The sequence below is a fragment of the Cryptomeria japonica genome, chromosome 3 (assembly GCF_030272615.1).
Source record: "Cryptomeria japonica chromosome 3, Sugi_1.0, whole genome shotgun sequence".
Taxonomy (NCBI): domain Eukaryota; kingdom Viridiplantae; phylum Streptophyta; class Pinopsida; order Cupressales; family Cupressaceae; genus Cryptomeria; species Cryptomeria japonica.
Genome location: NC_081407.1, coordinates 253,969,775 through 254,041,863, shown reverse-complemented (window position 1 = coordinate 254,041,863; position 72,089 = coordinate 253,969,775). Strand labels below are relative to the sequence as shown.

At 36.0% G+C, this 72,089-nt stretch overlaps 1 protein-coding gene, 1 long non-coding RNA gene and 1 other non-coding gene across 3 annotated transcripts; 1 reads left to right on the top strand and 2 right to left on the bottom strand.

The window, feature by feature from the left end:
• Positions 1 to 37,043: 37,043 nt before the first annotated feature.
• Positions 37,044 to 37,115, bottom strand: TRNAV-UAC (transfer RNA valine (anticodon UAC)). The gene has a single exon. It is a non-coding gene; the product is annotated as a tRNA-Val (tRNA).
• Positions 37,116 to 37,610: 495 nt separating this feature from the next.
• LOC131874486 (uncharacterized) lies at positions 37,611 to 48,484 on the bottom strand. Its single transcript, XR_009371848.1, has 3 exons — positions 46,959 to 48,484; positions 40,935 to 40,981; positions 37,611 to 37,838 (listed from the first exon to the last, which is right to left on the bottom strand). It is a non-coding gene; the product is annotated as an uncharacterized LOC131874486 (long non-coding RNA).
• Positions 48,485 to 48,802: 318 nt separating this feature from the next.
• Positions 48,803 to 60,185, top strand: LOC131045687 (peroxidase P7-like). The gene is made up of 5 exons (XM_059217304.1): positions 48,803 to 48,856; positions 48,953 to 49,229; positions 49,339 to 49,532; positions 49,619 to 49,784; positions 59,785 to 60,185. Exons 1-5 carry the CDS (start codon positions 48,803 to 48,805, stop codon positions 60,183 to 60,185), a joined length of 1,092 nt encoding a protein of 363 aa, XP_059073287.1.
• Positions 60,186 to 72,089: the final 11,904 nt, after the last annotated feature.

Genomic DNA, 72,089 nt, shown 5'->3' with positions numbered 1-72,089 from the left:
AAATCAAGGACTTACAAAAGAAAATGGAGGACATAAATACACTGAAGCCAACATACACAATGAGAGACATATGTCCTTATCCATTTGACAAGAGCATTCCAATGCCTCCATTTCCTACACACTTTGTGATGCCTAAGTTTGATAGGTATAGAGGAAAAGGGGATCCTAAGGCACACATAAGATAGTTTTTCACAGCGTGCATTGAGGTAGCAGTAGAAGAGACATATTTGATGAGATTATTCCCACAAAGCCTAGGTGATCAAGCTATGGAATGGTTCTCCCAACTTCCACCTGGTATTAAGTCATGGGGTGACTTAGCAGAGGCATTTATCCAGCATTTCTCCTACAACATAGAGACAGACATATCAGTGACTACTTTGTGCAACACCAAGCAAAAAGCGGGAGAATCTTTTGCATCATTCTTACAAAGATGGAGAAATCTAGCCAGAAAATGCTCTTGTGAAATTCCACAAAAACAAATGGTAGAAATGTTCACCCAAAATGTTAACAAAGACATTGGCTATGATCTAAGAAAAGCCTGTTTGTCCACCTTCAAGGACGTTATTGAAAAAGGATTAGCAACAGAAAAGGTCCTAATTGAACAAGGAGTCATCAAGATATTCAAGGAAAATAAAGATGACTTTAAAGGAAAAGACAAGCCAAGATTTTGGAATAAAAACAAGAACACAATCAATGATGGTGTTGTTGATACCAACACAATGCGACCCAAATTCATCTTTTCAGGATCAATTTCTACAAACAATCAAGTGAATACTCAAACAACTTCCAGATCACGAAGGAAGTACACTCCATTGGGAGAACCACTTGAGTCAATTTTCAAGAAGCTTGTGGCAAACAAGGTAATCACAGTTCCAGATTTTCCTCCATATGAACCAAAGGTTAAACCAAATTGGTGGAATGATGATGAGTATTGTGAATTTCATAAGAGCAAGGGTCATAAGATAGGAAATTGTCATTGACTAAAGAACATCATACAAGATCTCATTGATAGAGGTGACATTGAGATTGAGGGACATTCGTCTAATCAAGAACATGAGATGTTTAAGGAACCATTCCCAAAACATGACAAGGGAAAAGCTAAAGCCACAGAGGATCAAACCAACTATACCAGAGCATCTTACAACTATGATTCAACCATCAATCACATCTCAATGGACAATTATATGTCTACCATTATCATCAAGGACAAAGCATCTGAGAATTCTACTCAGAGACCCACGATTGTCCTAAAAGGTGTTGGATCTTCTTCTGAACCTACCTTTGAATGTAATGTCACAACTCATCGAGGTAAAATCACTTTGCAAGGTGCTCCAACTAAAAACACCACTTCTTCATCAACCAAACCTGAGTATGACCTTATAGAACAACTAGGGAAGACACCCACGCTTATCTCAATCCTTGAGCTATTACGCATATCTCCCACACATAAAGCCATTCTTGACAAAATCTTGAGAGACACTGCCATTCCTACTGATCTGAACGTGGACCAATTTCAAGCCATGGTGGGATACCTTTCCATTCCACACTCCCTTACTTTCACAAAAGCTGATGACGCCTCCGTAAGTCAGCCACATAATGCACCATTACACATTGAAGCCTTCATACACAAACATCAAATAAAAAGAGTCCTGATAGATGGAGGAGAAGGTCTAAACATTTGCACATTAAGCACTATTACACAATTGGGATATTCTGATAAAGCTGTGAATTATACAAACAAAATCACCATCAAGGCATATGACGATGAAGAGCGTTCATCCAAGGGCACGGTTACCTTACCTCTCAGAGTTGGGCCAGTTACAAAGGATGTGGTTTGTCAAGTCCTGGATTTAAATCTCACTTATAACATATTGCTAGGACGCCCTTGGATCCATGAAATGAGGGCAGTCCCATCCACATATCACCAATGCATTAAGTTTCCTCATAATGGCATGGAAGTAACAGTTAACGGTGATCCAAATCCATTCATATACTGCAATAACCTGAAATCAAAGACTGAGACCATCATTCCTAGTAATCGTGAGGTTGTTCCTTCCTCGACATACATTGATCCTAAGTCATTAAAACCTTCGACATCAAAACAAGGTGAGCTTAAAGGCAAGTTTCAAGACAAGGGCATGGGGGAATATACTTTAAATCAGACCATGTACTTACGACAAGTCATGAGTTCCCCAAAAGAATATGGAAGACCACATCTTAACAAGCAAATCTCCATCATGATGCTCAAATGGGACCCTACTACCTTTCAAAGAAGGGGTGAACTAGAAGAGGAAGATTTATACCAAATTCTTTTCAGAGACAATGAAGAGGAAACACAAGATCACATCAATCTACCATGTGAGAAATATGGCAAAGGCTTCAAAATTCTACAAAAATTCAGGTATGATGGAAAAAGCCCTCTGGGGTTACGAAAGGAAGGCATCATTGAACCTTTACAACCTGAATTGACTATCAAGAAGGAACGCTCAAAAGGACTTGGTTTCTTAACTCCTATGGTCCACACCCAAAGGACAGAAGAAGCCTTGCAAATCAAAGCTGCCAAAATGCAACAAGAGGATTGCTATTCCACAGATTCTAACGAATGGGAATGGGGTTCAGACAAGTCTTCTAGTGACTACGAGCTCACCGAGATATTCAGAGAGCTAGATGAACCCACAAAAGAAGAGGAATTTTATAACAAGTTCAGAGTTGGTCAAGAAACAACCCATGAGGAGTCTACACAGTCCTTGTCTCAAGGTTCTAGGTTGAAATCACATAGGATGAGAACACTTGTCCCAGAGTGCGCTACTAGTGATGATAATTTGGATTCACTCACGATCGAGACTGATGAGGAGAGTGCCATCGATGACCTTGATAATTACCTTGACATACCCGAATATAACTACATCTTTACTCTTAGCTCCGCTAACTTTGAAGACGTTAACGGCCTTCCCCTTGTTCACCACCAACTCATTGACTGGGATCATGAAGGACCTGCACAGTTTGACACATTCCAAAATGATGAAGCTTTTATTGACTACCTAAGGATATGGGATGATCTTCCCCCTGGAGACCATAAAGTGGGATACACTATAGAACTCAATAGCGTGGCATATTTTGGTGAGGGTGTCGGACCTTCCAATCGCAAAAATGTGAAAATAAGAACAAATCAAGGGTCTTATGGTGAAAACCACACTGTGGCATTGTCTGACCCCAAAAAAGTAAAAAGAAAGGATGTATCTAAGGGTGAAAACCTCTCCGAGGCACCCGAGGATGGAACGCTTGACATTCTCCCCTCATCATATGAGGAAAAGTCATCCATGTTGGTAGAGGAGACTATCAAAACAAACATTGGTACAGAAGAGGTTCCACACAACATATTCCTAGCTCAATCACTAACAGAGTCCGAAAGGTCAAAATTCATAAGTTTCTTCAAAGAATGACAAATCAACTTTGCCTGGTCATATGCTGATATGCCTGGATTAGATCCGGATTTGGTAATGCATTATTTGACAGTCAAACTAGGGGCAAAACCAGTAAAACAAAAATTAAGAAAAATGCATCCACAAGTGGCATTACTAGTCAAAGTAGAACTTGAGAAGTTATTGGATGTCGGATTGATACGCCCAATTGATTATCCTGAATGGATCTCCAACTTAGTGCCTGTCAGTAAACCAGATCGCAGCATCAAAATTTGCACAGATTTCAGAGACATCAACAAAGCTTGTCCAAAGGATGACTTCCCATTACCAAATATTGACTTGATTGTTGATCTCACAGCAGGTCATGAAATGTTATCATTGATGGATGGATTCTCTGGTTATAATCAAATAAGAATCACACCCGAGGATCAACATAAAACATCATTTACTTGTCCGTGGGGAACTTTCTATTGGAATGTCATGCCTTTTGGGCTAAAGAATGCAAGTGCGACATATCAAAGAGCCATGACTACTATCTTTCATGATCTCATGCACGTAACCATGGAAGATTATGTTGACGACCTCTTGGGCAAATCAATAGACAGAAATACACATTTGGACATACTTTTAGTCATCTTTGATCGGTTGGAAAAATACAAAGTAAGATTAAACCCTAGGAAATGTGTCTTTGGAGTAACCTCCGAGAAGCTCCTAGGATTCATTGTATCCAAAAGGGGAATTGAAGCTGATCCAGCAAAAGTCAAGGCCATCTTGGAAACGCAACCACCAAGAAATTTCAGTCAACTTCGATCCTTACAAGGCAGACTCCAGTCCATCCGAAGATTCATAGCACAACTGGCAGATAAGTGTAATCCTTTTTAGCACCTGCTACATAAAAACATCAAATTCAAATGGGATGACAACTATCAACAAGCTTTCCAGATGCTCAAAGATTATCTTCTAAATCCGCCAGTTCTGATGCCACTAGTTCCAGATCAACCACTGTTATTATACATTTCAGCTACTCCAACAACATTGGGGGCACTCTTAGTGCAACAAATTGTTGAGGGCAAGGAAAAAGCAGTATATTATATCAGTCGCACATTGGGGGGATATGAGCTAAACTACACACCAATTGAACGTGCATGTCTCGCTGTGGTCTTTGCTTCGCATAAATTATGACATTACATGCTTATTCATAAGACTAAGTTAGTTGCAAGGATAGACCCATTGAAATACCTTCTCAATAAGGCAACACATACTGGGTGACTAGCCAAATGGGTAATGATCCTGAGTGAATTTGACATCGAGTATGTAGACAGAAAAGCAATAAAAGGACAAGCCATCGAAGATCAATTAGCAGATGCTCCCATGATAGATGATGTTCCTCTAAGTTCAGAATTTCCAGATGAATCCATTTTGACAATGTCACATGCCAAGCCATGGCAAGTGTACTTCGACGGCTCATACACACAGCATGGGGCAGGAGCTGGCATCCTCTTTATAACTCCTCAAGGGGATTCTATACCAAAATCATACCGCTTGTCATTTCCTTGCACTAACAATATAGCGGAATATGAGGCATTAACAACAGGATTACGAATTGCAGTTCAATGGAAGATCCAGGAACTTCGTGTTTTTGGGGACTCCCAACTTGTCATCCGTCAAGTAACTGATGATTACCAAACAAAAGATGAGAAATTAATGCCTTATAAACAAATGGTGGATGACCTGAAACAAAACTTTACAAAGATAGACTTTGAGCAGATACCAAGAGAGCAGAATCGCGCTGCAGATGCCATGGCTACAATTGCTTCCTTGATTGATTTACCTCCAAACGAGACCCGCTATGAGTTCTTGGTGGATAACCTTTTGGTCCCTTCATATGAGATCATGCCTACTAAGACGATATGTGTTGTTGGTCCCGAATCCCAGTTATATGGTTCTATTTTCACATACCTACGTGACAATACTTTACCTCCTTCTCTATCAAATAACCAGCATCGCACTTTCATTCGCCAATCCTCTCGATATGTCATTTTAGCTGATATCCTATACTGGTAAGGTCTAGATGGCACTCTTCTTAGATGTTTAGAAAGCGACGAAGCTCAGATTGCGTTGTGGGAAGTGCATGAAGGGATATGTGGTCCACATGCTAGTGGTCCTACCTTGGCCAAGAAACTCATCAGGACTGGATATTATTGGCCCAATATGGAGAAAGACTCATATCAGTTTGTCAAGAAATGTAAGCAATGTCAAATTCATGGAGACCTCATACATAAGCCAACACAAGAACTTCAACCAATTGCATCTCCTTGGCCCTTTTGTCAGTGGGGACTCGATCTCATAGGAAAGATTCACCCTCCTTCTTCCAATGGTCATAAATTCATTATCACTGCCATAGAGTATTTTACAAAATGGATTGAAGCCGTGCCTCTCACACAAGTTACTGAAAAATAGATTGCTACATTCATCCTTAACTATATCATTTGCCGATACGGTATTCTTGTTTCCATTATCACTGATAACGGGCGTCCCTTCAAAAATTAGGATGTTTGTGAACTCTGTGACCGCTTCCATATCTCCCATCATTTCTCCAGACCATATTACCCCCAAGGTAATGGCCAAGCTGAGGCGTCTAATAAAAGAATCCTTAAAATCCTTAAGAAGTCAGTCGACGATGCTGGTCATAATTGGCATATCCAACTTAATCCTGCACTTTGGGCCTATCGCACAAGTGTCTGCACACCTACAGGAGCTACACCCTATTCACTTGTCTATGGTACTGAAGCCATCTTTCCTATTGAGGTTGAGCTACCCTCTTTACGGGTTTCTTTGCAAAACATCATCAGTGATGAAGACTATAGGGTCTCTCACTTACAAGAGCTGGAACTATTGGATGAACGAAGACAAACTACTTTTAGTCATCTCAAGGCTTACCAACAATGAATGAGTTGCAGCTACAATCACAAGGTCAAGCCTCGCACATTTGAGGTAGGGGACTTAGTTCTCAGAGAAAATCCTAAAAATCAACAAGACAGAGAGAAGAAGGGCAAGTTCGAACCAAACTGGCTTGGTCCCTACATTATTACAGCAGGATATGGATCTGGTGCATATCAGCTCTCAACTATAGAAGGTGAACCTTTGGAGGATCCTATCAATAGCATGCACCTTCGTAGGTTCTACACATAGCTCTTTGGAATATCCTAATTCAAAAATACAAAAAAATCATAAAAATAAAAAATCGTTACTTGGTGAAAACCTAGCAAACAGGTGCCTTGTGACACAAAAAACATTGAAAAATTGAAAAAAGTAAAGAGAAATAATTTCATCCAACGGTGAAAACCACTCCGATGGTGCCCTGGGCAAGTACCATGGTGAAAATTGGGTCACCAGCACCATGCATAGAGACATTGCTCCTCCCTCCTTCAGGATTCATTTTCATCCTTCACTTTGCACACACTCACAACCTATTCGTCCATAATAAACTTACCCATTTCCATCATGGCTTGTTATTGATCTACCCAAGATTGGTTAGCCAGTCATAATAAACCTCCCTTTTCATCCCTTTCCATCCATAATAAATTGGATCCTATCTGTGGCTAAGGCAAAATCCTACGTCTAGTAATGGGTGTGGAACTAAGAACATCACATGTTTTGAGGAGTACAGTTTCTTCTAGCTTCCTTCAATCTATCCGCGCACAATCCGCAATAAAGCAACATTTGCTTCACTGATCCACAATAAAGTTTCATCTTCTCCATAATAAAGTATCAGTTTCATGGATTCAGTCAGTTTTAGATGAGACACAGCAGCAACAATGGGCTTCAACAAATCAAATATTTCAACAGACTCAGACAACATATGGTTCAGTGCTATCTATCCTTTTTGTGAAAGTAAACATTGTGACCACAATCAAATAAGACTTATACAAGTGACAAGAGACACTAAAATTGAGGACTACAGTGGATGTTGGTGTTGGGTCTTGGTTTTCTTTTGATTTTATCTTTTTGGTGACATGTCTTTTAGCTTTTCCGGGATCTCTCTAACTAGAGATTCTATCTCCAGGATGTCTTTGACTAGAAAGGCGAGGATGGGGTATCGTCATCTATTTGTGTTTGCTATCTGTGGATTGTCTCTTAGTAATCCTATGACTTGTCCAAGGATATGAGGACACTATGAGTCTAGTGTAAACTGGGGCATTCCTTGTTTGTGACTGTCTTATCTCCATGCAAACAGGTACAATGACTTTCTGGGTCAAACATATGCCTCGATTGTCATAACCTATTTTGTCATAATAAAGCTCAATGATGATAACGCACAAGAAGCTCTTTCACTTTCATATCTTCTGTCTTTCATCCCCCTTTCTTGATTGACTTCCATCATCCTTCTTGAGTCCGCATAGCCTACTATCACATGACTGAGTATAATGACACACCAAAAAAATTTGCATTTCATGTAGTTGCAATTGCATTACCACATGTAAGCATTCCATACATACATATAGATATCACAATCACATCACATCTTGCACACAACACCTATTAGCACAATTTACATTTGCATTATCATATTCATTTGCATTACATACATTCATATTTGCATCATGCATAACATATAAAACATAAAAGAAAAAATATATTGCATTGCATCATATACATATTTGCATCCATAGCATAAAACAAACATCACATAAGAGCATCTCATCACATAGGTACACATGCATATAGCTACCACAAAGATGAATCATCTCATATATATAATCATAAAAGTGTCATGATACAATGATGTCAAAATCATATGGCTACAAAAGCACCTGCAGGTGTCTACATCATCATACAAAAATGGTACAAAACTGATACATAGGGAGCCCTCTATGGCTATGATGAAATCCCTCCCTCGGAGCCGCCTGGCCTTGATGGAATCTGAGCCCCTGAAGGACCCACCCCAGGATCATCCTGCCTGTCCTCTCAATCTGGTGGTGGTGGAGGACCCATAACCCCACCACTCGATGCCTGTCTCCTCCGGCTCCCTCCCGTAGCTGTCGCTGTATGCGACGGTCTATGGAAGCTCCTCGCCCACTGATCTACTGGCACTACACCATAGTAGAGATCTCGCCAGTAGGCAATCTCCTCCCCTGCTCGTAGGACATAAGCATATCCTGCCCCTGTGTCCTCCGCTGCCTATCTCCCCGCCCTCAGCGGTGTCTAAGCCTCTGTATAACGCTGAATAGCCTGATCACGCTCCCGCTCAATATCTCTGAGCCTCCTCCTGAGCTGATCCCTCTCCCTCTCCAACTCTTGGATCTCATCTGCCTGGCCCTAGAAAATCTCCCTCAGCTCTATTAGCTTATCCTCCTCTGGGTCAGCCCCCTTCGCCTCTTCCTGTGGCTCCCCCTGTACGGGTGCCTGCCCCTGTACCTGTACCTGTACTGGTACCTGTCCTTGTATCTGTCCCTGTCCTTGTACCTATACCTATCTGGGACCCTGTGCTGCTGGCACCTGTAGCGGCAATCCACCGTGACCCCTCACCACCCGAGCCTGTCTCTCCGCACCACCCTCCCTCTGAGGTGCAACCCTCCTCTCTCCAACTACTCCCCTCCTCCTCCGTTGGCCTTTGCCCCCATCACCTCCACCATCATCATCCTCTCCACCCCCATCTCCATCCAATGGCTCTCCCGAATCCATCAACCGTGGGAAGGGATGCTCTGCCCAGTATGTTGTGTACTCAGCATCCATGCCGACATCCTCAATCTCTGGCCACATGTCCCAGGGTAGGGGCATCATCTCTACCAGCTGTGTAACTGCCTGATCATATGACAGTAAGGGCCCAAACTGTGCCTGATCTCTGACAGTCTGTGCATACAGGCCTGAGCCCCGTGGCATCCTCTAAATCCTGCCAAACTGTCGGCCAACCCTGTCCACTAGCTACCTCTCCAGTACATAGGGCGTCCGCCCAATCAGATACCTACTCTGGAAGGTGTAAGGAAGCTCAACTGCATCATCCTCCCACTGCTCACATCCCAGATATGGCCTCCATATGACCACATCAATATCGTCTATCACCTGTCACCAGTGCTCCAACCTACCAATCCGTGGCTGCGACGTGATCATATCATATAAGTGCACAAAGCTACGTCCATGTCCCCTGCCTCTGAAGTGTATCGGCCTCGTCACTGGCAGATGCTCGTAAGCCCATACCTGCAGCAATGTCACCCCGCAGCCCAATCCCACTGATCCGTGGTACACGAACTGATGCAACTCATAATAGAGGTGTGCCAGCACACATGGTCCCCAAGCATATCTAGTGTGCTACGTCACCAGTGTCACCAGTGCTCCTCCCCAACCCATAGCCAACCCTCATGTCGCCCTATCTGGACACAGGAACCCGCTGATCGCTCCTCCTACCACTGCTGGCAGCACTAGCCCTGTGGCTGTCATGGTGTCCCACGCCATGTGTCCTGCCCTCATCTCTAGTCCTGGGTCCTGGAATACTCATCTCAGGGCCTCCCTGTCTCCATCTTGATCGTATGGGATCAGCTCCCCATCGATCGGTATCCGCAGTATCCTATATACATGCTCAAGGGTGACTGTCATCTCACCCATCGGCAAATGAAAATTACAAGTCTCGGAGTGCCATCTCTCCACCAGTGCAATCAACAGTCCCATGTTTGCCCGAAACTCAGGCACATACAGAACGTGTCTCAATCCCATCTCCTCAATAGCCGCTCGGTCCTCGAAGGACAACTCAGGTTGCAACCTCTGAGTAGATAGGAATCTCTCCTGTGACTCCAGCATCGGCAAATACTCCTGCAATCAAGCAAATCACTCATGTTAGTCATAGTGGCATTCCCTGTTTATCACAAAATGCTACTTTTTATCTAAATGCATTTGGCATTCTATCCTAGTGACACTCACTGTTCATCACAAAGTGTTGCTATCTATCCTCATGACACTCACTGTTCATCACAAAGTGTTGCTTCTATCCTAGTGGTACTCCCTGTTCATCATAAAGTACTACGTGTGTGACACTCACTGTTCATCACAAAGTGTTACTCACATTTGCACTCACTGTTCATCACAAAGTGCTGCTCATACTCTAGTACTCCCTATTCATCACAAAGTACTATATCTTGGTACTCACTGTTCATCACAAAGTGCCTTGATCTATCCTAGTCTTCTTAGAGGACCTGCTTGAGTGTATCCTCTTAGCAGCTTATCCAATCGACAGCATATGTTCATCACAGAACTGCCAATTTGACCTAGAAGACACAACTTCACACTTTTTAAAACACAAACACGCTTACCTGACATAAGCGCGCTTGAAGACTGCACAGACATGCCTGAAAAACACAGACGTGCCTATGCTCTGCATAGACGTACCTGGGCGACACAGACGTGCCTTCTTGGCACAGACACGACTAACCATCACAAATGCGGTCGCATTTGACACAGACGCGGGTTAAAACATAGACGCGCCTGGCACAAACGCAGACGCGCATCGCAAGCACAGACGCGCCTAGCACCAACGCAGACGTGCCTGGACATTTTTGGACACTTTTTGGACCCTAGTCTAAGCGCATTTATTGCTCTATCTAGCATTCATTAATGACAAAATTAAATGCGTCGAAGTACGAGGAGGTGTGGTGGTACTTACCAGCTCTCCTGCTTCTGCTGGCCTCTAAAATCGGCGAACGCGGTCGAATATGTGAATGAAAGCCATCGCTGCTGACTGCTGTCGCTCTTTTTTTGCTCTGCAATCTGCTCTCATGGATGTGTAGATGACAATGAAGATGTATTTTCCCCCCCGGTCTATCTTATAGCCTACCCTAGCCCTTGCCTTCATTTCCTGAGTCAGTCTTCTTTATCCCTTGACTCTGTCACTTTATCCAGTCATTCTTCTCTAGCCTTTCTTTCTTATCGAGAGATTGTCTGCAATCTTTTCACACATTTTCATCCAATCTCTCGAGGGGCCATATCATTCCCATCCTGGGGAAACTCTGTATCAGTTCATCTTATTTTCTTTTAAACAATGCGACAAGCCGCATTGTCTCAAAGAGGGGCAAAATGTAGACACCCAAAATTGTCATGTCTAATTAAATAAATATTTTATTTATTTAATTACTTTAGCCTAATTCTTCTATTAATTAAATAAATCTTTATTTATTTAATTAATTCATTTATCCTCTTCTAGCCTTATTTCTCATTTAAATAAATACATTTATTTATTTAAATTATTCTTTTCCTAAATTAAATAAATATCTTATTTATTTAATTATCCCACTTCTTCTATTAATTAAATAAATCTTTATTTATTTAATTAATTCATTAACCTTTTCTACCCATGACACATGTCATTCATCTCTTAATTCATACACTACCTACCCCTTTCATTATTTTATTATTTTTTTTACCTACCCTCTAATCATAGTCGACCTCCTTTCACACCTCTCAATCTTATCCCTCCATTTCATATAGTGTCTTCTATATAAGGAGATGCTTCCTTCATTATCAAACCCTAATCATCCTAATGAATCATCTTAAGGACTCGACTACACTACAATCCTACTTGCAACCACATTTCGTTCTTTGCTGAGCTCTTGTGCACATAAAATCTGAGAGCAAATATATCAAGCAAGATCAATGGAGATAGGAAGAATGGAGATCCAAACCCTATTGGACATGTGATGGTATAATCTTTGTGATTTCGTTTGATTTGCATTGTCTTAGGTAATCTTCATATGTTATGGTGGATCTTTGTTGTTGTTAGGCTAGGGTTTTGTTGTTGAATTCATTTAGCCTTTCAATATTGTTATTATTGTTATCCATTTTCACCATATACACCACCTTCAGTGGGTGATCCACCTCATATGAAATATTTTATTGTTTCTCCTTCCTACCACACCTATTTCCTACCTACCCTTGTTTCTTATTGATCCACATGTCATGCTTGTGTGCTCACATATCCATATTACCTTTCCTATATATGCAGGCTCATCTACATTGTATGAACAACTATTGATCTTTTTTTTTGTCTATTGATGAGAATACAGTTTACTCTTGTCCTATATTTTATCTCTATTTTGTACATTTCATTGAGATCTTTATCTTGGGAAAATCTCACACCCTTTATCATTCACACCTGCCACATATATAGTATTATTATCAATCAACTCTTGAATCTTATTCTTTAATGTAAAACATTTCTCAATATCATGACCAGGTTGATGATGAAATTGATAGAAGCAATTGTTATCAGAATAAGGGGATGCAAGTTTAGAGGGATCAGTTTGTTTTATAAGAGGAAGTTTGATAACATTTATGTGCAACAACTGAGACATAATACTATGTAAAGATTCATTCAAGGAAGTAAATTGTCTTTATCTTCAGAAAAAAATTTAGAATTATAAGGCACACCTATTGTAGCATTCACATTGTTGTTGTTAATTATATCATTGAACTTGATGAAGCTTTTTGTTGGTTTGAATTTTGCAAATGGTTGTTGAACACTATCCCCTGTATCACACAGAGACATAGGAGTAGATTTCTCCATTTGAGTCACGACCACTTGATAATTATGGAGTGTTGTGCAGAACTATGGAAAGAAAGTAAACTCAAACAAAAGAAGCATTTCCCTGACTTTTTTTGTAAATTAGAAATGAAAATTATTTGAATATCAGTATCAGGTACATGAAAAGAAATTTGAGCACACAAATGATTATATCTACCAATAAAATCAGTCACTCTCTCTTTAACACCTTGTTTACAATGCATTAAATCAGTCAAAGTGATTTTAGGACCAATGTTGTTTTGAAATTGTTGGATGAAAACATATGCCAGATTTTGAAAATAAGTGATAGAATAAGAAGGAAAAGAGAAATGCCATTGTAAATCCTTATATCTTAGTGTTCTTGAAAGCAATTTTGCAAGCAATCTTTGATCATAAGCAAAATCAGTATACAAGGTTTGAAATGTTTTGATATGTGTAAGAGGATCACCTTTTCCATTATAGAGTTCCAATTGAGGGATCTCAACATGTTTAGGCGGTATGACTTTAACAATGTCAAGAGAAAGTGGGTTCGCAACATCAAAGGTGGGCACACTAAACTTGGATTGACTAATAGAAGCAATGTGTTGTTGTAAGGAAGACACAATTTGAGTGAGATTGTTAAGCGCTGCTTCGGTAGAAGAATTGATGTTAGAAATAGGTGATTGAGAAGGTGGTGGGATGCTATTGAAAGAAGGAATGGAATGAGAAAAAGGTGGTGGTACATTATGATAAGTAGGTGTAGGTGATGATTCGGTATGAAAAGGGACACTTAAAGGAAGAATAAAGTTGTTGAGGGAATTACCTCATTGTATCACACTTATTGGCTGAGGAGTAATAGGAACACTCATCGAAGACATAGGTAAAGATGGTGGATTAAATGAAGAAGAGAGATTTCCCCCATGACCAATGGTTGTAGGAATGACATTTTGAGTTGATGTAGCCATTATATTGGAGGTAAAAGTAGGAATAATAGTCAGAAGATTAGTCAAAGGAATTGAAGGAGTGACTTGTGTTGAAGGTGGTGAATAACCTAGGGTTTTAGAATAACTCTTCATAGGCATGACATTAGAATCAACAATATGTGCAACGCCACACAATATATCAATTCCATTCTTATGACTTTGAATCATGTGTTTAAGGGCTTAAATTAGTGGAAGAGCTTCAGTATTAGGGTAGTCTTCGGATATCCATTGTTGAAAGTTATTGAATTAATTGTCCAATATGGAAATTTGATATATAGAGACCCTAATTAAAGCTTCTTCTTCATCATGGGATTCATCAACGGGGTGAATAGGTACATGATTAGGATGGGAAAAAATAGCATGATCCTCATTAAAGAAGTCACCTACCCCTTTCCCTCCAAGGAGAGATGAGATTTTTACTATGGATTACCCTTCAAACACTTTTCACCATGTCACATTCGGAAGATGAGAGGAGAATTCACTAGATTCAACCTTCAAAGAAGAAGATTGAATTATGAATGAAATGGGAATGATAAGTTGATCCCCTCTTCCTTTTTTGAAATTGAAAGGAATTGATTGAACTATGTAGTACAAAAGTGACAAAGAAATGATTATAAATTAAGATTGAAACATGGGATGAAGCTTTGAACTTGGATTTGGTAGTAATATGTCGAGACAAAGTCGACTTGCGAATTTGAGAAAATGTTGCCTGGACCATGGCAAGAACATACACGGTCCTCTTAAAAATTTGTGAAACGAAAAGGGTTTTTTTGCCTCTACAAATGGAGCCCAAATCTGAAAGTATAGCTGCACACTAGCAACCTACAGACAAAAAAGAGAGGAACATGGGTTGGGATTGGGGGTTTGCCTTTATGTCAAACCTTAGTTTTGGAATTAACCAAGTAATGAAAGAAAGTACTTGCAAGTAGATGTAAATGAAAGTCTGAGTTGTAAATCACCTCAAGGCAGGTTGTGGTAGCAACATTGATAGAAATTCTTATGTGGAATTGAATGTTAGAATAAATATCCTCTTCAATGGTTCAGTCCTTGAGTTGAATGCAACACCTATCCTTGAAGGGAGAGTTGAGAATTCTCAATGTTGGAAAAGAATGCTTGAATGCTCTTGAATGCTTGATCACTTATTCAACTTGACACACTCAAATCTTATAGAACTTCAACTTATACAAATGAGATGACAAATTTACCTTAAATAAATGTTAGTGGATTTGATTTTCATCATAGGCCAACATCAGAGGAGTTTCCTGGCCGTTGCACAACCAACAATGCAACCCTAGGAAGGGTCCTACCCCAAAATATGGCAGGGACAGGGGAGCCACGCACCTATCTTGGGAGGAAGAGGGAACCCGACCCTTGTCCTAGGAGGGAAATGGGAACTACGTCCCTATCCTACCCCTTTCTCCAAGGGAGAGTTTAGACAGGGTGATGCAGAGGCCAAGAAAGAAACTGTTTATGAGGGTTGAGCAATCACAGGTCTCCAATCAAGCTAGAGGATTCGATCTCACGTGCTTAATGACCCTAATATAGGTGAAAATTTCTAGGACCACCATTTTCTGACACTATAGGTACCTATGTTAAAATTCAATAAAATCTCTCACAAATGGAGAAATAGAGAAAAACCTAGTGGGAGAAAACTCCCCCCCCCCCTTAAAAAAAAAATAAAAATAAAGATAAAAGCACACAATTCTTTCAATGAAGAATGAAAAAAACAAAACCTCATGTGAGGAAATATCCCCCCCCCCCTAAGATTAAAGAAGAGAGACCATGAAGCCCCCAATGATGTTGAATCTCCTACAAATATGGTCCAATGATCTTGACCGAAATTCCTCCCAATTATGAAGAAATAAAGCTAATGTTATACCAAGAATGTCAAAGTGTGACAAAGATAGGTATTGTTGTTTATAAAGAATGACCAGTAAATCATTGATTGCAACAAAATGAAGATCAGACATGTAGACACTTGTTTTGAGCATCAACTGGATGCTCATCAATGGAAGATTCATATAATATATCTCACTGAAGTCATGTACAAACTAGTACAATCTATGTCTCAACTAGAGTCATGCACCATGTCTTACAAGATATTTCCCAATCTACAATGTACAAGATGATTACATCAAATATGCTATCAATGACAAGGTAAAAATAAAATGGTACTTTATATTAGAGTGTGTACAACATAGATCATGCAAGAGAATACAGCATGATGATGCAAATTTGGAAACATGAAGATGATGCCACCAAAAAGATGCTCTGTAGAATACTATAGATGGAGATGCCTCCAATTGGTATGTCAACAAGAAAAATGTAGGAGAAATTAACATGCCCCCTTCGCTGCCCGTTGGAGAAAGCTACAAATAGGTATGGTACAAAAGACAAATTTTATTTCAAATTTTTCTTATTTAATGAAAATTTTGTTTTTAAAAAACTTAAGTAAAGGTTTAATAAAAACATTTATGAAAAAAATTATTAAAAATTAATAAATAAAATTTTTATTCTAATTTTTTTTTGATAAAATACACCTTATTAAAAACTAAGCTAAGAAAAAGACACACTTTTATAATTTTTTTATTTTACAAAACTTTAATTTAAAAAACTTCAAGAAAAACTTCTTTAAAGTTTTTTTAAAAGCATTTTATTTTGAAATTTTTTTATTAGGAAAACTATTAAAAAACATTTTAAAAAAAACACTTTTTAAATTTTAAATTTTTAAAAAAATGCAAGGCCACATGCGGGACCTATAGGTGTCCCTACGGGTATAGCTGGTCTACGGTTCTTCCAAGTCCACTTGTGGGGTTGTAGGTCCTTGCGGTACCCCGCAAGTACATTGCGGTGCTCATATTTGACAAGAAAAACACCTCTAATACCAACTTGAATGAAGCCAATTTCTATATTTTTTCTTTAATGTCTTTATGTTTATGATAGACTCTAAATTATTTGACATGCCATATGTCTAATTATGATTTCAATCATCATATAAGTTATGGAGTCGTTATGGAGTGTGATAAGTTGAGACTTTGTCATGTTTTTATCATCAAAACTCTTAGGTTTTTGACATGTTTTGGTTTGCATAATAGTAGTGAAGTATTGGAAATTGACTATATGTATTCCATGTGTTAAACCTGAACTTATGAAATCATGTTTGAACTTTTCCAGTCTATTCCTGTAGCCATGTCATTGATTCCTGTAGCCAAGTGATTTGTTCATGTTGCTATGTGGATTATTTAGGGTAATTTCATATGTGAATTAATGAATGTATTAATTAAAGAAAATACGTATGCATGTCCTTGTATGTTGTTTTTGTTGTAGTGCAGATAATAAATGATGTCATAGTGGATATTCTCCTTTTGCGCCTGAAGAAGGAAGAATCACGTAAGAAATAAATGGAGATCAAACTAAAGAGGAGTCGAGTGAGCACAAGGTACGGCATGAGCAGAGCAGCTAGGCAGCACTACAGAATTTTAACTCTAGTGGGTATTGAATTCGAAAAATATCGCTACGATATGCAAAGACTGTGGTTCATTTTAGATCCACGTTTCCTACAGCCAAGCTCTAGTTATCTTCCTCATCAGTCAATCATCCACCTCTTCTTCTGGGCGTGATTTGAGTTGTCCATTGTAGTTTATCTTTTCTTTATAAATAATCTCTTCCTTTTTTCTTAGAGGTTAGACAGAATAGAAAGGAATAGAGAAGAGAATTTTTATAAGCATTCTGGAGTTTTTCTTTTAGAACATGTAATCATTTTTAGGAAGCAATGAATAAAAGATATGTTGTTCTGATCTGCTAAAAGTATTTTTCTGGAAGCTTGATATCACTCATCCAAGGGGGCCCACTTGGTGAGTGATCCTATGTTTATGCTCATTAAAATTAGTTCTTCTTTAGTTGTTGTAGAAGTTTGTGCCTTGACTGTTCCTGCAGCCACTGGAAATAGATCCACTGACTGTTCCTGCAGCCAAGCTAGAATAGTGTGATTTTTGTTATTTATACTAGATCATTCCAGCATTGTTTTTATAAGTTTTCCTGTAGCCTTCTATGATTTCCATTCTTTCCTTTCTTTTCCCGCATAATGTTAGTTACTGCAGCAATGCAAAATAGCCATTGAAGGAGCTTAGTGCATATATAGTGCAGGCCCATTTCAAGTTTTACGTCCCTGGGTTGATAACTAAATGAACACTAGCCATGAAAATAGTAACTTTACCAGATGTATGTCCAAGCTTCGGGTTGAGATTTCAATTAGAGTTACTATTTTTATAGTTGGGGTAGATAGAGTGTGAGAGGTTAGTTATAGAAATATAGTTAATGAAGTCAATAGGAACTGTTAGTGGCCATTTAAATAACATACTCTTGGCATCAATGCTAAGTTTATATGGGGTATTAATTCTAAAACATAATTTATGATTATATTAAATGAAGAGCATTGTAGATTCCTTCAATTCCTAGATTTACCTTAGATTCATCCCATGGAACTAACAATACTATTTAGATAATTTTGTATGATTTTTTAGAAAGTATCTCTTTCCAGCGTTATAAGAGGAAAATTTTAGATCCTAAAAAAATTATCAGGTTGATAGATTTTTTTGTGTGTTAGATTGCCACATATGAATTTCAAACAAAATGAAAAATCCTATACAAATTAAGGTGTATTATTTAATACAAACCCATTTCAAGATTGAATCAATTAATGCTACAATACTTTAAAATATAGGGTATGAGAAAAGGCTATGAAATCATAGTTAGAAACATGATTTAATAAAATAAAAAAATATTACTAATAAACCATAGAATTGATGATTTAGTTTAACAAAATATCAATGATTAAATTTCCCTAAATGTTACTCCAAACTAGGAACAAAAATAAAAAGGAGAGTGTAAGACATGAAGGAATCAAAAGGGATTTCTAAAAACTAATCATTGATGCTCATCCATACCTTTTAAACACCTTAATGCTTTAAATTTATGTCAATCAATATAATGACAAATAAAACATATGATGATATGTTTCCATCCTTTATGATTTGATGCAATCTTTAGGGCACAAGTTTGGAGTATATAGTTTAAATATTTCCAATGCCATTTCTTAAGGTTCTATATAGGATTTTATAATTGAAAATCAATACTCTTACATGCCTCTTGAATGCTTCTATTTTTTGTATTCATCTAGAATAGTACAATGGAAAGAAAACATCAGATGAAATTTGTCTACCCTTTATATTTTGATGCATATCCAAAACCTTTTTGAAAGCTCCCATTTTTGTAACTCCTAAGAGTAAATACAAATAAACCATTTGCAAATGCTAACTACCCTAGTTTGACAACTAGTATTCACTAATATAATGATTGTTATTTAAGTAGACCTCAATTTTCCCAATTTTTCTAACTAAAAATTTAAAAGAACCCAACTAAATTCTAAGAAGCCTATGAAATAGTGGAATCCTAAGAAATACGAGACAATATTAATCAAATGGAAGCTTAGACACTTCTTGTACTTGTGATTTTGATTAATAAAAGCGGGATAGGCCTAACCATAGAGTGACACCTAGGGCTCATGAGGGATGTGGAACCAATATAAAATCCCCCTAGTAACACAACAGAAAAATTCACTAGGTCAACCAGAGAGACAACAAAACAATTAGAAAGCTAGCAGAAACAAGAAGACCAGAAAACACAAAAACCTAGAAAAAAACCACCCATGAAAGGCTCAAAGAGATAGCCAACTACATGGAGGAATTTATATCCTACCAATCTTGGCATAAGCTTAAAATTTTATCAAAGAATGACACTTTCGTGCAAGAAATAATCTTGATGTTGGACGACACCAAGATGGTATTAGGGATGGGTTTAACCAATGACTCAAGGGTGCCTTGACCCACAATCAGGGCCTATATACATTTTTGTTTCTTCCCCCTTTTCCTTATCAAATATACATGTATGGTCTTGATAGCCTACAGGGAGACATTATGCATATTGGCCACATTCTTGCAAGCTAGATTGGCCTCCTTAATTTTTTATTTTGAGGGCCTCCTGGGATCACTTGATTTCATACACCTCAAATTTAGATTTACATATCTTGAGATTTGCATCAAAATATTCAATCCTCGTATTCACCTTATCCGACTCCTCTAATAAACTCATTAGCATCATCAACATCCTCTAGCCAAGTATATTAGTTATAGTTTCAACTTCATTCACCACCTCCAACCTACTAATTTTCCTTATTGCCACATTCATCTTCCCAAAAATACATTTCAATAGATCATACAACCTCTATGCACCATCAGGGAGGTCCTTCATAATTTTGGTAACGATCGTAAATGAGCTTGGGGGCTTGGTATTTACAAGGGAGAGAGTTTGTGGGGGGGAATTCTAGGCTTAAAATCATCCATAAGATTAGCAGTAGGGGAATAATCTGAGCCCACAATTTCAAGTGAGTTTGGTTCATTAGAGGAAATAGAATTAGAACCAAATTTCTCAACTATATCCACATCCTTGTGTACCTCAATTTTGGGTTCTACATCAAGGTCCTTTTTAGAGGCAACAATAGCTTTAAATTTGCCCATGCGCATTGGCTTCTTTCTTGTGGGCATTTTAGAAACCAAATAATACACTTCACTAGTTGGAATGGGTTGGAAATGAGATCAACATATAAGCTAAGGTCATGAGTGAACCCAATTTCAATAGTGGAGATCCCACCCGAAGGGGTTAGGGATAAATGGAACTTATAAAGCCTATGGATGAGACCCTGATGAAGGGGAGGTTTACCCTTAACAAAAGTCCTAGAAGAATATAATGTTGGAGATAAAATATATGGTTTCACCCTCACCTATAAATAATAGAAGGTTTCAAGAGTTCTTTTGGAGGTTGACATGTTACGTTGACCAGGTTCTTCACCTTTCACAAAAAATTGAACGTATTTTATTTGTTCATATCCCTAGAGAATATGATATGATTCTATTATAAAGTTTTAGTTGAATGGTCCTTTTTACCTCAAAGGTCCTAAACTGGGTTTCAATATCATCTTTTTAATCTTTATAGTTTCTATAACTCTGGTATAATATTTTTGTTTAAACATTTTAGTTAGTTTTTCACTAATATTTTGTATTTTATTAGCTTCATAGATTGTTCTAATACTTAGAAGTGGTTTTTTTTTTAAAAACATCCTTGAAATTTTACCCTTTAGACTTCAATAACAAGTTAATAACAAGTTTAGCTATTCTATAAATAATTTTTTATAAATCCCTAAGTAACATTTTTATAATTTTATCAAAAATATAGTTAAGAAAAAAATTCTTTTTTTCAAACCAACTAATTTAAAAAATGGTTCAAAAATATCTCAAAATGTTAAGATTAAAATATCCCTTCCTAAGCAAGGAATTCAAGTTTAAATAGCTAGTAGTAAAAAAAATGTATATCTTGGGTTGGAACAGTTGGCAAGAGACAGTTTTTCATGATGTTAGATGCATGGAGATTACTTAGGGGTTGTTAGTGATGGAAACTCAACTTAGTAATCCTATCTAGTACTTGTAGATTTGATCTCCCAGAAGCCATATTGAATTCAACCATAAGTCTAACATAGTGTGAACAGAGTGTAAAAATTCAGTGAGCACAACTCATTATCAGTGATTTAATCTTGGGTGCGGTGATTGGGATAGTCAATTGGTTGTTTAAGGCAGTCATCTTGTAATTATAGCCTCCGATGTTCATTCTAATACATTATTCTTTGTCCAATATCCTGTGATTCCAAAATATTCAAGGAGTTTGTGCCATTGCATATGAAGCTTGTGATCACATGTTTTAGGTCTGGTATATGGATTTGTGGTGGATTGAGTCAACATGGAATTACACGTTTTATATTTTGTAGTTTTGTGAAGCTGACTTGTTGGAGATCCATTTTCGCAGTACGGATATATAAGGTTGACTTGGTTGATGATTTTGAGGGACAAGGTGTGAGAGAAACTGTTTTTGGAGTGATTGAGCGCAGTTTCACCTGCACATATTTACTTTTGGTGATCCAATATTTTGTAGCAGAACTAAACAGGGTAGTTTTTGTAATCAATGATAGCGGATCATTTTGAGCCTAACCAGAATTGATTCCTACCATTTGTACATGCTATATTCTAGTTCAGACATTGTATTTGTTGTTATATCTCATTTGTAGGATAGTGAATTCTCCGGGTTTGCAACCCTGTTTTGTATTTGAGTAGAGAGTTGTAGGAAATGTTCCTAAATACAAGTGCATTCCTCTTTTGTAATAGTGTTCTACTATTGGCCATAGTATAATAATATTGTGGTTTCAAATCCCACAGTAGTTTTTTGCTATCCATGTTTCCATGTAAAAATTCTAGTGTTATGGTTGTGTGATTATTTTATTTAAGTTTTTCATTATATTTTCTTTCTTATGTATTCAGTGGTTTAAGAATCAGTTTATTAAAATAGTAAAGTGTAGAACACTGATTCACCCACTCCCTCTCTGGGTTCATTGATTCCAACAATTGGTATCAGAGCCTAGTTTCTTCAATGAAGCTTAACAACTTGAAAAAGATTCGAAAGATTGAATCAATGGACTCCAGTTTGTAGAGACAACTTAGAGTGGAACTTTAAGATCTTGATTCGACGAGAAAAGAAGTAAGTTGCTCGAAAAGAAACTTGCATGCAACTGAAGATTTCATCAAGACACTAAAAGATCAAGTGATCACTTTTGTAGAGAAGAGAAAGGAGTTGATGATCAAGCTGAAGGATAAAGAAGAACAAAGCATTGATAATCAAGTCGTACCAGACAAAAGAGATGAATGTGAGAAGTTGGCTAGGGAGAATGCAATTTTGAAGAATAAGATCAAATCCATTATAACAAAGTTGATAAAAGAGATTCAAGATTGAAAGAAGAATGAAGAAACCTTGAATCAGTCACTGAAATATAAGATTTGATGAATATTGTAGATTGATACATGAGAATGATCAATTGAATCTTGAATTGGTGCAAACAAAGAATAATTGACAAAAGCTTGAAAGGAAGATCATAATTCTGAGAGATGAGCTGACTACTGCTAATGAGTACAAAGATAAATTCAAAGCTAGTTTATCTTGGGTGGATGAGATGTTGGAAAGTTAGAGACATAGAAAAGACATGCGAGGTCTTGGATTTGAGAAAGCAGAATCCTCTGATTCTGGTCAAAGCAATCATAAGAAGCAAAATAAACCTTCGGTAAGATAGCCTAATGCTTATAAATTCAATGGTAAATATTTAATTTGTGGTAAATTTGATCATATGGCAAGTCAATTCAGGAGTAGGATGAACAATGGGATGATGAATAATATGATGAACAATGGGTCTACCTTTACTAGTGAATGTTTAATATGCAACAAATTTGGACATAAGTCAAACATGTGCAGAACAATAATGAAAAACTTTTAGAATAAGAGATGTTATGCTTGTGGTATGCTTGGGCATATTTCCAACCAATGTAGGATGATATCAAATCATATGAACTCCAGTCCTATAAAAAGAAGCAGAAGAAGGAATGTTCTTGTAGGAAAGAATAAATCAGATGAAAAGGGAAAATCTAAAGTGGAAGAGATAAGATATCAACATAAGAAGAGGTGGGTGAAGAAATATTTTTTTACTATTGAAAATGGCTCCACACCTAATTTTGGTGTAGGAACCTCATTCGATAACTAAATATTTTTTTCCTTAGGGGGCAAACTATCATGTAAATCCATAAAACCCCCTTGCTGAGATCTATAACCAGTTCTAGAAGGTTGCAGAAGATCTATATTAGATGTCTAAATGTTATTCAAAAGAATTCATGGTGATTTGTGACTCTGGTGAGGGAATTGATGTAGAACAAGGTATCCACAAGCTTTTAGGGTCATGCATTTATTGCAAATAAAAGTTAGGTTTTTAGAGGATTAAAGGGTATTTCTCTATTCATTCTTCACAACGCGATTAAAGAGAAAAGAGTAGATTAGTAGAGTGAAAGAGATTCTGAAGCGAAATTAGAGCTTGTAGCGATTTGACTAAGACTTCATGCATCTGGTTGTACTTGAAAAGGTATTTATCCATTTCTGAAGCAATCAGTTCATACCCTAAATTCAAAATAGAATCATCATCTAGCATTGCAACTCCACTTCTTGTTAACATCACTAAAAGAGATAGGCCCATTTTTAAGAAACATTTGTTTAAGTCAATTGAAGATGATCCAAATGGTACATTTTCTTATGTGTTGTACAGATTTTTACACAATGAAGATATTAGGGCTTACATGCATTGCAATATTGAGGAATTGAGAAATTCATATATGTTATCCCTGTATGCTCAACACATGGTTGATGGTTTTGCCAATCTGAAATCAGATTTTAATAACTTGGAGGAAAAGGGTTTATTTAGTTTGTTCACTTCCTGGTATTCGAAGAACCTGACTGGGTAAGGTATATTCTAAGGAAATTCCATGATGAATTCATATGGCTATACAAACCCTACAAGATCACAAAGCAAGCTATGTTGGCATATGTGCAAAGCATGATGACATGATGATATTGTATGTTGTCATTGATGTCAATATGCTGAAGTATGAACTAGTATGATGATGTAAACTGATATATGTGAAAAAGTGAAGTGGTATGTTTGTTCAAGGTGAATCGATATGTTGGAATGAGAACCATTTTATGGAAGTTTTTTATCAGGGTTTGATTTGGCATGACTACCGGTTGGTACTCTCAGCTTCAGGGTTTCCAGTTAATGCATTTCCTGTGTGATTCAACCGATGACATCTTGTGATGTGTTAGCATTGTAATGAAGATCATATTGTGTTGCCACATCAGCCTTGTGCGCATGAAGGATTTCCTTGACGATCTTGCACGATGAAGATCAATCCTATCTACCTCAGGAATGTGTGAAGTCTCTATAAATGGTGGAGAGGGTGTGATAGGTTATCAACTTCTTGAAGCGGCAAAGAATGAACAATGGAGAATGTCTTGAGATCTGTTCAAGATTGTTGTATTCAATGTAGTGTGATTAACGGTCAGGATTGAATCAACTGAATTGTTAAACCTAAATGTTTAGGGTTTAGGGTTTATGCTATAGACCTATCTGTTTCCTATAAGGTCATTGATGAATTTCATTTTGAAGTTGGTTGGCAAATGTTATGTGTGTATCCAAGTGAAGAGATACTTGATTCTTACCAGACCAGGGAAGTGTGTTGATACCTGTAGAGTGTGATTGTAGAAGTAAAGGAGCTAAAGTAGATCTACGTTGGCATTGTGTACTGTTATCAAATTAGTGTATTACCTGTTAACTTCTAACCATTTCAGCAGTTGGAAAATCCCTTAACTGGGTAGCTTTAACAGGCTTTTGTGTAAATCCTTTAACAAGGTGACTCAATTCAATGAGTTCTTAAAATTCTCTTGTGAGGTAACCTATAATAGGGTTTTAATCTATAACCAGGTATTTAGCCATTTCTTAACCGGGTGATCCCTTTAAGATAACTTTAAGATATGGAAGGACAGAATGAAGATCTACATTAGAAGCATGGGAGCTCAACATTGGAGCTATGTTGAGAATGCTTATGTTATTACTACCAATACTCTCACCAATGATCAAAGAAGAGAGATTCAGGAGAATGGGCAAGTCATGGAAGCCCTAATCAACAATTTATCTGACATTGAGTTTATTGATGTTCAGGATAAAGACAATCCCAAAGAAGTATGGGATGCTCTGGAGAATATCTATGGCGGTGATGAGCATGTGAAACAAGCTAAGGAAGAGAGCCTTAGGGGAAAGTTTGAAGACATGCAGATGGTTGAAGGAGAGACCATTTAACAATATGGAATAAGAAACAAAACTGTTGTTGGAGACATCAAAAGTGTAGGAGGTAAAATTATTGATTCCACTGTTGTTAGCAAATTCTTGAGATCCTTGTTACTAGTCTATGCAATAAGGGTTGTTGCTATTTAGGAGTTGAGGTCTATAGACAAGACAAAGGTATCGCTAGACTGCATCATTGCAAAGTTGAACACATATGAGCTAAATAATTATGATGGCAATATTCAGAAGACTGAATAAATCTGCTGCACCATCTAGAAAGGGAAAAGAAGCAAGTACTAGTTGTGAACCAGTATAAAGCAGAAAAATGGATGATGAGGAGATCCTGATGGAATTTAAAGCTCTTCTTGCCAAGAGACTTCCTAAGGGAACTGGTAAATACAAAGATAAGCTTCCTTTGAAATGATTCTCTTGCAATAGGATAGGACACATTGCTGTAAACTATCCTAATGGTGATAATAAGGATAAACCAGAGAAGTTCAAGAAGTTCAAAGGAGGAAACAGGAGAAACTATTTTGTAGCAGTTGATGGAGGTGTCACTGATGAGGAATCCGAAGATGAAGAAAGTGAAGACATTGTGTTTGTAGCAATTAAGGAAGATGTGTCAGACAAGAAGGCTCTTGTCTCCCGCTTTGATAATTCCAATGAGTGGATTATTGATAGTGGTTGTTCTCACCACATGACTGGTGACTAGAGTAAGTTTTTGTCTCTAGAAGAGTATGATGGTGGTGTGGTCTGATTTGGTAATGATGCACCATGTATGGTAAAAGGTAGAGGGTCCATCTCTCTAAATGGAAAAAGCAATGCTGATAATGTGTATTGGGTAGAAGGTCTCAGACACAACCTTTTGACTGTTTCCCAGTTGAATGATAATGGACTCACTCTTAAATTCAGAGATGGAGTGTGTAAAATAAAAGGAAAGAGTTGTGAAGTAATGGCTACCGATATGCAGACTAGAGGTAACTTATTTCAGCTGAATGCAAATATCAGTACATGTCTAATGGCTAAGTTTGATGATAGCTGGATATGGCATAGGAGACTCTACCATGTAAAATTTGATAATATTATGAAGGCTAGTAAGATCAAGGCAGTTAGAGGATTTCCTATGCTGATAAAACTGGAGAATCCTTTGTGCAGAGAGTGTCAACTGGAGAAAATGTCTTCCTCAACCTTCAAAGTAAATCTTTCACTACAGACAATTTACTTGATCTTGTGCATACTGGTTTGTGTGGTCCTATAAAAAACTAGGAGTGTGCAGGGAGATAGGTATTTTATCATTCTTATAGATGATTGCTCAAGAATGATGTGGGTCACATTCTTGAAAGACAAGTCTGAACCTTTTGGAAAATTCAAAGCCTTCAGAGTACTGGTTGAAAAAGAAAGCGATAAGAGGATTAAGTGCCTAAGAACTGATCAAGGAGGAGAATTCACTTCCGGTGAATTCAATAAGTACTCTGAAGAGAACAACATCAAGAGGAAACTATCTGCCCCCTGGACTCCACGGTAGAATGGCCTAGCAGAGAGGAACAACCGAACTATAGTTGAAGCAACGAGAACTATGTTGATCCAAGGGAAGCTTGCTCACACTTTCTAGAGAGAAGTGGTGAGCACTGCAGTCTACACAATGAACCGAGTACTCATCAAGAAAGGTAAGGATAAAACTCCTTATGATTATTTGACCGGTAAGACACCAATGGTAAGCTACTTTAGAGTGTTGGTAGGAAATGTTATATCAAGAGGAGTGAACAGCAGAGCAAGTTTGATGCAAAATGTGATGAGGGAATATTCCTAGGGTATTCCACAAAGAGAAAAGATCTCAAATATTTCAATAATAGGACTCAGAGAATTGTTGAAAGTATCAATGTTAGAGTTGATGAAATCTTTGAGAAACTTGAGGAAACCAACAACGAGCAAGTAGGAGATGAACTGATAGTAACCTTCTAGGAACCAGTTGCAAAACAGCCTAGTACCAGCAATAGTGCTCCTACACCAGTAGATGCTGATGCTGATGAAGATGAGGATGAAGAAGAAAGGAAAGAGGAAAAAACTAAGATCATTCCTAAGTATGTAAAGTTGAATCATGATCCAAAGCAGATCATAGGAGACAAGGATGCAGGAATTCTTACAAGAAGAAAGATCAGAGAAAATTATTGCATGATCTCTGAATTTGAGACTAAAACATTCAAAGAGGCACATAAAGATGAAGACTAGATCAAGGCAATGGAAGAAGAACTTGACCAAATAGAAAATAATGGTACATGGTCTTTGGTACCTAGACATAAGCATAGAAATATCATAGGCACCAAATGGGTTTTCAGAAATAAGCTGAATGAAGATGACACAGTGGTAAGAAACAAAGAAAGACTGGTGTGTAAAATATATGCTCAAGAAGACGGAGAAGACTATCGAGAAACCTCTGGTCTAGTAGCTAGATTGGAAGGAGTTTGTATGCTTCTTGAATATGAAGCTTTCAAGGGATTCAAAGTATATCAAATAGATGTAAAATCTACATTCCTAAATGGAATATTTGAAGTGGAGGTGTATATATAGAAACCAAATGGGTTTGCCCTATCAAAAGACAGTGACATGGTGTGTAGGATACATAAAGCCTTGTATGGATTTAAGCAGACACCTAGAGCATGGTATGAACGCCTGCATTCCCATATTGTGAAGATTGGATTTGAAAGAACAAGTGAAGATAGCAATATCTATTTGAAGTTAGAAGGAGATCAAATTCTGATCTGTGAAGTATTTGTTGATGACATAATTTTTGGTGGAGATGACAAGATGAGTCATGATTTTGCAGATGAGATGAAGAAGGAATTTGAGATGTCACTTATAGGGGAGATAAAGTTCTTCATTGGACTATAGATTCAACAAATGAAATATGGAATCTTTATCACTCAGTCCAAGTATGTCAAAGAGGTGTTGAAGACCTTTGGCATGGAAGATAGCAAATCGGTTGGTACACCGATGGTGACCAGTTGTAAATTATCAAAAGAGGATGACTCGGCGTTGGTGAATGAGAAGGAATATCGATCAATGATTGGTAAGTTGCACTATGTAGTACATAGCAGATCGGATATTTCACATGCAGTAGGCATTACTGCATGGTTCTAGAAAAGTCTAAGAGAATCCCACTTGCTAGCAGTCAAGCAGATTCTTAGATATCTGAAGGGAACTGTTGACTATGGATTATGGTATCCATATAATAATGATTTCAACCTTAGAGTGTTTACAGATGTTGATTGGGCTAGTAATGTGGATGACCAGAAGAGCACAACTGGTGGTGCATTCTTTCTTAGTGGTAGACTAGTCTCATGGATGAATAATAAGCAGAGTTATATCTCTCAGTCTACAGCAAAAGCGGAATATGTTGTAGCATTTATGAACTGCACCCAGACAATTTGGATGAAGCATATATTAAGTGGTTTCAAAGTTCTTGTATCTGAACCGGTGAGTATATTCTGTGATAACACAAGTGTAATTAATATTTCCAAGAATTTGGTTTTGCATGCTAGAACCAAAAACTTCAAGATCAAGTATCATTTCTTGAGGGAAAAGGTTTAGAACAAAGAGGTTGTATTGGAACCTATTTCTAGTAAGGAGCAGTTAGCAAACATATTCACCAAGCCTCTCCTAAAGGCTACCTTTACCTATTTGAGAGGTGAACTAAAGGTGTGTGCTCCACATCATTCAAGTATTGTATTGATAAATCTTTTTCAGGATTTGTGTGTTGAAGGATGCTACTCCTTAGCGGGGCAACATAGCGGGACATATCTGTTTGTGCCTCCACTTTGGCATTGTTGTCAAAGGGGGAGAAGATGTGAAGCAGAGAAGATATCTATAGTATTGGGGAGAAGAAGATGTGAAGAAGATAGATATCTTTGTAAATTGCCATCAATGTCAAAGGGGGAGATTGTTGGCATATGTGCAGAGCATGATGACATGATGATATTGTATGTTTTCATTGATGTCAATATGCTGAAGTATGAACCAGTATGATGATGTAAACCGGTATATGTGAAAAAGTGAAGCGATATTTTTGTTCAAGGCTAACCAGTATGTTGGAATGAGAACCGATGTATGGAAGTTTTCAATCGGGGTTTCATTTTGCATGACTACCGGTTGGTAATCTCAGTTTCAGGATTTCTAGTTGATGCATTGACTCTATTATTCAACCGATGACATCTTGTGATGTGTTAGCATTGTAATGAAGATCGGATCATTTTGCCATGTCAGCCTTGTGCGCGTGAAGGATTTCCTTGAGGATCTTGCACGATGAAGATCGATCCTATCTACCTCGGGAATGTGTGAAGTCTCTATAAACGGTGGAGAGCGTGTGATAGGTTATTAACTTCCTGAAGCGGCAAAGAATGAACAATGGAGAATGTCTTGAGATCTGTTCAAGACTATTGTATTCAATGTAGTGTGATTAACGGTTAGGATTGAACCAACTGAATTGTTAAACCTAAATGTTTAGGGTTTAGGGTTTATGCTATAGACCTATTTGTTTCCTATAAGGTCATTGATGAATTTCATTTTGAAGCTGGTTGGCAAATGTTATGTGTGTATCCAAGTGAAGAGATACTTGATTCCTACCAGACCGGAGAAGTGTGTTGATACCTGCAGAGTGTGATTGTAGAAGAAAAGGAGCTAAAGTAGATCTGCCTTAGCATTGTGTGCTGTTATTAGATCAGTGTATTACCTGTTGATTTCTAACCATTTCAAGAGTTGGAAAATCCCTTAACTGGGTAGCTTTAACAGGATTTTGTGTAAATCCTTTAACAGGGTGACTCAATTCAATGAGTTCTTAAAATCCTCTTGCGAGGTAACCTATAATAGGATTTTAACCTTTAACTGGGTATTTAGCCATCCCTTAACCGGGTGATCCCTAGCAGGATTGGTTCCTAGCAAAAACTATTGTAAAAGTCTTTAACCGGACTAGGCTACTAACAGAGCAGACTTCAAAAGAGTTCAAAGAACAACTTGTGGGTATTCATCCCCACCATGGTTTTTCCCAGTTGGGTTTCCACATGAAAAAAATTAGTGTGTCATGTTTGATGCCTTTCATGTGATGGTTTAGTATTTTATATCAAAGTGGTAATGCAAGTTGATTCAATGATTTTAAGTATTTCTGATGTATTGCTTGCCTGAGCTTAAGGGTGAAGTGGAAATGAGATATTAGACTGTATAGAGAGCTAAGAGTTACTGGTTTATGTCTTTCACATTCTCACTGTGTTTTACCGATAATGCCCTAATTTAGACTGGTGTTACTATTTACCAGTTAAGTACAATCTTTGCACTCAAACTGGTTGAGGGAAAGTTTTTGTCTGGATTGATTCACCCCCCCCTCTCATTACCAGTTTGGTACTTATTGTTCATCATTATTCATCAAGCTATTCAAGCAACGACCTGTATGAATGCTATTGATGAAGTTCCTAGCCTCAAAAATGTAAAGAATACCATTGTAATGGAGGTAACCAGTTCAAAACATGACAATAGATCAATGACCATAAGTGATATAGTGGAATTTGATGTATAATTTTCTTCAATGGTTATCCATTATAAATTTTATTAGTCAAGCAAGAAAAAATTAGTATCAAGTACTAAAATTTATGCAACTTGTCACATTCTCAAGGAGAACAAGAAGTATGATTTGTGGTCAGTGCTTCTCAGTGAGCTGATGAGAAATATCAAAAATATCAAGAAAGAAAATAAACATATATTTAAATTTGGTTCCTTGATTATTTTATTGGCTCTGTATTTCCTGAATGAAATCACTAAGATTGGAAAGGTGTAATGGGCATATGTCAAACCGGTGTTCTTGTAAATCGAAGAGGGATTGCAAGGTGTTGATGATGTAGTTGCTCAAAAATCTGCCTTATAGGGTTACTTCAAGACCTTTTAGGAGTTGATGTAAGGAAGAGAAATAATTCCAAAGGCTATGACTAAGAAATAGGAAAACAGAATATGCTTCATGGTGAACAAGGATCAATGTCACATGGAAGCAGTAGAGCCTAGGACTATTTGAGGTTTGCCAATTGGCTATGAGGTGGAATAAATCACTCATGACACTTATGCACAACACCTCCTTAGTAAGCCAGTGGATGAGAATGAGGAAATAATTGGTATCTTTAGAGAAAAGGACTTAGGCCTATACAAATACTTCACTAAATCCAAAAGAAAGAGAAAGGTGAGAAAGGAAGTTGAATAACTGGCAGAGTAAATGGTCATAACAAGAGAAGCTATGCAGAGGGCTTGTGAGAAAAATTTATTGAAGGAGGAAGACATGGTGAATCATAAGGCTAAACTAGTTCCCACACCTTCCAAGAAAGCTAAGGCTAAGATGAGCAATACAAAACCTACCTTTAGTACACAGAAAGAAGTCCCTCCATCTAAACCACAATCAACATCAACTGGTGGAGTAGAAAAGGGAAAGAAGGAGAAGTCAATGAGGAATTATGCTGCTATGGAAGAGGAAACTAAATTTGATGAAGAGGTTAGAGAAGTGAAGAAGACTGCCACATATGTAAGGGTAGTCTGAAAGCCTTCATCTTATGAAGATCAACCAACAAAGAAGCCTAAACCTCAAGGAGAGGCATCTGGTAAAATCAGATCAGACAAAAAGAAGAAATTTGAACTAGATGAATCCTTGAAGTCTGGTAAGCTTCATGAATCATACACTATTGTGCCTCCTTTGACACTAAGTGAATTGATTAATCAGATAGTCAAGGAAGGAAATTTGAAAAATGTTTCAGTATATTATGGGAATTGTGAAAAGAGTTAGTAGAGATCAATTGAAGAAGTTGTAATAGAGTATTTCAATACATATAGCCAAGTCTTGTTATCTAGCTCTCATCTATAATTCCAAATTAATTATATGATATTTTGGATGCCTAGAGACACGAAGAAAGCCTTGAAGATGAGAGATTGAAATAATACACATTAGCTAATCAATGTGCAGTTACTTCAAAATATGAGATTCAAAGAATTTAGAAAATTATACAAGAAAAGTTTAGGAGTAAACACAGGGTGCACAAGATAATGTTTGGTAAATTTGTTGAAGTTGCTAAGGAAACTGGGAGCATTTTTGAGGAATTTTTTGAAGGAGAATCAGTATTAGATCAATCTGGAGAAGGATGATTCCCAACTAGAAGGACAATCTAGGAAAAACACTTCTCCTCTAATAGTTCATGTTCAATTAGAAGTTTCTCATGAGCATCCATCTGTATAGATTGATCCAACAAAGAAAGAAATTGCATATGATACCATTGATAGTCAAGAAGTTGGGGACTCTTGTGAAGCTATGTAAGATCCTCCAAATATGGAAGTTTATTCAGAGGATGCAGTCAAGGAGATTGTTGATGAGAAGGGAGTGGATGAGAAAAATGAAGAAGAAGATGATATAGAAAAGGGTGATATAGATGCTAGTACACAGAAGGAAAAAGGAGCAGAGAAGGTTAAAGAAGCACTAATGACCATGGAAAGAGCCACTATTTCTATAAAAGGGAAGAAAATTGCTATTGATGAAGAGACCTTTTCCCATGGACCAATTGATTTGAGTACACTGTCTCCCATACAAGCCCTTAAGTTGGCCACCCTCACACAAATCAAAGCAAGTGAAGACTTACATAAGTCCGAATCTGAGAAAAAAGAGGTTATATCTCTATTGACAATAGTTTTGGAGAAAATTTTGGCTAACCTTAAGTAGGATTCCAGTGACACATACTATGGTAAGCTTAAGGATATGTCACATAAAGTTGAATCAGATTTTGTATGATTGGAGAAAGTAGTGGATATAAAAGTTTTGAAATTTTTTAATGAGATGAGACTCCGAACCTTTTTGAAAGAAATAGAGCCTAATAGAGTATTTTTGAAATATTTGGTAAAGAGTGTTGAGGATCCATTAGCTAAAGGTGGTAATATCTTTAAGTCATGTGTCATTTTTCATAAATTTACAGTAGACATTGACAAAAAGATTAGGGAATATGAAGGGCAGTTAGCTATACTTTCACAATCTTTTGCGCCTCTTTTGGCTTTTGCTAGCAGTCTAGAAGCTCAAATTGTGAATCTAACATACAAAATTGAGAGTTTGAGTGTAGATAAGGAGTGGTTATTAGACAGAGTGGGAGAATTGAGGAGTTTAATCACTCCACGACTGGACACTTTGCTTGGAGCATAACAAGATGCAGTAGTGTCTTTGGGGAAAGATGTACAAACAAATATTAAGGGTGCAAAATTACATGCATATATGTTTAGTGCCTTAATTAATGTTTTGGATTATTTCCTGAGAGGTTAGAATGAGTATCTAAAGTTCTTGAAGGTAACTTATGCAGATATTTTTAAGTTTCTGTAGATCACTATACACATTTTTTTGTATATAAGTTTTGGTGGATTCCTACCTTTACCATTGATGTAAAAGGGGGAGAGAGTGGTGAAAAATGGTGAACATTTTTAGGGGGAGTCAGTTGAGTGTATAGATTTTCAAATTCTTTGCAGTTTGGGAATTTTAGAAAATTTATCATTTTTCACAGTGTTGCAATCAATGCCAAAGGGGTATATTGTTGGCAAGGGATATTATTTTGGTGATGTTATATGCATGGATATTACTTAGGGGTTGTCATTGATGGCAACTTAACTTAGTAATCCTATCTAGTACATGTATATTTGATCTATCGAAAGTCATATTTACTTTAGGTATAAGTCTAAAAGAGTGTGGACATAGTGTACAGATTCGGTGAGCTTGTACAACTCATTTCTGGTGATACATTTTTCATTGCGGTGATTGGGATAGTCAATTGGTTGTTTAAGGTAGATCATCTTGTAATTATAGCCTTCGATGTTGATTCTACTGCATGATTCTTGGTCTAGTATCCAATGATTCTGAAAGAGAAGAGCTATTGTGTGTACAAGTTGGGTAATGTGTATTGTGGAACTTAAGGGATGATTTCGGTGATTGGTGTTGTGTTCAAGGAGTTTTTTCCATTGCAGGTGAAGCTGGTGATCACATGTTTTAGGTATGGTATATGAATTTGTGGTGGATTGAGTCGACATGAGACTACACATTTCATATTTTACAGTTTTGTCAAGTCGCCTTGTTGGAGATCCATTTTGGCAGTGTGGATATATAAGGTCAACTTGGTTGATGATTTTGAGTGAGAAAGTGAGAGAGATTGTTTTGGGAGTGACTAAGCATAGTTTCATGTGCATATCTTTAGTTTTTGTGATCCAGTATTTGTTACCAGAAAAGAACAGAGCAGTCTCTTTGATCATTGGTCCAGCAGATCATTTTGAGCCTAACTAGAACTAATTCCTGGCATTTGTAGATTGATATATTTAAGTTCAAACATTGTATTTACTATTATATCTCATTTGTAGGACAATGAGTCTTCTGGGGTTGCAACCCTATTTTGTGTTTGAGTAGTGAGCTCTAGGCAGTGTCATTAATGCAAGTGCATTCCTCTTTTGTAATATTGTTCTACTACTAGCCATAGTAAAATAATATCGTGGGTTCAGATCCAACCGTGGTTTTTCTCTTTTTCATGTTTCCACATAAAAATTATAATGTTACGATTGTGTGGTTATTTTCTTTAAGTTTCTGCATTATATTTTCTTTCTTATGTATGCGATGGTTTAAGAATCAATTTATTAAAATAGTAAAGTGCAGAAAACTAATTCACCCCCGTCTCAGGGTTCATTAATTCCACCAAGAACAACTATCTCCATGAGTGGTCCCTCGAGTATACCTTGTTAAAGCTATGAATAGTAGTAACATAAAGTACCTAACATACACGAAATTAGTTGTTGAATGGAATGAACATTCACAGCCTGCAAAACACTAAACATCCATCATAGCTTGACCAATGTGTTTGTTTCACAATGATATAGTAGTCATATTGTTGGATGCAAACTCTGACAACCTGATAAGGTTCTCAGAGTCGTCATGCATCAAGCTTGAGTAATTATCATTTAGTTTCTATGTGGTCCTCCACATATAGAGTATAAGAAAAAACCATGAAATCATAGTTATTAACCTGATTTAATACAAAAACTAAATTTACTAGTAGACCATAGAATCAAGTCTCTGATTTAACAAATAATCAGTGATCAAATTTGCCTAAATTTTACTCCAAATGAAGTACCAAAATATAAAGGAAGCAGATAAGAAATTAAAGAAATTAAAGGGATTTCTAAAAATTAATAATTGATACTTGTCCATGCCTTTTAAACACCTCAATGTTTTAAATTCATGTCAATCAATCTAGTGACAACTAAAACATATAATTATATGCCTCCATCATTTTTTATTTGACACAATCATTTGGGCACAAGTTGAGAGTATAGAACTTAAACATTTAGCAAGTCATTTTTTTAAAGGTTCTATATAGGATTTAATGATTCAAAATCAATACTCTTCCATGCCTCTTGCATGTTTCTATATTGTGTATTCATCTAGAATAGTAGACCAAAATAAAACAATGTTTTTGATAGACCTGAAACCCAAAGTTTTACAAACTAAGGTTAGCAGTCAAACAAAAATTAAACAAAGCAAAATGGGGGACAAACCCCACAAAGACCCAAAGTCAAAAACAACATGAAAAGCCCCCAAAATAGGAAAACACACTCAATTAAGAGAGTGCACCGGTTTAGTATTCTTCTAAATAATCTTTTTGTTGATTTTCTCTAGATCCTCCATGATGAATTTGGTGGTACCCTGATCCTGGCTCCGGCTCATGATCTTAGTATAGGGGGCCGAGATAATCTTCCCTCTAGTAATACTCTCGCCCCCTTCCAAAGCATTCTTTTTTTTGTTTTTCCTAGGGAGGATCACTGGCTATGGGTCTGAAGACTGAAGATTAAAATCTGCTTTCCTGAACAAGGACTTCAAACACTACTACATAGAGAGGGGTTTTAAGACAATATTTGAGACATCTTTTTAGTGAATTGTCTTAACTTGAGACAAAATAAAACTCGTGTATCATCTCAAATATCGTCTTTAACCAAGTGTCTTAAATTATTGTCTTAATAAAGACAATAAAAAACACCAATATTATTGTCTCTTGAGAGACAATTTTATTTTTGTCTCTATAGAGATAGGTATGTTTTTAATCCCACTTATTGTCTTTCTTAAGATGATAAAAATATTCTCATTGGAATGAATACCACTTTTGTCTCTCTAGAGATGATATAAAATAATGAATTTTAAAAAATAGCTCACTATTCAGATAAGTCAATATTGATAAATATAAACTACAATATCATTGATTAATTCATGTTAGGGTGCGATGGAATTGAACCACCATCCTCCTACTTGTAAAGCAGGTGCTCTTCCATTGAGCTAGCACCCTTTAAAGAATAATTTCACCCTTCAGAATCTTGGGTCTCAAAACACCCTTTGGTTTAGTAGTGAGTTTGAAATCTGAATAATGGTTGAGAATGTAACCATTGCTAGCCATTTTGTGCTTTTGTATTGAACAAATTTTTGTTGACTTGAAAATAAAACAACTATGTTTCTTATAAAAAACCTTACAATATCTATTTGGCTATATGCAACACAAAGAGAATGTATAAAAAAATTTAATGATACATTTATGTTTGTGAATTAGCGCCTACATGGTCTAATTCTAATCCTCGGAGTGAACCTTTTCAATGCAAAAGAGGTGTAAGCCATCAGTTCACAAATTCAAATTGCCCTCTTGCTAAGTAAAAAACATCAAATAACTTTTGAAGAATATACTGTCTGACTGAGATATAAGCAAAAAGAGAAAGAAGAGGGAAAATTATCCTTGCTATTAGTATCCATGTAATACCAAAGTACTAAATAAATTACAATGACACAAATTTGCAATAACCACTTATTATGTTTAATTAAAGCACAAAACCTTTCAAGGAATAAATTTCCATCCCATTTCAGCCAAACTTTTCATGAATTACATTATCAAATTTTAAGACAAATATAAAGAACACAGAAGGATGAACAAGAAAAGAACAATGAATTAAAGATGGTTAAGAATCACTTATATCTCCAGATAAGCAAGAAATTAGTGTCTGAATAGCAGTTAAGGTGCCATCTGCAAAAGAAAAAATGTGTTAAGGTGGTATTACCATATATTTTTATAAATATCTTTGAAATCAAGCAATCTTATTTTCACAAATTCAAAATATAGAAACAGGACATCCATAAGAAGTGATAAAGGATTGTTGAGTACCAATGGAAGATGAAAATGAAAACACAATTGTCAATTCAATCCTCATACCAAAATCTATAACAGGAAAAGCAGTGACAAAGAAAATATAGGTGGGTTAGAGCCAAAATTCTGTAGGAATAAGAACAAATTATAGATTCATTTATAATAGTCATTATCAGCATTGTCAACATGGTATTCTGTGAATGAAATCAGACCTCTAGGAGGCTGTGATGGCACCAAAGACAACTCCAAATAGGTGAATAAACCCTCCAATCTGCTCAGAACTGTATGGTAGTTCTTTAGGTACAAAAAAACCACTTTATTGGGTATAAAACACACTCAGCAATCCTCCAGATACAACTATTATAGCTGCAACTTAAACAACAATCTCCACACCCACTTCCATGATCACTTTATCTAACACACTAGATAGAATCTCCCACCTCTATATGGTGCTCTTCTCAAACATTAAGTATCTGATGATCCCATAGACAACGTCTGAAATTCCACTCGTATTGTTATCTTATTGACAAGTCTAAAAAATAAATATAAAAAACATCAAATAAGATTCATGGATTTTATTGTATCTAAAAATTTGGTTTTTCCACAAAATTGACCAAAAGGGGATCGGTGTGTGAACATTTTCTTAGGTTGAAAAACCTAAGATATCAATAACCTATCAATCATAAACCAACAAGTAAAAGGTGAAAATATAGTTTCTTTAGTTACAAACAATCTTCCCCCTCTTAACAAAACATTTATTGAGTCCTTGAATCTGTTAGATAAGAGTTAGACATTAAACTTTGAGCATGTTAGTACATGTATATCTAGTAAAATGAATAGTGTGAAAACCATTGGGGGAGCCTATTATTTGGGTGTATTGAAAATTCTTTTGCAACAAAACATGGCAGCGACAAAGCACATTTTGAGAAACAATTTGTAGAGAATTTGTCAAAAACTAAAGTGGAGGGTTTTGCTTCCTATAGTTCATCAATGTTAAGAAGAAATGTCAATTGTGGTAGTATGATTTGGCTTCTAATAAGTCAAAATCTTAGGCTAATGAAATAATTAATGAAAGGGTACAAATTTTTTGAGAGGAATATGCTTTTGTTGTCTCCTAAAATGAGAAAGAAGATGGTAGATGTTAGTTCTCTGATTCAGCAGATGCACCATTTCACTTTTCACAAGAACTGGTATCTAAATTTAACTACAGATAACAGAAATTACGAATTGATTTTCTAAGGAGAGTATCATAAACATATACTAGAATATAGATTTTCCAATAGATGAAGGTATAGAGAAATTAAATTTAATTCCTCCAACAAAAAAATGAGATGTATTTTTTTGTCAATCATTAAAATGCATTGCATTTTGATAGAATGGGATGGGAGCGCACCCCAATTGTTCCAACCCTGTATTTCTCCAACATGAACTATATATCTTAGAGAATTTGTAGTTATGCTTGTTGGTAATAATATGGCTTTTATACTGGCATGATCGATCTAGTGTGAGGGACTAATCACTTGCAGGATTTTGGAGAAACCTGATTTTTTTCAATGCCTTAAAGTATCCCAACTTGTTGAACCTTATCTAGAATCATGTCCTTTGGTTTTCAAAGGGACATTTGACTAGACTTCACAATCCTTCTCCTACATTGTCTGCCCGTTTTATCCCCTAACTGAGATGCAATGATAGACCACCTATATTCACAATAAGAGTATTAAATTTTGAGTATTATCATAAATTAGTGTGCTTCAGACCACAATGATTGAAATAAATATGTAGAAAGATAGATATGAGATATTTGTCATAATTAACTGGATTAGAAATTACATACTTAATGTAAAAGCATACGTTATCAAAGTGAGGACTTCATAATATATTACGAACAAATTTGGCAATACAATTGTCAAGAGACTGGTAGTAAGGAAATGGAAACACAATACCATAGCCTACAAGAATCAAAATAGAAAGAAACTACCATACAAGCAGATTTGCTTTAGAAACAAACACTAAAATGTCAAGGAAAAATTGTAACAAACTTGAAATTAAACAAGAAGTTGGGTTAGATCAAAAGGAAATCCTTTGACAACACACTTTGAAACAAGTGTGTGATGCAAAAGCACATAGATAAATAAGCATATATCAATCAAATACATTGTAATTGATAACAACCTTTCAAAAGGAAAACCTTTCGCAACACACTTTGAAACAATATGTGATACAAAAGCACACTGAGATAAATAAGCATATATCAATCAAATACATTGTAAATGATAACAACCTTTCAGATTTAACCATTCCTTAATGCTCGGTAATGATAGATAATTAGGGGAAAAAACATAATTTCAAAAATTATCTGATGTTGTAAGTCCCAAACTACAAACTTCATCAGTTGGAAGGAAAATAATGTTAACTATTAATTTCATAAATACATCCCTTAAAATTTTAGACAGCATAATGATAATATTTTTATATTTTGTAGATGAGCACCAAGAAAATAGATCGAATTCTAGTCTTGGTAAAGAGTGCAGTTGGTCCCCCAACTTGTGAAATTCAAGATTTAGGCAGTAAGTATATTTGCAAGTAATAGTTTCTTTCAATGCATGCCTAATCTTCTATTCCAAACCGAGATTTGTTTGCACTCAGTAAATAGCTATCAATTGGTTAGTGTACCAGTAATACTATCCAAATTCAAATCCCATTATCCATAAAAAATCATAATTGTGGAATATGGAATTTCTTAACCTGAATTCCCTGGTTTGATGCATATCTGTCCATTGTCTAACATAGTAGAAACGAAAAGAAAATCATGATGTGGTCAAACAAAAAAGTATTTATTAAACGCTTTTAAACCCCATTTTATATATCTTATCAAACTATTAATTAAATGGATCTTTCCAACTTATCATCAAGATAACTAATCTTCCTCAATTCAATTCAGATAAAAATTAAACCATAGTTAGTAAGATACTGTACCTTTCAACTCCATGAATCCTAACCTCCTCCCGAATTATATTATCTTCCTGCAGAAGCATCCATAAACCCAAAATATTAAATACTAAATACATAATTTTCAATGGATATTAGTTGTATCCCAAAACATTTAAAAACTAGCTGATGAACTTAATCCAAAAATGACCCAAAATCAACACACGAAGTTGATATCATATAGAATACATTATATTTCAATGTGCATTGCAATTGAATTTAACCAAATACAACACCCGGTATGAACACATAAAGTTCTATGCATTTTTCCATTAAATCATCCCATAAATCCAAAAGCTTCAAAAACTAATCCACAAACTCAAACAAATAATAACCCACCTTTCAAATATAATCCATAAACTGAAACCAACAATAATCCACCTTTTCAAACTAATCCATAAACCAAAACCAATAATAACCCATTCATCCACTGAAGAAAAAAGTTCTAGACATACACTCATTCAATGGGCATTGTAATTGCATCCAAACCAAATTCAAGCCCAATAGAATTACATAAATTTCTATTGATATTTCAATTGTATAATCTTAGACAATAAACCCACTACCTTCAAAAACTAATCCATAAACTCAAACTAACAACCTTTAAAAACCTAAGGCATAAACTCAAACTAACAACCTTAAAAAAACTAATCCATAAACTCAAACTGACAATAATCGATTTAACCACTGCAATAATTCACAACTGTTATAACTTATAATATGATGATATAAGAATAAAAATCTCTGCAATCTATGATTCAATAATTGGATGTATGGAAGATGCTCTTAATCTTTATATTTGATATTGAATTGTGCAATCAATATGTATTACTGTTGTCGCTGATATTCTTTGATCTGCACTCCACTATATTGTGATATGTTGTTTCTGATATTGGTGCTCCTCTTGATTTAGATCTTGTTGTATAAACCCGATACTTGACACTTGGTCAAATGCCTAACTAGAGTGATCCAACAAGTATTCGTCTTCAGAAAATAAAACTGATTCCCCCTTTGATGAATTGAGATTGAATTCTCTCTTATACCTTGCAAATAGAAAGGTTTGCACCTGTACATATTCGAGGGACACAACTCTTATCAACCAGACTTCTTTGTAACCAACCGATTAGTCTTTTATCATAATCGCTATCTAATTACTCTTGTTGTCATGTATTGATTAATCTTTGTTATCAATTTCTGTCATTATCGATGCTTGTCAATAACAGTAGTCACTGTTATCCATCGATGTTGAGCATTAATCTATTCTTGACTAATTCTGACCAAATCACTTGTTATTATTGATGATTAACATTAATCTTGATCAGGTTTCCTCGAGGCATATCAAGTGATTGATTAGATTCCTTGTATAGTTTGTCACCTTTCATTATTAATACCCCCTTGTCTAATCGATGCTATTAATCAATGTATCGACACTAGTTAATGCTTATCTTTCATCGTATATGCCATAGGCGATTTGTATATTAATCTCCAATCTGCATATCTTATCATGCTTGATGTCTTCAGAGACTAATTAAAATATATTAGTCTCTAACCATAATATATCTAGCTTCTTCGATCTGGTAAAAACAATTGGATCATTATGTTGATATTAATGCTCATTATGTGTTCCATGCTTGATGATTGATCTTCTCATGTCTAACCGATTAATTGTGTCATTGTTTAGTTTTCCTTTGTGATCATTCTTGGATATGCAATGTAATAATCTTGTAAGGTTGTGGTCTATTATGCTTATGTTTCTAAACCCCTAATGTTGTATTTGGTGACAGTATAGCATTCCTTTACAATATTGTCTCTTTAGAGACTTCACAAAATTGGATTCTTAGGATGACCTAATGGGGACATTACACCATACTCTAGAGGAATATAACCAAAGGTTTCTGCAAGATTTCTGCAAGATCTATGCTTACATGAGTCTCATATGCACTAATGAGGCGGACAAGGCCAAAATCTACAATCTCGGGCTCATATGAACTGTCAAGAAGAATATTGCTAGATTTCATATCCCTGTGAACGATGTGGGGGATTAAACCATGATGTAAAACTGCAAGACCTCGGGCAGAACCAATGACAATTTTAAAGCGCTTTGACCAGTCAAGGACCTTGAGAGTATCTGCTTGATTGCAGAGGCACATATCAAGACTGACATTTTTGATACACTCATATATCAGAAACTTGTCCTCCCAAAAAAACACAGTAACCGAGTAAAGATACCAAATTTGTATGCTTAACCTTTCTAATAGTTTCCATCTCTACAAGAAATTCATAATTACCTTGTACAAGCCCATGATTTAGCTTTTTAATAGCTACAATTCTATCTTCCGGAAGAAAAGCTTTGTAGACAGTACCAAAACCACCATCCCCAACAATATTTGTCTTATTGAAATTATTAGTTGTTGAGAGGATATCTTCTGGGCTAAGGCACAACAAAGGTCTTTCAAACATTGCAACATTGATGCTAAGTGGCTCCTTCAACTTTTTAGAAATGTATAATCAATGGGTTCAGGTGTAGCTGTTAGCTTGGTTTTCTCTGGATTGTTTCTTGAAGCATCCTATCTTAGCATCCTCCATCCTACAACTGCTAACATCAAGAAGAGAAATGAAAATGTACATGCAAGTGTATTACCCCATGCAACACCTTTTCTTAAGTAATATCTTGGTAAATACATTGCTGAAGAACATAGAATGTCAATTGGCTTACCACAGAGACCAGGATCGACAACGAATGACAAAGGAAACTTGTTACAATTTTGAGGAATCTCTCGATTCAATGCATTTTGTGAAAAAATTATGTATTCAAGGCCCAAAATATTACATAAATTGGAAGTAATATTACCTTTGAGAAGATTGGCTGACAGGTCCAAGTACATCAGTGAAGTTAGTCCAGCCAACCAAACAAGAATGATTCCAATAAGGCCATTGTTATGAACATCTAAAACCACTAGTGAAGATAGATATATATCACACCAAATATTGCACATGCAAAAATGGTCCTTAAAATTTTCTAGCTTATTTCATTCTTATTTCCCTGCAAATTTAAGACCTTCCTCTCATTTTATTTCATGGTTTACACAACCATCTATAGATTTTTTTTATAATTTATTTAGTAAATTGCACAAATATAATGATCTACTTCTCTCATGTGTTTTCTATGAAAGATCTTGAATATATGAAATTGACTTACTTGTTCGGCCTTGATCTATAACCTCTGCCACTCTCCCAAAGTAACGCAGGGGCAACAAATGTCAGGGGGCCTGATGATCAACAATATATTTCATCAACATCTCTTGGGTGATATTTGTTAAGAAAGATGAAATGGGTGGGGATGAAGAGAAAATTACAGTTGCAATAGTCATGACCGCAATCACAGAGGCTTGTGGACCATCTGGAAGACTGGTAAGGATACTGAGGATATGGCGCCTACATGGGAGGTGCGGAAGCATAACCTGGGCCTCCTCCATAAGTATATTGTTGTTGTTGATACATCTTTTCACAATAGTTTTCACAAGCTATGAATAAGAAATGGATCTGGGATTTCCTGTAATGGGTTTTTGTTAGATTGATTGCATTGTATCAGATTTATATGCCCATATCATGAATTTGCCAGGAAGTATCCAATCTAATCTGTATATATTGCTATATCCTGATCTGTTGAAGGATTCAATGAAAACACATTTTTTATGAAATGTAGTGTTCCGTAACAGTTGGAAGATTTGACTAGGAACTATTCGATGTGCCTCTAGAACATAGAAGTGGTGTATATATATGGACTCTTCCCAAGAAGGAGGACTTCCTTGTTCTTACGGTTCATAGCCATCATGAAAAACACAGTGACAAGCTCACTGTCAAAGGACATGTCTTTGGGCAATACCTTTGAAGGAGGATTTGTAATCAATTTGAGTGCAAGATTACACACCCTAGGACAATCATGTTTCTAGAACCATTTGTTATAGAAAAGCAAAGAGCAGCACTCATTGTCAAAACTATCATTGAAGATGAAGACAAGACCTGGGAGTCAAGAAGAGTAAATAACACCCACTTCAAGAACCCCATGAGAGCACCCCAAGCCATAAAATATCTCAAGTCTTAGGTGGTTGCCATGAAGATAAAATGACATAAATACCAATCTAGCAGACTTAGAGAAGGTTCACAAAATGGCAGAACATTATTTTCTCAGCCAAAGAACAATCAAAGTAAGGAAATCCGACTTCTAAGGCAAGAAACACAATCATGTGCCATAGAACAGAGCTCTGAGACAATCCTCAAAGAAGACTCAAGGACAACCCTAAGAAAAGAAAAGACAAGAATCATAGATCTCATATGGGTTTCTCTAAAACAATAATGTGTGGCCAAAGGCATTGGAGTAGCATCTAAGACAGGAAATCATGTAAGATTTAGATTAGAACAGTCTTTTGATGGAAAAGAGCAGAGAACACAACGATTTGTGAAAGCCACAAGTTAGTAGCAACATCTTGAGCATAAAGAGAGATAAGGGACTATGTATAACAGTGACCAATGAATTGATCCCTATAAAGAGAAAAGATCACAACCAGAAGATCAAAGCAGTACATGATACAATCAACGTGAATCCCAAAGCATAGCACAAAGGTATATAATCATCAAAGAATATGACAGTACTAAGACATTATCTGAGACAGTGCAGCCTTTTCAATAGATCCATTTTCTGCAATCTTGCGATCATTACATTCATTGAAACAACATCTCTTTAGAGGGAGTCTGTCAAACTATCCAGATAAATGATCTACAGGAACTAAGAAGACACATTCATATATTAGCAGTTGCACGCTTTTGTTGTGCAACGGTGAGTCGATAGATTTAGAAGGTTGTATAATTTACGGAAGAGCACATTGCTTAACATTAATGTTCATTTGGTAAAAAAGCTCGGTTCCTAAGTTACTACTGCATTCAAAAGATGTAGAAACAATAATCCATTAACACATAAACAAGTGCCCTCTTTCCTACTCATGTTGCCATCATTTGCTCAGATATCTTATATGTTTTTCTATGGTGGGCTTCCATTTATACAGGAGAACTGCTTGAATAACAGATTCCGACCAAGGAGGAGACACCAATACTGTAAATAACATTATGGTTCATATTCAATCTATTTGAAACCTGTTTAATAATTTCAGTCAACAATCCAATTGGCTAACAAATATTCTCAGTTTATATAGCAAGCTTTAAACATGTATTACAAAAGAATATCTACAAAACACCCATCAAATGTATAGTTACTGGTACTTTAGCAAAACCAGTGAACTTTCCAAAAAAAGCAACCACAATATACCAAGGCTGTTGAGTAAAGTTTATTAAGCCATCATATCTCACATTACTTATGCAGACAATGGTAGGATATAGGAATAATCCAGTTAAGTAAATTAACTTTATCTGTGAAAGTAATATGTGCCAATGTGACAAATGAGAGACCCAAATGTATGATTTAGTAACTCTGCCTCCTCTGTAATACATTAGATTTTGAAAGATTGCACTATCATTTTCTAAATGGTACTTAGCCCTCCTGCTGCCTCATAATTTCCAATGTATTGTTATATCCTTAATGTCATTTGTTATATGTTCAAGCAACTCGACCCACAACTGTTCTAATGTAAAAGTTGAGATTCCAATACTGTGAAATGAATGACAGATGCTTTTATTGTTCCAATTTCTGTGCATTACTTTTAACATTATGATGTCCCTTGTTCTTGAGAAATCAATTTGTAAATGCTTCAGTAAATTTTCTTTAGTCATTTACAATGTTAATAATCTGTCTTTATAATGATAAATGACAGTTACTGGCTCTAATCAAGATAAAAAAACAAATATTGAAAGGCTTATGTTTTAGCAAAGAATGAAACTGTATTATGCTCATGTGCTAGCAATGAGCAGAGTATAGATTTAAGATCAATGATCATGGGTTTGTCAAAATTAAAAATAAATATAAAAATTTTGAAAACCAATTAGAAGGAAAAAGGTGACCTGAAGCTTTGCCATGGTGGACAGTCTCAGGAAAAGTTGTATCCTGCAAAATAAAAGGCAAAATGACATGAAATAATAATAAAAAATAAACTAACACGCTCATATCTGCAACCTATCTGTCCAAGTAGCAACTCCACGTAAAGGCATTCACCCATCTATCTGCATTAAGATCAGAAGAACTAAGTACCAAAAAAACATGTACAAAGGAAGAACGGTGTGAAATTTTGCCGCTTGCAAACGATAATAAATATCCGGTCATCACCCTTTACATTGTGATCTAGAGAAAGGCTATGCAGGCCACCTTCGCTAAAAATTGTAGTAGTTGTTTTCAACATAAAATTTATTCCAGAAACTGCAAAGGTTTACAATTTGAATTCTGAAAATATGATATCGTTAATGTTGTGAAGATTAGTTTCTTGTTACGGTGATTGTGCTCCCATAACTTCGTGGGTTTCTTCTTAGATGCCTACGATCCCATTTAAATATCCACAGTAACGAAGCTGCCACAAATGATCTATTACTACAATGAAAACAAACCACGCCCAACGCCCTGCCGCCAAAAGCTTCAATGACTGTACATGGAGTGGCTTTGTGCAGAACCCTAGCAGGGCACCTCTACTTGGGCTGGCTTGGCGACAGAATAGACCAAAAGAAAGATATGAACTAACCCTAACCCTGACGGTGTTGGCATCGATAGCGTCAAGGTTATCATTCGACAACACAGCCAAATCTGTGATGGCAAGCCTGTGTTCTTCGAATTCTGGCTAGGGTTCCGCATAGGTGGAGATTGGCCTCTGTCGACCACGATAATGTCCAAGCACGCGAACGAGAAAATCAGAGGCTCCTTCATTGCAGCTGTCTTTGCGATGCATGATTTCAGAATCGTAACGGGTGGCTTTTGGCATTTTCATTCTCGCAGGGATTTAAAAATTGGGGTTACTTATTCCTGAAGGCTGCTGATACGATAATGATTTCAATGCCAGGCGGTTTATCCCCATGACAGTCGATAAGTTTAATCTGATCTCCTTTGCAAGAAAACAGCCACGCCAATAGTAAACGTGGCAACAGATTATGTGCCAGAAGACCTGGTCTACTTTCAGCTGCTTGGTCGCCGGACAGAAGCAAGCAGGCTGACAATATTCCGGCATAAATATCACCTTTCCGGGAGCAAAAGCTCCCACTTAGAGCCTATCGGCTAAAAAATAAAAACATTACAGAACCCTACCAAAAGAGAAATTTCTTGTAGATACACGAACCTGCCTCTGTCTTAGCTGGTGATAGTAAGCAGTAGAGGCCGATGGGATAATATGGGCAGAGTTTGCAATAAGTGGGCTATCCAACTAAGGGAAAAGATGGAGATTGCAGTAGCTATGCCAGTGCCATCTACGGAAAAGCCCTACACAAATTATGCTGTCAGTGAAGCTGATGGGAAAATATGGGTAGAGTTTGCAGATCAAATTAAACCCCCTAATCCTTCTGCGTTGATAACTACATGCCGCTGCCGCCTGCGGGAGCAGAGAAGCGGGCAGATGATTGAGCGTCGAGATGAAAAGAGAGGGAAAACAGTTTTATTTTATTGTCTTAATTCGAGATAATTAAATAATTAAAAATATAGATTAAATATAAAATATGTGTTTAAGACGAAATGAATATTTTGTCTTAAATTAACGTCTTAAACCTCCCCTCTATGTAGTAGTGAAAAACAACCATCCGTTCATTAAAAAACAACGTATATGTAGAGTTGGAACAAGGGCCTCCACGAATATAGGTACAAATGGCAAATTCCACAAACTTGTTAAAGCTATGAATAGTAGTAACATACACGGAATCAGTTGCGAAACGGAATGAACATTCACCGCCTGGTAAACGCGGAACATCCGTCGAAGCCTAATGAATGCGTTTGTTTCACAATGATATAGCAGTCATATTGAGGTATATAAATTCAGTATCCTCCATTATCTAGAACTTCGTATTCACTTTCCTCCCTTATACAGCTCTCTACGTCAGTATCACAATCACGCCTTCATTCGACAGTCAAAGCTGCCGTGGCCTGCTCGACGTGGAAGGTAAATAAGAGTTGGGCATCATTATTCTTTATCGCCTCAATGTTGTGGTGGAGCGCGGTGTATGCTCACCTTGCTCCAAACTTTTATGACGAGGCGTGTCCGCAGGCATTGCCTATAGTCAAAGCCGCAATAAAGGAAACGCTGGATCAAGAACCCAGAATGGGAGCTTCTCTTCTACGCCTTCAATTTCACGACTGTTTTGTTAACGTAATACATTTTTTTCAACTCTTGTTTCCTCATTTCCTTTTATCACTTCTCTTGGGCAATGCGACTATGTTAACATGGTGTTCGTTTTGGGTTTGGATGCGGTTTTCACGGTTGCGATGGATCTGTTCTCCTGGACGACACCCCGACTTTCACAGGAGAGAAAAGTGCTGGAGCCAATGCCAATTCACTAAAGGGATTCGAGGTGATAGATAATATAAAGACCCAAGTTGAGAATGTTTGCAGTGGAGTTGTATCCTGTGCTGATATTCTGGCAGTAGCCACTCGCGACTCGGTTGTCCAAGTAATTATTATTCGGGACTTTTACCTATAAGTCGTTCCCTATTTACTTACATACAGACATTCTAAATTTGTGTTTGTAATTACTAGTTGGGAGGTCCAAGCTGGACTGTAATGCTTGGAAGGCGAGATTCGAGGACTGCTAGTCTGAATGATGCAAACAACAACCTTCCAGGGCCCTTTTCGAGCCTTACTTCTCTCATCTCAGCATTCCAAGCCCAAGGACTTTCTGCGGAGGATATGGTTGCTCTTTCAGGTAAGCGACTTAACTACCGTCTATTTTCCTTGACAAGAAAGCCGTACCGATTACTTAATTGAAGAATCTTATCTTAGCTTAATGTGTACCTGTAGGAGCTCATACGATTGGTCAAGCCAGTTGTCAATTCTTTAGAAGTCGGATCTACAATGAATCGAACATAGACAAGGAATTTGCAGCTTCTTTGCAGGAAAATTGTCCCTTCAACAGTGGTCCTGGTGACTTCAACCTCGCACCCCTGGACTCTTTGACTGCTAATGGTTTTGACAACACTTATTACAAAAATTTGAGATCTGATCCACTCCGATCAGGAATTAATTAACGGAGGTTCTGCAGATGCTCACGTGACAACATACAGCACCGATCAGCAAGCATTTTTCACTGATTTTGCGGCGGCAATGGTGAGGATGGGAAACACCAAACCACTTACTGGAACGCAAGGAGAGATTCGAACGAACTGCAGAAGAATCAATTGATGTTTAGTGACTCGGACTAAATTGTTCTGGTCCAGGTTCTATTTTGAAAGTGGAAATACCTGAGCTATTTCATATCCGTCTTTATATTTTAAACTTAAATAAATAATAAATTCATTATGTGAGAAAAACTTATTCACTCATAAAATGCGGCGCCCTTATGATGTTGATAATTAGGTCTTTACATGTTGGTACAGTGAATTAGGTTTTCTTTGTAATCTTCCTTATGGTCGAATCAAATTGTTATTAATTAGAATTCTTTAGTGAAAATAGTTGTTACAAGTTCTTTTTAAAAATTTCTTGTGTTTTGTTTATTTTTAAAAATTGTTATTAATTATAATTATTTAGTGAAAAAGTTAATCAATTCCAAAATGACTACAAAGATCTTATGGTATCTTATGGTACTTGGCCAAGGGTTGTAGAGCTGTTAATCAGTTATGTTACTCTTCAAAGCTGGGAATTCTATTCTTATCATTTTCGTTACAAGACGAAGCTCAATTTCCCTTTCTAAATTCTACCTCTTTGGATAGACCCCCTACACCAGGGGTTGATGCTTTATTTATTTCAATATAATATATGCCTTGCTCCTGCGTTTAACTCCAAGGCCAGGATTGTCTATCTTCGCATTCTTTTGCAGCATGCCAATCCCACATTACCTACCCCCGGTACTGCTTCTTCCGCAACTTTAGTCCCTGAGTTTAATTTGAAGCCTCCCATCCAGGCTTCAAACTCATCCCCTACAAACTTGGTTGACCTATCCCTTGAGTCTTCGAAAGAGAAATTTCACTCCACGTTCTTTCTCCTTCGACTCAGTGGATACTAAGGACAAGAAGCTTTAAATGAATAACCTGCAATTATATTGGATGCAGGTGAAATATTACAATCAACAATCTTATCAATTGACTTAACTCTTTGATGATCCATATTCTTCCCTTCTTCCATTAAAATGTATCACCTAATCTGCAGTTTTCTCTACAGAGGCTAATGTGTTGTTTAAAGAGAAACTTGTTCGTCCACTCACTATACCTATTTTATTTATTATCTTAGGTCGTCCAGTATGGCAGCTTCAGTTGTGGGCCACCGATCCCGCAGTGATACAAGACTAAATCATGCATTATATCCAGTATACACCGTCCTCCGTCAAATCCCAACATTGATCCCACTCAACGTTCTTTCTCCTTCGACTTATTTGATACTAAGGACAACAAACTTTGAATGAATCAGATAAGATATCATAATCAGCAACCTTATCATTTGACTTGAGTTGAATCATTCTCTCTCGTATAAATTATATTCGTCATCTGTTAAAATGCATTATAATCTGCGGTTTCTTTAGGGTGCACAAATTTTCTCTCATGGCTTTCATAGATTCCCATGTCTTTGATAGCCTAGGTGACAGACGAGTTATGTGCCTGACAGAAACTATGAGGGGATCTATCCAAATAGACCCCAACACACTGGTAACCATCGGGAGATTCAACTACATCGACAATGTGGGACTATGTAATTTCATAGCTCAATTGTGATATTAAATACAGTTATCTTAATTTTGAAAGAAAATAGTTGAAAGACTAATGATTTAAAATATCAGTAATATTATAATGATGAATAATGCATTCATATAGAGAAGAAAGAAGATTGTATATTATTGCTACATATGAAAACAATTGTATATCTCAACTGAGTTGAAATACAATAACATTGAGTAGTTAATATTTATGGACTGTCGAAGAGAAGAAAACTAAATCAAAAACTAAAATTCTAAAAATAAAGGCAGAATACTGTATAAGTAGAAGGAATTAATAAATATTCAACAAAAGCTCTGTTTCTAATACATCAGCTTGTTTTATGCTTGGCAGGGAATGAACCCCAACTAGTCTGCACACCCTATGATATTTGGGAGCGAACTCGTCACAATCCTTTGAGATCTAATTAATCCTGGCTACAATGTTGTACGTATGCTTGCTGGAACTAATGAAAGAACTCTGATTGGAAGGGTAAGATATAATTTCGTAAAAAGATTGCTTTATAATTTTTGCAAATTATCTAGGGTGATAGCTTGCAAGTCATATGCTAACCTTATGTGATTTCGTTAAGCTAGAAATGTGTTGATTGGGCTTGGTTGGGTTGAAAGAACTATTTAACCAACCACATAAAGAAATAAAAATATATATCTTAAAAAGTAAGAATCTGTATTTTTTAGTTTCATTATAAAGATATTCATTTATTGTGCAAGACAATTCCAATATTATTTAAGTTTAGATTATAATAATTTTTTCTATTTTATCAATTATATCCTCAAAACAAGATTTTGTTGCTCTCTAGATCTGTCATATTTAAACTGGTTTTTGAAGAGTCTTTAATGGTTTTTCTACTATGCTAAAGTGGAACTTTCATATCAGTATTGTTTTTGCTCATTATAATAGCCTTGTGTGGGTAGGTCATAATTTTTCTGTTATGCTTTGTCTTTGATTTGAGTTCTTCCTATTGCAATTCCACTTTTCAATTGCTATTCTTGTATTTATTTTCATTTTAATTTTATTTAATAAAAAAATGATAAAATAATTATTTAAAAAAATAATAATTAGAGAGATTGTAGAGGCAGTCATGCTTCAGGTTGGGTGCATTCTTTGAGATATTTATTCCATAAATGCCTCTGAGATATTTATTAGATTGTATCTTCGGAGGAAAGGTTTTCAAATGGCAGGCAAAGACCAAGGCATTCATGCATGTAGTTTCTAGACATACTAGAGAGATGGTAAGTAGCATTACGTATTTGATTCAATAGTGGATAGAAATATTAATGTTCTTATCTAACATAATGATTATGATAGGTTACTTCTGTTGAAGTGCCAATGTTTATGACATTTCACTTCATCAATGCTTATGAAGAAAGACAAGAGCTTGGCAAGAAAATGTCAATAATAGTTTATTGTTGTGAATATAAGGCTGATCCCTCTGTCATAGATATATTAAAACTACAAGAGTCGAGATCATCCTCCGGTGAAGACGTTATTGTAAATTCAACGTAATAGATTTTTACCATATGTTAATTTTGCATATAATTCATACCAACAGAACTAAATCCATTTCAAAATAGTATTCTCTAATTAATATAGTAAGTCAGCATAATCATAGTGAAAAAAATTGTATTAATTTTTTTACAATATCAATTAAAATGACATTTCTTTCATCATTTACATAATTAGTGAGATAATATAGGAGCCTGAGAGATATTGGTTTTTGTGAGCAGAATAGGACTCTTCACAATACCCCTAGATGGAACTGCAACAGGACAACTACATGTTGTGATGCCTCCAGAGAAACACGATAGTTTAATAGATGTGTGCACCATAAATCCAAAATACATTGGGAAGATGTATAGTTATATATATATGGCTGTACAATAAGATGCCCTTGCAATGATCCCAATTCTCTTATAAAGGCAATTTTACTTTATATACTAGTTCTTTAGTTCAATAATGATTTTATCCTCTAATTTCTCACACTTGTTAGTTTAGCTTTATTTTTTTTCCTTTACAAATTAATGCCATGTATTTTTAAAAATTGATAATTTTTTCACTAATGGTATAGATTGATTTGGAAAAGCAAGTAACAAAAAGTTGGCATATCGAACGAAGCGTTCCATTAGAACCTCTCTTTGTAGCTCGACCTAAAGCTAAAACAGAAGATGATGGTAATGAAATTAGTACTAATAGATATAATAGTTATGGATAATTAATTTATCAAGTAATAATTATAATTCATGTTATGTTCTATTATGTTATTTTGTAGGACTGCTAATATCATTAGTGAGTGATAAGCATGGTGGAGGGTTTACAGTAGTTTTGGATGGATCTACATTTATAGAGGTTGCTCATGTAAATTTTCCTTACAGACTACCATTTGGCACACATGGTTGTTGGATTCCCAAGTATAATCAATAAAATAAATGTGACCATCTACAAAATGGTTACTTTTGATAGGTAAAGATAATGATCTTTACATTGCCATAACATATAAAACAAGTTTGAATTTGTTGGATATCTGACCTACTACTAGCTATTTTTTCTAAGGTGTTTTAAGTCCCTATCGTTAAAAAATAATAATATTTTGGCCCAATTAAGGAGTGCTGGACATATTAAAATAAATCTTAAGCTTCAATTATCTATTAAAAAATAAATTATTTAAATATCATAGATATTTTTTATAAGTCTTTTCTGTGCAATTCCTTCCAAATCAACATGCATGATTTCCTCTCAACACCCTGACAACACTTAATCTTTTAGCACCTATCTTACAAATACTTTATAATTATGAACATGAGTGTATAAATGAATATAGTTCTTATATCATGCAATGATGGTCCAACAAGGAAAACTAATGTGATTTAATAATAATGAAAGTAGCTTATTTTAATTGATCTAAAGTGATAACCTAATGACACAAAATGAACTAGGAATTAGTGACTCAATAGGGAATCATAAAAAGGTAATGTTGTAATACTACCATCTACACTCACTTATATCTTAGGCTAGAAAACCAAGTCATAATGGTGCACATAATCCCAAAGAATTTATATGTAACACAAATGCTTTTCCATTTTTAATAATTATTAATCAATATTCTTTCATGCCCCTTACGTGATTCTACATTTTGTATTAATGTCAATTATAGTAGTGGAAATTGAAACATTGGATGAAACTTACCTATTATTTATAATTTGATGTATGTCCATAAATGTTTTGAAATCGTGCGCACTTTAGTAAACCTTTGGAGTAAACATAAATTAACCACTTGCAAATTCTAACAAGTCAAGTTTTTTGATGAATAAGGATGACATAATATATTCATTAGAATATATAATACACATACCCACAAGAAAATTATAGCCGCACACAAGGTCACCCCTCAATGTCATAAGCCACACTTGAAAATCAAAGTCTAGTAGGGTATAGCCTCGAAATAAGAAGGCATAAACAAACTAACAAAGGGTGCATACCACAATTCAATAGAAATTACAACTAAGTAGCCAGTGCACACCGAGAAGGAGTTGGAGGGGGGTCATGATCATCTAGTTTTCCCATTTATCAATAGGGTTCAGGCTGATGTCAAGTAAAAACCACCCCTCATCAACAATCGCCTCACTTTCCTCTTTATCTTCTACCTTTTTAAGAGAAATTGCCAAATCTAACCATGGGAGCCACTTAGAAGATCCACCACAACCACTTTGAAAAGGCCAAGCATCATTGTCTCCAAGGGTTACCCCTTCCCCACCTGAAGGCTAGGAAAAGGTACATTCCTTGTAAGGTGGAGAAATAGAGCATCATTGAACTAAACCAACACTACCACTAGAATGGTGGAAAATGGTTGGGGATCATCCAATGAAACCCTAGCAAGAGTGAAAATGGAATTGACGCAATGATTAAGTAGCTCTTGATGGTGAGTCACCTCTAACAAAATCTTAGCAAGAGTGCAAAGGGGAATTGAAAGGTATCTTGCATGACAATAAGGGTTTGAATGCCAATCGACTTCCAAGTAAGAGGGTGTTGGGGAAAAACTGAATAAACACAATAAAAACTGAATAAACTGAATAAAAACTGAATGAACAACCCATTTGCCACAAAGGGTTGAACTCTAACTCCTAGAAGAAAGGAGACCAAGCCCACCAAAATCTTGCAAGAGATAGAAAAACTCCCAAGCAATGAGGTAAAAACCTTTGTGATCCTTAGAAAAAGATTGGTGGAAATCACAAAGAAATGAACCTCCAAATGGAGATAAAAAGAATTTGAAGGTGCCCAACAAGAGGAGTAATAAACATGGGTGGTCACTAAAATCTTTGAGAAAACCTAGAATTTTATAGCCAAAGAAAGCAGTTTGGTAATCCAATAGGAAAGCTTCTTCTGAATTCTAGCTAGAATGAAATTCTAGAGGTCAACTGAAGAAGCCTAAAAAGAAAAGGGGATTCCCAAAAATTGAAAATTTTTACTATGTCCAATCCACTTCTAGTCATAGTGACAAAGCTATGGATGCTTAGGAAAAATTTTTTTTGGTAACATTGCACCTTTTTTAGCTATATTGTAGAAGTTGAAGCCAAATAGAATGTATCCAACCATTTAAGGGATTCTTTCAAATTCTGCTCCTCTTTAATGAGCATGTGAAAGGTGTTATTTGCAAATTGACCATTGATGAGTTGCTGCATTGATTTTGGTGGGGAAATGACTCAGACAAATCCTTTAGAGATGGTGTCTTCAAATACATAACCAAACCCTTCTACCACAAGAACATATGAAGAGGGTGCAATAGTGTACTCATGTTGAATTAACCGAAAGAGTTCGAAAGTAAGGGATTGCCAAAAATTATATGATACAAGAAGAAGCATCCCCAAAAATAATCTAAATAGATTGAAGAAATATCAGGCCTAACCTAAGAGCTCCAAGCATCATAAAAATAATGGGCCATTTGATGTGATCATAATCTTTGGTAAAGTCAATCTTGAGAACGAGAGTAGAATAGCCAAAATGATGAGCCCATTCCATAACTTCCCAAACCGCAATGATATTATTTAGAATAAAACTAAATATCCAAAGCCTTGGCAATAATTTTGTTTGATACATTCAACAAGGTAATATGCTACCAATTGCAAATATCCTTCAGATCACTAGGTTTGGGAATGAATTTAATATTAGGGTCATTGTTGATAAGATACCCTAAAAAAGGTTATGAAAAGCTTTACGATAGAATTTGTAAAGATTGAGACTAACACAAGGCCAAAGAGTTTGATAAAACTCAGAAGGAAACTGATCGTAGTTGAGAGCCTTATCAACTACCATAGAGATGACAACCTCCTTAATGTCATCCAAGGTAAGAAACTTCTCATGAAAATTATATTGGGCCTTTGAGAGCTGATGGGGAACAACATAGAGTTGGTCCTAAAGGGCTTGATCTCACTTAGGAGAAGGAGCTTGACTTGTGAGCATAAACATTAATGATCCCAAAGAAATTATTTATGATTAACATGAGGATCCACATTAGTTGGTGACTAGGATCAAACCCACGGTCAACAATGAAGGAATTCTAACATGGAGCAAGTAGAGTCACAAAATTTCCATGTCATGCCTCTTCTAGGAAACAAAACACAAGACCATATCGCAAAATAAAATGACATGCAACAAAAACATGAAAGAGGATATTTTAATTTCCTGCAAACATAAAATGTCAAAACTAGTATAGTTTTGTCGAGTATCCCACACAAAATCCTTGTCCTCAAGAGACGATAAATGGTTATTCAACAAAGAATCTATAGACTAAAAATAAGGTAACCCATTCCGATGTTTTTATGGAACAATTTTACCTTCCTTTGCACACCTAGGCATGCTATAAGAATGGTGAAGTTTGTTAATTGGAGCTGCAATGATAAAAGCTGACTAGGGGGGTTTGCGCTAGAGGTTGACAAACAAGAACATCAAGAGGTCTATTACTCGAAGAGAACTTGCCCTTAAGAACAAAAGTTCTTAATTTTTTTCATTCTTCACTACCTCAAGAACATGTCAAGAGGACTCAACAACCTTTGGTGGGGAGTTAACTTCGAGATCTGCTAGTGGATAGTTCTTAATCTTATGAGCCACCAATTGGTAGTAGAAATAAGTGTTAGGTAGATTTAAATTGAGAAGTTGTTAAGAATGGTGAAGGCCTCCAATCTGAATGTTAATGGTCTCCCTTAAATCGCAAGACAAATCCACCTCAACAAAAACCCTTTTCAGAGGGGGAGCATGATAGAATTGGTATGATTTGGCATAAACAACTTTCCTTATGGAAGTAGAAATAGAAAATTAAAAAATACCAGCATGGTAGAGGAAGACCTAAAAATTCTACCCAAACTCGGACCTAAAGTTTCTTATCCTTGGATATAGAAAGATCATGGGACACTAGCAAGGTAGATCCCATGAGGGGCCCATGCCTTGGCAATCCAATCTTGGAGCATGCTTTCAAGGGGGACCCTCCCAATAAAATATCTAATAAGTGTATAATATTCAAGCCATTGACATTCATAATCAAACTCTTGTGCAAGCAAAACGATATTCGAGGGACTATTAGAAGTCTTATCTCCTGAAAAATATTCAAAACAAGTTTTTGAGGTTGATTATTTGAAGGATCCATTCATGTTAGCTACAAATGCATCAATACTTGCATGAAAAAATAGATTGATGTTGGTCATAGCCTAAAAACCTAAAAATGTCCCATAGTAAATGTGGTATGGCACAAGCCAAATGCAAAAGAGTAGTTTGTAGAGAAACAAAACTCAAAACCCTAACCGAGCACATTTGCCTGCCATCTCATAAAACATCTAGCATACCTCAATCTAATCATATTTTTACTAGCTGGGTTTGACAAATGACATGTACCAATAGAGTGCTTGCTATTTCAATGGACCTCATTTTTCCCTATTTTTGTAAATAAAAAATTTGAAGTCCACTCATCTAAATTCTAATACACTAGTAAGAACTTAGTATACAACTAATTCAAGAGAAAATAGATACTAATAATTAGCTGAGGATTGGCCACAACTTGTAGCTCTTGAGAAATCATCTAAGTTATATTAGAAGAATACTATTTGTCAGATTCCTTCTATGATCATGACCTTACTTATAAATAGTAGAAAGCTTAAAGATTCTTCTTGGAGTTTGACATATTATGTTAAATAGATTCTTTGCCTTCCAACAAATTTTTAATTTGCTTTTATTGTTCATATCTCTAGAGACTAGAAAACTATTACAATTTGTTTAGTCAAAAGAGCCTTTGTGTTAATTATGCATCGAAGGTCATAATATTAGGTGTCCCTATCTTCTTTTCAATTTTTGTTGTTTCTTTAGCTCCTACATAATGATTTCATTTGACCTTTCTAGTCAATTCTTTTGTGATTTACTGCATTCGTAAACTTTTTTATTCTTAACATTATAGATTTGTTAAAAAGTCTCTTTGACTTTTACCCTCAAATGATACTATTCTTTATCTAATTTTCTACCATTCCATTATTAATATATTTATTAAAAATATATATTAACAAACTACATTAATGTTTCACTTCATCTTACAATCTAATTATTCAGTAATATCATAAAAACGTGAAGCTATAGTCTACCCAACCCAGCAAGGAGTTCAACTATAATAGCCACACTCTTTGAAAAACAACGTATATGTACAGTTGGAACAACTGCTTCCTCATGTGTTCCCTCGAATATAGGTACAAATGACAGATTGCCGGAACTCGCTTAAGCTGTGAATAGTATTATACAATTGCTAACATACACGGAATCTGTTGCAAAACAGAATGGCCATTCACCGAACGGAGTACGCGGAACATCCTTGGAAGTCTGGTCAAATGCGTTTGTTTTACCACAATATAGCAAGCATAATGCGATATATAAATTCTGCATCCAGTATATCTGCTTTCCAGTGCTTCTCTGCAACATATATTACAAGCAATTAAGTTACCTGACGTTCCAAATTTCTTTCCGTTTGATTAGGTGCTCATACAATCGGTCAAGCACAATGCTTCACATTTAGAAATCGCATCTACCAGGAATCGAACATCGACCCTGTTTTTGCCCAATCTCTTCAGGCAACGTGCCCTCGAGACGATGGCGTTGGCAGTAGCAACCTTTCTCCTTTCGACATTGTTAACCCAAATGTATTTGACAATAACTACTTCAAAGATCTAGTGGCATCGAAGGGCCTTCTACACTCAGATCAGGCACTACTTAACGGTAGGGATGCTACGTTTACTCAAGATCAGGTTGCTCTCTACAGCAATGATCAAACTGCCTTTTTTACTGATTTTCAAGTTTCTATGGTGAACATGGGAAACATAAAGCCTCTTACTGGGACGGACGGAGAGATTCGGAAAGATTGCAGGAAACCAAACTAATGGAAACTTAAATTTGTTACACTATATATCAATTCTCATAAAATAGTTCCGCTTGATAGGCCGTAATCTACCAAATGCAAATGGTTTGTCGTTTTCTCTTCTTTAGATACTGCATCAAATTTGCAGTTTCTCCAAGTTATTGTGATCTCATGCACTTAAAATGATTCATTTTCATAACAAAGGAAATATCTAAAAAGAGCCATAAAGTTAATACACCGTAAGAGTATTGTAGTTTGTATGTGTACATAAGTTTAATGGAGGTTGGTGTAGTACGAATGTTGCAAATTTTTATCATGTGTCTATCTTTAACTATCACAAAAATGTTATGTATGGTCATATATAGGAAATATACGTTCTTAGGTCTTGTTGAATCCTAAATGAATATGAGTTTATCTAATCTCAAAAGTTTTCTTCTTATTCATGATAATATTTTCTACTCTCGAGAATGGGTTTACAGTGTCTTGACTTAAATAAATCTATCTAGAAGTATGAAAACAAAATTTCAAACCCAATAAGACCATCTCAACTTCTCTTTGATCGTGAATGTTAATAATGAGTTTACAACATTTAGGAAACCACACATTTTCTCCAAGGTAAACCCAATATCATTAATGTTACATGTTGAAAAAGGCAATGTTTTACATCAATCTATTTTTATAAAAAAATATCAAATCTTGTTTATGATAACAAAATTTCATTGAATTATTTATTTTTATTTAACATTTTCTACAAACTAATTAACTTGTGACTTTTCTTCACCAATATGTTTATTATAGATTATAGGCAATAAAGGTCAAATGATTTAAGGTTAGGCTAAAAAGGTTGGGGTCAAAAAAGATAACTAAATAGAGGATTAAGCTTTCTGGTGAGTAACAAAACATGTTGTGGTGCATGGATTTTTGAAAATAATTATTAAAGGTGACTTTAAGCTAATTGTTGATCTCCTTAAGTCATTTTTGCAATCCCCTTAGAAAATAAAAAAAAATTAGTTGAAGAAAACATAGTTTTCCTATCTTCATTGCCACAACGGAAGATTTATCACATGCTCAGAGAAGGAAATGAATTAGTAGATACTCTTGCTAATTTGGAGTTGTAGTTTAATGAGTGGAGTTATTGGGTGTTTGATATGAATATGCCTTCCCAAATAAGGAATATTTTGTTTGAAGTATCAAAATCTCATAATTAATCATGCTTTGATTAAATTATTGTGCCTTGTGCCATAAACACTAAAATAAATGTATAAAGATATATTTTTTTTAGCAATTATAAGGATTCCTTATATTTACTTGATTACAACTAATCGTTGTGTTGTTAAGCTCCCTAAACTAAAATATCAGCTTGGTATCGATCAACAACATATGGCAAAATCTCACATGAGAAAGATATAATTTAATGTATATCAATAATCTAAAGTTTAATTTACTCATCATTTCAGGGTGCTCTCTTTATCATCTCCTACTCAAATAATTGCATGGAATTTTTTTAAATTTATATTAGTATGCTTGGAAAAATTATAGAAGATCTCCTCATGAGATTGAGTTGGATTGACTAAGTAAGAAAAAAGGGGAAATATTAGTGATAACAAAGATATAATTAAGTTGGATTATTTACTCTCATGTGGTAGATATAGGCTCACTATTTTAATGGCAGACTCCTTAATCAATATCAAGGATTATTTAGAAGTGTTGGTAAAAGTTTTGTTTTCTCTTCTGGTTTCTTAACATCTAAAAAAAGTGTATTGGCTACCATTTTCTCCTGGTTTGTATGAAACTCCAAAATGTGAGGCCAATAATTGTGTTTCAAAACCCCCACCATTGATTCTTTGGAGAAAAATATTGAAGCGAGGGAAATGTTTGAAAGGGGTGGGGTTACTCCATTCTTCAAGCTAATAAAAGGGAAAAATAATAATGTTTCTTCATAGCTTATGAAAAAATATAATGCTTATAAGGTGCAAGTGGGAATGTTAAAATAGATGTTTCTAAGGAGCTAATTGGGAAGGTTATGGTTATGAGTTGTGAGGGGGGAAAGGTGAAATGTTAGAGTTAGAAGCATGCCTATGATGAGTATATCAAATTGTTCTTAGAGAATGGAGAATAGCTCAAGATGCACTAGAACGGGTTGTTTCGATCTATCGCCTCATCAAATAATTTACCTTAGAAGGTATTGGTAGGTTCACCCATTTTGGTGATTACTATTTTACTCTCTTTAATCACCTAAGGTATAATCAATTAGTTATATTTTTATAATTTTTATTTTCCACGAAAAAATAATTTTTTGAAGGTGCTTATCCCCTATTAAACCAATGGTGTATGTGTTTTACAATTATTTCCTTGTTGCTACCTCTCCACTACACCCTACTCCTAAGTAGAGCACTTCAGCCAATTACCAAAACCTTAACTCTCCTCACGTCAAGGGAAGAGAACATATATTTTCATTGCTAATGATAACCCATCCTCCTCAAAAAGATAAATCTATAAAAATCCCCTTTTGGGCTAACCTAGAAGGCATAAATTATTTCCAAGTCATGAATGACCTCCTTCATTAGATTATCAAATTGGGCCCATAAACTCCATCATTTTTTATAAAGATAATAGGTTTTACATGGACCCAAAACTAAGAGTTTTATAGAAATTGGCCATCAGCCAACCAAACAGAAACTAATAGCAAAATAGGGGAACACCCCAAACCGAGCTCAAAAGAAAAAACAAACAATAGGCAACAAAACAAAGCACACACAAACATTCAATTAAGTAAGTGTACCAACTTCTTGTTCTTCTAGATGGTAACCTTGTTGATTTCCTTGAAGTCCTCCATGATGAACCTGGAGGTACCCTTATTGTTGCTCCTTCTTCTGGTCCTAGAAATAGGGCCTGTAGTTTTATTGGCACCCATAGAAGAGTCTTTAGCACCCGATTCTTTCTTTCTGTTACTGTCACTAGGATATTCATTATTAATAGGATTGGATCTGTACTCCGCCACCATTGCATTGACCTTTTCCAGCCCCTCCATATGATTTCTCATTGCCTCCTTGCTTATGTCTACCAAATTCTTAAGGTTATTCTTGATCTCCTCCATAGAATGATGAACCTTCTAAATTATTTTCTCATGATTACATTTCATAACCACCACATCATGGGAAAGCTTCTGGGTCATGATCATGACATTCTCCATTTTGTTAGGCTTAGGTGAATTAGTGAAGATATCAATTATCTCTTTAATCCCCTCTTTGAGGGTATCGATGTCCTTCCCCACCCACTTCCAGCAGTTCTCTTGGCTTCTAGTTGCTTCCATCACCATATTCATCATATTACTTTTCTTCTGTAAGCCACTATCCACATCTTTAGGCAAAGTACCCTACTTCTCCTTTAGTACATGAAGAGGAATGTTCAATTTGATTTCCTGGTCCAAGGTCTTGGGACCATAGTCTTTAACAACCAGCTTCTTCTTTTTGGAATAAGGCATAGTTTGAGAAACCATCTAGTTGGTTGATTTATATTTACTTGCAACCCATCTAGGGTGGTTCTTGCTACTATGGGTTACAGGAGTGACCAACAGCTCACCCTCTTCAACTGGCTTGTAATCAGGGTCAACAAGAGGTTTGACGCTCCCACTATCCTCCATCTCCATATCTATATCAGAGACATCTTGAACATCAGTATTATGGATTTGGCCTTTCTCAGAGAGAGAGGGAACAACTTCATGGGATTTTGCGTACTCTATAATGAGTACAATAAGCCCTTCATGGAGGATTGGATTATTTGGATTCTCAACATGTTTTTCTAGACTATTATCCAAAGAAGAAACCAAATAGAATGGAATCGAAATAACTTTGCCATTCCTAAAATTATTTAGGATGGTAAAATAATAAAACAAGATACTGGCATATATGCCATCAAACCTCATGTACCTCATAATGAATTTGGCCATATCCGCCCAGGGAGCAATTACTTCTTTTCTGTTGTAGCCGCCATCCACTATTTTATTAACTCAAATACTCCTTATCTTTATCAAAAAAATCCACCATGTACTCCTCCCTTGTTTTTTTGTCTTTGTAAAACCTTCTACCATTCATAGTCAAACTTGTAACTGTAGCCACCATGGTTTCATCCATGTGAAATTCAACACCATATACCCTCAAAACCCCTTTCTTCCACCCATTAACAAACATTTCTGTGAGTAGAGAAGAAGGGCCAATGAGTCTTTCCAAGAAGGGAACCATTCTCCCATCTTCAATTTCCTGTCACACCTCCTTATTTTTCTTCCATTTATCAAAAGTGGGTTGTTATTGCCTATTTTTGTCCCGACCCATAACAGTTTGAGTTGCCAAACAAAAGAAGGAAATGGGCTACACAAGACAAGTCTCTAAATGAAAGAAGGACAGGGGCCACACAAGAAGATAGAAAATCTAGGCACAAGGGAAGTTTCTAGATCTTTGAATAGGGAAATCGAAAGTAAACCATTTCCCCAACACCTAAATCAAATCAGGATAGTTCTTCATTAATTACCGCAAGTAGAAATAGTATCATCATATACCATGTCACACAAGTTTTTTGGGAAAGAGTCCTGATTGCTCCAACATTTTGGTGCCACGTAGCCCACCACCATATTCGCCACTAAATCCACCGCTTTATTGCCTTCCTAAAAAATATGAGAGATTTTAAATTCATCCAAATCTTTAATCATATCATAGGAATCTTTGATGAAGTTGGCAATAGTCCAGCTAGGATCCTTACGCCCATTCAAACAGTTGATAATCTTAACTGAGTTAGATTACAACTAGAGCTATCTAAATATTTCCCTTTTAGCCATGTGTATCCCTAAATGGGCAGCGCTAGCCTCCACAAATCCCTAAAAAATAAAGAGAGAGTTATTTTTTTAATCTTTAAAACTAAAAAAGTCAATTTGGATAATGAGAATGATATAAAATATGATATTGAGAACAACCTCGTGGTGTCTCATCCTTCCTTGCCAACTATAGATTATTAAAATTGGGAAAAAAAATGATGAGATGATTGTATCATTGGGAGAAAAAAGATCCATGAGGTTAGCTAAGCTCTCCATGGAGGTTAAGATTGCATCATTTTTTGACAAAAATAGCCCTGAGGAGGAGAAAGAGGAAATTTATTTTGATCATTCTTTAAAAAAATAGGAAAGTTAAGAGACTATAGAGATTAACCAGGACAAACCTCCTGAAGACTCCTTATCTTAATCCCCTCCTTATCACACCCTCTCTACAAAAACCATGGAAAGCCTTAACATCCTCAAAAACTACTTGGAGGAGGAGGAAAAAGAACCATATGATAACAAGATGACTAGTAAAGAATAGAATAGATAGATTCTATCTATTAAGATAGAAGATCTTTATTCCAAGATAGACAATATAAAAAAATCCCTAGAATGCATGGGTTTCATGAGCAATAGGGGAAAGATTCCCTCATTGGATAAGGCCATGGGATATATTATTAAAATATCCAAGCCCTAATATTAAATGTTGTGATAGGAGTTGTGACAGTTGGATAAAAAATGGATAAGACAGTTAATAAGTACGACAGGAAAGATAGATTTGTTGGCTAGACAATCTCAACTATAGGATGGAAGGTGACTCTGTAAAGGATGGTCAAAGACTAGGAATCGATCTATTAGAGTTTAGTCTACTCTTTGTGTTAGCTATTTTTTGAATGGTTAATAGTTGTGTTGTCTATTATTCTTTTAGTTTCTATATCTATACATAGTTATTTTTTGGTTGTATACAGTGAATTTGAGAATTAAAATATTGTAAAACTAAATAAAAAATCCCACAACATAAAACCCTAGTTCTACAAATAAATCTATGATACACCAATCAAGAACCTAAAAACATGGAAAGCAACAAATACCAAAGATTATACCATTGACATGCTCATTAGGGTTTGATCTCCATTTTTTTCTATCTCCATTGATCTTGTTGGAGATTATTGTTGTTAGATTTTATATATGCACAAGAGATCAACAAATAATATATTGTGGTTATGTATGTAGATGCTTGAGTGATGATGGCTATGTCATTAGGGATTCACATTAGGGATTGATAAGGATAAAAGGATCCCCTTATATAGAGAGTACCCTAGATAATGGAGGGATATGATTAAGAGGTGGAGGAATAAATGGTTGACTCAAATAGAGGGTAAGTATGGAAAATTGAAATTATTAGGGAATTGATTAAGGGTAAATTAAGAGATGACTGACAATTGTCATGGACGGAAAAATCTCATGAATTAATTAAATAAATAAATATTTATATAATTAATAGAAGAAGTTAGGCCAATTAAATAAATATATTATTTCTTTAATTTTGAAAAAGGGCATTTAAAATAAATAAAAAATATTTATTTAAATAGGGAAAGACTAGAAAAGGTTTAATGAATTAATTAAATAAATAAATATTTATTTAACTAATAGAAGGCTTAGGATAAATAATTAAATAAATAAAATATTTATTTAATTAGGCTAGGATAATTTTAGGTGTCTACATTTTGCCAATCTTTGAGACAATACAACCTCTTGCATTGGCTCAAAGAAACTAAGATTAACAAATACAACATTTTCCCTACTACAAGAGTGGTATGTCCCCTCAAGAGATTGGGTGATTTTTTTTGAAAAACTATAGACAATCTCTTGATGGGAAAGATAGTCTAGAAGTGATAAGGATGAGGCATTAGGTTCAAGCAAGTAAAAAGTAGGCTTGAAAGGGATCACTGGGTAGTGAAAAGGCATCAAGAGATGAGCACAACCAATTAGGGTTCCACAACCTATATATAGAAGCCACGAGGAAAAGTATCCCCATTTGCATCCTTGTCATTTGAGAGATTAGAGTGCAGAGAATCCAAGGAGCTTGAGTGATGCAGATCCCTTCACACACCTAAGGATAGTTCCGAAAGGTTTAGTTTGACCCCCTAAAATGATAACAAGTGTCCTACAAAAAGGACTCCACACCTTAAGGTTTGAGCTACTCACACTCCTGTAGACTAGCACCTACTCAAGATGAGTAAATGACCTCAACACCCCTAACATGCCTCACCATGACTCTTTCTCCTTAAGGCCTTTGATTTGGTCCATTCATGACACCAAGGAGCTATACCCAACATTGATTTTGGACTTTGGCCTCAATTCTCTATACTTCCTTTGGAAACCTACCCCATAGGCTAGTAGCCCTATTTGATGGGTATTTGGCCCTTAGCTCCAAAATATTGAATACAATCTGACAAGATATTTACCATTCCATATACCCTTTATTGAATTACACTCACCCCCAAGAGGGATTGGCAAGATCTGCAATCTAAGGGTCTGGACCCTTTAGAAGCCTAGAGGCATAATTAGGGCTATTATACCTAATTTACAAAGAAAATTCAATTTATAGATTCTCAACCACAAAAACAACTTAATGAGCATGTGAGGGATCATAAATAAACTCTAATTCTATGGTTGCATGCCTAGAATCCACTGCTATGAGATTTAAGGGTGACTTTCCTAATTTTGTTTAAGATAGTCACATGGAGATGCCTACGCAGATTTAATTCAACCTCCTCATAGCTAGACCTTCCCTACAAGAACAGATGAAAATATTAGAATAAACTAACCAATCTTGCATTCCACCAAAGCAAATAACTTCTAGATTAGTGGGATGCAAGATATGGCTATTTTTAGGTGAAACCCTAGCCAAACCCTTGCTTTCTGGGTTGCAGTCAATAAAACAAGGAGTTCTCGCTTCTCACAAAGGATCAAGACACAAAACAACCGCAAAAACAAAGGTGATTCAATACTATAACTTCTCCAGTAACACATTTTTCAGAATCAATCTAATACAATGATGTACAACAGCTGCAAATTCAGAATTTCATAGACAAAACTTAGTTTTAAGTCTTATTATGCTTTCCAACTTTAACCACCAATCACACCAACCTTCAGAATCATTGCATTTTTCAAATGTTGCACTTTTTCTTGTAAAAGTTGCATTTTCCAAATGTTGCATTTTTGCCAAAAGTTGTCAACCAAACCAGATTTGGGATCCACACAACTTGGATCAACAAAACACCACCTACACACCCTAAAATCCTATAAAACACCAAAACAAACATCATTCTACCCCTATCTACCAATTTGTCCAAATTGGTTTATCAAGATGCCTAATTTGGGACATTGGTTTACATGGTGGGGTCCTTATTGAAAACATGAAAATGCCCAAATAAAAGACACTTAAAATTATCCTAATAACCTAATCCTCATCCTCTGATTCATCAATGGCTTGTTGAAGAGGTGCCCCTGCATCATTGAGTAGATAAAATAGTAGGTCCAAAGCTATAGCATTTAGATTGCACAAGTTTGATAGAGTTTGATTGCTCCAATGGCCAGTGGACATGGGTGAGATGGTACATATCTCAAATTTTCCTATCAATTTTACATTTATGACACATTTATTAGGCTACAAAGTGGTATAAAAAAAAGGTGTTCAATTTTTTTAGGGTTTCAACATGTATGCATTAGGTTAAGAATGTATAGGACTTGATAGCGCATCTAGGTAAGGTAAATCTACGTATGCACTTTTAATGTCATATGCATATGCAAAATATGTGTATACATTGCTTGGTCACGTATAGGCAATAATGTTGCATCTATGTTGAACAATATCACATATAGGTCAAAAAATGTATGTATACAAGCTAAAAGTGTGTATAGGTAGTCTCAATACGTATGGGATAAGTCCCATCACATGTGTGTTTGGAAAAAAAAGTTAGGGAAAAAAGAAGCTATACTGTGTTGAACAATTGCGACAAATAGGATTAATTATCGACGTGATAAAGTCTGACAGATGCCTCAGCAAAGGAAAGCTAATTTCTACTGATAGTAGTAGTGTCATGTGATAAACATAAGAACTACCTAAATAGGGCTAGATAAGTAGAATCATGTGATAAACATAAGTACTACTAGGAGCATGGTTGATTAAGTGATACCATATGATAGAAATAAGAAACACAAAGATAGGGTTATCCAATAATAACCATGTGATAAATATAAGCACTAGTATGATAGGGCTAGATAAGTAGCACCATGTGATAAACCTAAGTACTATTAGGATAGTGTAATGTTAAGGGCTGATATGATGAGGTCCTAATGCAGTTTTCTTGGTATGATTGTAGGAATATTTGACTCTATTGGAGTTACAGGAGAGATATCCCATTACATAGAGACTTCAGCCATAGTTGACAAAGGCTAACTATAGAACTCTAGAGGTGATGGGCTTGAGACACATTATGTTTATGCCTGAGATTCAAGCAAACCTTGGATTGTTGATTGTTATAGCCAAGTGGTGGCATTCAAAGAGTTGCTCATTTCATTTTCCAATGAATGAGATGTTAGTTAGTATGGAGGATGTTTACAAGATACACTACATTCCCCTTACTGGAGAGATGGTTGTATATGATTGCAATGGAGATGATGATGCTTTGCAATTTTTTGATGATAACGACCTAGAGATGCAAGGTGGACATGTGAGATAGGAGACCATGTATGCCAGTGGGGAGGCTTCAGTAGCAGTTTTGGGCGAGGTCATAAGTGGATACCTATGCCCAGACTGGATAACACATGGTTTAGCTACTAGATGAGGACAGGCCAAGGAGATGATGATGACTCAGTCCACCCATTTTCAATAGGGCCCATGTATGTTGGTCTATTTGTACCATGAGATACACCAATATGTATATCTTGGTTGATGCGGCCTCAAATACGGACTGACACTACTATAGGTATTGACATATGAGCACATTGTAGTGACTAGGACAATTTCCTTTAGATTTAGGGGACATAGTTAGTCATATACACATTACAATTTTATGATCATAAATAGATATAATTATATGGAAACCCTATTTGAATTGAGAAGACTAGTAAGAGGATGTGACCAAGCTTCTCTTTTGTTATAGGACTAGGTGCTTGATTGGGTCGATGCCCTATGTATTAGACAAGAATTTACTAAGAAATGTATCTAGGTAATTTGGTAGGGTATAATAGATACCAAGAGGATCTGGTAAGTTTACACAAATAGTGCGAGAGTAGGTACACTAGGAGCCAATTTTGTCATATAAGGCTATAGCGGCTAACTTCTAGGCTCTTGCCCCAATGCCTTGGGATATTCATAGGGATATAGAAGATGTAGGGATGATGCTTAATTATGAGGCATATTGTAGAGTATACTCATCTCAATGGCTAACAAGGATAGGGGAGATACCACCCATACTAGATGATGACGATGATGAGGACGGGAGGCCAAGTCAAAGGAGATGGTGGAGATGAGGAGGTAGGAGGGTGGTATGAGGGAGAAGAGGAGGAGAGGGACATGGAGGATGACATGGGGAAGACAGAGGGTGGGATGGTAGGCCACCACAAGGGAGAATAAAACAACCAATACAGGTTGCCCCATAGGTATAGGTCGAATAGGAGTAGAGACAAGAAGCCCCACAATAGGCTGAGGGAGGGGGGATTAGCTAGCTATACTTTGAGAGTAGGTTCAAAGACAGACTAAAGATATAGAGGATTTGGAGGTGCCAGTGGCTAATGAGATGTATTTTATGTTTCTACATGGAAACTAATCTATTAATATGTTGGATGGATATAGCATGATTTTTATCTATATGATATGTATGATGCAAACTAATAAATGATGATGTAGATAGACACTTCATGAAATGCAAAATTTTTTTGTGTGTCCTTATACTCATTCACATGATTTTGGACTACACATACTTAGGGAAGAACAATGGAGAACACACAGGAAAGAGGGATGGAAGGTAGAAGTTATGGACGTGAACGAGATTGTTGTGCATTTATCATCATTGAGCTTCTTATGGAAAATGTATTATGACCATCTAGATATAGGTTCAACCTACATTGTCAATGTATCATTTGCATGGAGATCACACTATACTCATAGTCTCCTCACGTCCTTGGATGAGCCATAGTATTATTAAGAGACAATCCACAAACAAAAAATAGGTAATCATACTCTATCTCAACCACTCTAGTCATAGATATCCTTAATTGGCTTAGGAAACATGGCACCACAAAATATCAAATGAAAAGAAAAGAAAAGACTTGACACTAATAGATACTAAATTCCTAAAGTTATAAGTGTATCTTATCATATATGTTATCATGTTTGATCAGGTAACAATGTTGTCATCTTGATAAAGGACAAATAATGTTAAAAAACCTTGTTGTAGTCAAAGTTTTCCAAAAGGTTTATTTCTTGAAATCTTGCTGATACTTGTGTCTCATCTTAAACTAACTTACACCATGAAACTGATACTTTATTCCAAAGAAGAGTGAAAAATTTATTGGGGATTGGCGATGCAAGTGATCTTTTATTAGGGATTGTGTATACAAATAAGGAACAAATGAAAACAAGATACTCCTCAAAAGATGTGATGCCAAGAATCCACTTTCATCATTAGGTTTAGGATATGTCTCCAGTTATAGATAGGACTTGATTTATTGTCGGTGAAAAGGGCAGGAATGGTTTATTAATGGATGGTGAACCAATCTTAGGTAGATCAATAACAAGCCATGATGGTGATGGACCAGTTTATTATGGAATAGGAGGTTGTGAGTGTGTGTAAAGTGAAAGGTTGAAACTGAGTCCTCAATGAGAGAGCAGTAGAAGTCTCCACACATGGCATTGATAACCCAGTTTTCACAATGAAACTTGCCCAATGCACCACAAAAGTGGTTTCCACCATTAAACTTATTTATTTCTCTACTTTTTTTAATTGTTTTTTGCGTCACAAGGGTTCCTATTTTCTGGGTTTTCACCAAAGTGATGATTTAATATTTTTTATATTTTTTATATTTTGGTACTTTTGGTATTTTTGATAC

Coding starts and splice junctions, on each gene's coding strand:
- LOC131045687 (XM_059217304.1), top strand. CDS start 48,803: ATGAACATTCACCGCCTGGTAAACGCGGAACATCCGTCGAAGCCTAAT. Junction 48,857..48,952: donor CGTCGAAGCCTAATGAATGC/GTTTGTTTCACA, acceptor TCCCTTATACAG/CTCTCTACGTCAGTATCACA. Junction 49,533..49,618: donor CTCGCGACTCGGTTGTCCAA/GTAATTATTATT, acceptor TGTAATTACTAG/TTGGGAGGTCCAAGCTGGAC.